Below are 72,089 nucleotides of genomic sequence, written 5' to 3'. Positions count from 1 at the left end.
ACTCTAGCGAAGACTCGATAGTACACAATTTAAAACCCGAATCTTTGTGAGCTATTTTTGAGCCTAAAAGAGTTCGTACGAGAACTCTAATTCTTTCACAATTTTTCGAGAGCTTTGACTTCACTCGACTCATAGAATTTGCATCTAATACCGGGTTAAGTACACTTATTTTTGGTAAAAAAGGCAATAGATGATAAACCGAACCCACTTAGGCTAATTTTTCCTAATTCATTTTTTTCATTTTTCATTAACCATTAGGAAAACCACTTGAGCCTATTAACCAAGTTTTTGTTAATACCCTTTTAACATTTGACCCTTTTTCCTCTTGTTCAAATACCGACAAAATCAATTTGCGCCTAAATCACTCAAAAAAGTCACGGCCTTAACAAACAAGCATCAAAAGCCTTCAAAATATTGTTTTTGTGCCTCTATCAAAACAAAGGATGCAATAAAAGACAAAAAGGCATTCTCAAGCTCTACCCGAGCAATTTTGAAGTATATTTTGTAAAAATCGCTAAGGCCGAAATAAACAAACAAGGTGCAACCACAAAACGGCATTTTCGAACTTGAGTGTCTTTGAACTAACCACTAAAAAGCCACCCACATTACAACCCCCCTCCGGGTTCATTTTTAATATTGCCTAACCACTATGTAGGAGGAAAAACCCGGATGACAATGCAAATTCAACATGGTCTCGAGTAAGTGCAAAGAAGAGCGATAAAATACAAACCCACCAAAAACATTGAGCGTAAGAGTGAAATCCCTTGGTGAGGTACTATCAGGTTCTCAAAAGATAATCAACCCCCGTTGATATTGCCTATTAAATCTTGATCATGGAGGTTTCGAACGAGTTTTTGTCGGCGTAGGCACTTACCGAAACCTTTGTACAAAACCGTAACTTTGAAATCCCGCACTTAGCAAAACCAACCTTCGGTTTGTTTCTTAATTTTCTCAATCCCTTGTCTTTCGATTTCTTTTACTTGAGGACAAGTAAAACTTTAAAGTCCGAGGAGGTTTGATAGGGGTATTTTACCCCTATCTTTTAGCGTGATTTACGGGATGATTTTGGATAGAATAAGTAAGTTTAATTGTAAAAATAGAAGTATTTTGAATAAATAAAGAAATAAAAATAAATCTCGTACTTTTAGTTTAATCCGTCATTTTTTATTAGTTTAGAAAATAAAATCATCAAGCTAACTCGGCTCTTAAAAGTGTTGTATTTCAGGTACAAGGAATGAGCAAGAATCTACCACATACGCGGGGCGTAAAAACCCTTACGCGGGGCGTGAAACATGGTGCCAGAAATGATTGCCTTATCCGCAAGCACCATGTGGAATTGACTCAGCATACGCGGGGCGTATGACACTTTACGCGGGGCGTATGACATTTGTCGGCAATAATTGGCCTAATCCTGAAAGTCAGACTGCATTGTCCCCCTTGGTCAACCACCTATACGCAGGGCGTACCACTCTATACGCGGGGCGTATAAGACAATTCTTTAATGCAAAAAGATCAAGGACACATTTACGCGGGGCGTAACCCATTTACGCACGGCGTAAAACACTCCAATTCCAACAATAAACTTCAGAAATGAAAATACGCGGGGCGTACCTCAGCTACGCAGGGCGTATTTGGGACAAATAGACAAGGAATTGGTCCACACGCAGGAGATTTCTGACGAAATGGGCATCTACGCGGGGCGTACACCTATCCACGCGGGGCGTATCATGGGTTTTCTGCACTAAATAATTTTGCCCCATGCTTCTACTTTGTGAAATTACCATATTACCCTTGCTTGATGTGTATAAATAGGTAGCTCTCCAACTCCAAAGGACACCAATTATATGCTAGAGAGCTAAACTATACTCTTTTCCTTTCTTGTAATTTAGATTCAAGTTTGTTGTAGTTAGACTCTCCCCCTCGAAAGCTTGTTCGGTTGCTCCGACGTCCCACCGAAGTCCCGCTCCATCATTCATCACCAAGCTCGAGAGTTCCACCTCCACGACCTAGGAGACGGCCTTGAGTCCGGTTAGCTAGTTCCAAGGGCGGATTCTCCCTTTTTACTTGCTAATTAGCTTGTACTCTTCCTATGTACTAGGCGTGGTTGTATTTCATCTATACACTTTCCATATTTATAATTTATGATTCATAATCTCTATTTCCCTTTACGCGTTGATGTTTATTGCTTGTTTTGACGTTGATAATTGACTATTGTGTAGGAGCACGCGATTACCGCCGCCATCCGGGCTATCTTTAGGGAATTATATAGGTGTTGCCTTACCGAAAGTGACGTTCCGGAAACCGTAGGGATTGACAAACCACGGAACTTACGGGCCCTAATTTCTAGTTCCCCCGCATTAGACACGCCTTGACTAGGAATCACGTAGTCTAAGCACTTAACGGGTCGGTCTTACTATACTTAGTCATCTTTGCAAGAATAAACCATTTTCCGTATACATTTAGAGTCGTTATTTATCGTAGTTATAACTTATCGTACACATCCCACTTCATAGAGTTTTAGCTACATAAATTTGTGTCGCCTATTATAGGAATAGCGTGTCATTGTGTCTTACTTTACCCCAAAGTAATCATCGCTTAAATAACTTACGAAACTGAGTAGTTTAATACTTGTAATTATAAATCCTGTGGATTCGATACCCGGTCTTAACCGGATTATTACTTGATACGACGGGGTACACTTGCCCCTAAGTAGTCGTGACGTTTAGTGAATTTAGAGCATTTATAAAGATCAAATCCATAGTCCCGTAGCTCACACATATCACACCAACATTCCGTATCCGTAAATTACACCATTAGACTCGCGGCGCATCACACGCGGGGCGTAGAATGGGGTACGCCCCACGTGTTCATTAGTAACTCAAATAAATATATAAAAGAAACAACACGGAAATGGAAAATAAACGAAAGAACACAAGGAGAAAGCATACGAAAGGGAAATATATATTAAAGTAAAGGAAAGTACAAGATAAACATAAAAGATAAAAACATAAAAACACGAACGAAAAACATAAACACAAAAAAAAGAAAGACATATAACAACGAAAAACATAAAAACAAATGGAAACTAGGGTGGAGGTGGAAGAGGATGTCCATGAACGTTAAAGTGGGTAGAGAAGGCGTTGGTGAGGGCGTCGAAGCGAGCATCGAGATGGGCCCGATCCTCACGCCGTTGGGCCTCAATGGAGTTGAAGCGGGTGATGAAGGTGGAATGGTCCATGAGGCGATTGGCCTCAAGGGTGTCAAAACGGGTGTTGAGATTGGCAAATTGAGCATCAAAATGGGCGCGATCTTGACGTTGGTGGCCTTCCAAGGCGTCCAACCGGGCATATATGGAGTTGAAATCATGGTTAGGCGGTGGGCTAAAGTTTAGGCCCATGTCCGAGTCTGATCCCTCGTCCTCTTGGGGTTGGGCTGCCCCCGAACTTTCACCCGGGCCGGAGGTGGGACGCTTGAGTGATTTGAAAAAGTTTTTGTCCAAGGGCCGCGGCTCCAAGCTAGGAAGGCGGTCAAGGGCAGCTTCACCAAGAGCGGAGGTGGCGAAGATTGTGATGAGATGGCCCAACCCGAGTTTGGCACGTTTCCAGGTGGGCATGTGGTGGAGGTGGACAGCCACGAGGTAGGAGAGGTCGTAAGCTACACCGTTTGCACAACAATAGAGGGCCAGAAGCTCGTGCTTATTGACCTTGGTGGCTTCAGACTTCCCCGAAAAGTAAAAATTGATGAAGCGGTGGAGAAGTTGGAGGATGGGATCACGGATGCAACCGGGACAGAGATTGGAGATGTCATAATCGTCGGACCCGGTGATGGAGGTCCAAAAATCACGAGGGGAGACACCCTCGGACCAATGTGCTATGCCGGCATCCACTTGCATAGTAAAATGGTTGCGGAGCCATTGTGTGTTGATGGAAAAGGGGCGGTTGTGAAGGCGGAAGTTGAAGAGGGCGGCACCGGGAACTCCATTAGACTCAAGGGTGGTGTAGAACTCCACGACGAACGATGGATAAATGTGTTGGCGTGCATGATAGTGATCGAGCCAATTAAGAGTGCGGAGGCGATCCTCGAAAGCACCTCCGACGTTGTAGCGATCGAGAGTGCTACGGTTGATGTACGGGAGTTCCATGATATGGGCAGCAGAGAGTGTTTGGTAGGATTGGGCTTCTTCTTCGGTGAGGAGATGAAAAGGAGCCCAATATTGGCGGGTGAGTGGCGGTGTTTCTTCTCGTTCGGGTGGTGGTGGTGATTGGTGTTGTTGGGAATGAGAGGAGCGGGCCCGAGTGGACCGCGGGGGGCGCATGTCGGCTACATGCTTGCGTCTTGTCATGGTGGATAGTGAAGGAGGAAGGAAGAGTTGTGAATGAGTGTGGGGGGTTTAGAGTGAGTGTGAGGGAAGAAGTTGGGGAAAAAGGATGAGAATTTATAGGAGAGGGGTGGAATTCCAAGGGATTTTCGGAATTCTAGGAGGGGTACGCGGGGCGTGATGGGGCCACGCCACGCGTATCCCACCTCTTGAGTTTATGTAACGCAAAAAATGCCACCGAACGCGGGGCGTGCCTTGGGGCACGCCTCGCGTAACGCGTCTCCTGGCCAAAAATAGGTGGAAGAAAGGCAAGAACATGGGGCGTACATAGGGATACGTCCCGCGTGAAAAAAAAATCGGTTTTTTCCAAGGATATTCGTAATTTTTATGGTTTTTAATTAATATTTAATATTTTTATGTTTTTTTAAAGAGTAATTAAGAGGTGGTTAAATCAAAATTGATGATGGAGGGAGGTTGAGGAAGTTTTGAATTGGAAAAGATGGGATGTGATTGGAGGGTAGAAAAGGTGGAGTGGAGAAAAGGGAAAGACTTTTGGGGAAGAGGGAAGAGTGATGGGAGAGGTGGAAGAGGAAAAGCTGCCATGGGGAGTTGCAATTCGCAACTCCCCTAGGATACGCGGGGCGTGCCCTAGGGGGCGCCCGCGTGCCCTAGGAAATTGATGCGCGTGGCGCGTAGGTAGAGCTTATGAAATATATATTATGGTAAGTTCGTTATGACCAAGCCTAGTACATAGGAAGAGTACAAGCTAATTAGCAAGTGAAAAGGGAAGAATCCACCCTCGGAACTAGCTAACCGGACTCAAGGCCGTCTCTTAGGACTTGGAGGTGGAACTCTCGAGCTTGGTGAACGGAGATGGAATGGAACTTTGACGTAATGCCGGAATCAACGAACAAGCTCTCAAGGTGATAGAGTTTTGCTATGTAAAATCTGAATGCCTAAATGAGTGCTAATCACCCTTATTTATACACATCAAGCCAGGGGTAAAATTGTAAATTCACAAGATACAAGCATGGAGATACATTATTTCTGCAGAATTCCCATGATACGCCCCGCGTATGGTAGAGGACCCCCCGCGTATTGACCCATTCCGTCAGAAATCTCCTGCATATGGACCAAATTCAGATCTTGTTGTCTCAACCACGCCCCGCGTAGACTGGGGTACGCTCCGCGTGGTTGAGCTCCTGAGCTTTAATGGCCTGAAATGAGTCTTTTACGCCTCGCGTGGCCTAGCGGACGCCTTACGTATATGAGTCCCTGGAATTTTAGATTGAAGAACTTCCCATATACGCCCCGCGTGTAGGTTGGGACGCCCCGCGTGACAGCAGTTGACTTGGAAGACCATACAGTCTAACATTTATGATTGAGCTTATCATTGCTCATACGCCCCGCGTGTAAGGTAGGACGCCCCGCGTGACAGTGGGTAAATCCCACGTGGTGCCTGCGGATTGAGCAATCATTTCTGACTTGGTGTTCCACGCCCCGCGTATGTCGGTGGATTTTTGCTCCTTACTCGTACTTGAAATACAATTCTCGAGAGCCGAGTTAGCTTGACGTTTTTATTTCCTAAATTAATAAAAAATAAAGATAATTAACCGAAAGTACGGATTTTATTTTTATTTCGTTATTTTATTAAAACATTCTATTTTTGCAATTAAACTTATTTATTTCATCTAAAATTAAACCGTAAATCACGCTAAAAGATAGGGACAAAATGCCCCTATCAATCATCAACGCTGAAATTTAAAGAGAACCATTATTGAAGTTCCAAAGCAAAGCAAAAGCCTATACACATTTATTGTATTCATTCGTGTAATGGCTCTTAGTTCTTTCATTGTGTTCTGAGTAAGAACATATTATCAATAGCTTAGAAAAGTTCAGAAGCTCCTCTATTTACTTCGATTATAAGTGAACAACAAGAGAGGTAGATATATAGTTGAGTGTTGAGTGTAAAGGAAGGTACATGTCAGAGCATATGTATCTATCGTAAGGGTTTGTGCTCTACCTGTTGGAAAGAGTTCACTAGTGGATTAAAACCCAGAAGAAAGTATTCTGGGGACTGGATGTAGGCAGGAGGCCGAACCAGTATAAATCGCTGCGTAACTATTTCTCTAACCCTTTGCTTCTGACATACTTATATTGCTTGCTTCTGTGCTTAAATATATATAACTTGTGCTTCTGATTCCGAGTAGCCTTGTGCTATTGAACTAATTCTGTGAGAAATTTTATAAAGTCTTAAATTTATCAATAGTTTCATTCACCCCCCCCCCCCCCCCATTTGGAACTAGATTCTATCTCACAAGGGACCAACAAGTGGTATCAGAGCTTAAAACTCTGTTTATTAAGATATAACTATCTTGAGCCAGATCCCTAATGGCAGTAAATAGCACATGTTTCCTTCCGAGAAATGAGACAACTCAAATCCTCCCAGAAGGATTGTCAATAACCAGACCCCCATTGTTCTTTGGATCGAAATATACATTTTGGAAAAACAGAATGAAAAATTTCATCCAAGCTAAGAACATGAGCGTTTGGCGGCAATAGTGAAAGGCCCCTATGAACCCTATGAAACAGTTGAAGGAGTTAAAACTCTGAAAACTAATGATAAGTGGTCAGAGGGTGACTTGGAGAAGCTCTAGAATAATGCTTCGGCTATCAATATGCTTCATTGTGCTCTAGATGTTGCATAATACAATAAAATCTCAGGATGTGAGTCATCAAAGGAGATATGGGATAAGCTAGAAGGTACCAGCAAGGTTAAAGAGTCAAAGGTCAATCAGAATATGAGACTCTATGAACTCTTTAAGATGAAAGAAGGTGAAGGCATCTCTGACATGAATGCTAATTCACCAACATCATAAATGAGCTAAAAAGACTTGGAAAAGTCTTCTCAGAGGAGGAGCAAGTTAAAAAGATTCTCAGAAGCCTTCCGAAAGGTTGGTAGGCAAAGAAGACAGCCATTGAAGAAGCTCAAGACTTAACAAGATATCCGTATAATGAGCTGATTGGATCCTTTCTAACTCATGAAATGTCAATGAAGAATTTTCAAGCTAAAGAGAAGTCAGAAGATAAGAAACAGAAGTCAATAGTGCTTAAGGCTGATTCTTTAGAAGACAACACTACTAACGATGAAGATATGGCAATGTTCATTCGAAAGTTGAAACAAATGTTTCAAAAGAGTGATCAATACCAGAAGCCATACAGAAGGTCTGAGAGACCAAGAAGAGAACATAGTGAAAGCAAACCTCAAAAGGACTCTTCCAAACCCATCACCTGTTTTGAATGCCATCAACATGCAAGTCTAACTGTCCAGTACCAAAGAAGGACTAGAAGTCTCAGAAGAAGGCTATGGTAGCCATGTGGAATAATAGCGATGAGTCTTCCTCCTTAGAAGCTGATGCTGCTAAGACATCACATGTTTGCTTCATGGCTAAAGAGACAGAAGAGAAGAGTGCAGATGAAGTAGAACCATCAATTGCCTCTAAAAATGAAATTCATAATCTTGAGGTAACATCTCTTCCTGTCTTTAGAAAGGAAATGATAAATGCCCTTTGTGATGTCTATACCATGTTTGGTTGATAAATAAAAAAGAAAATGATGGAATGTAATTACCATTACAATACTTATGTTTTTCTAATTAAATGTAATCATAAAATTTTATTTACATAATTAAAATCAATAAAAAAAATAAAACTGTGAGAAACATGAAAAATGCAAAAAGTCGAGTCAAAATCAAATATAAAATTAGATTAAATGTTTTTCTACTTTTTGCATTTTTGACAAGAATGAGAGGTTAGATTGAGATGTGAGATTTGATAAATGGGAGGTTAGATGGGGTTTTGAAAGTATGAACTATGATTGGATGTTTTGGATATAATGAAAATTCAAGTCATTTTTTTTTATGTAATGAGGATTACAAGATTCGTTGAACAAGATTTAACTCATGGATTTCTCATTCCATTACAACAAAATTATAATGTGCAACCAAACATGATAATAGGCTTTCAATATAATGGTCATTCCATTACAAATGTCATTACATCTTACCAAATGGGACCTAAGAGAAGAGTAAACCTAGTGCAACTCTAATGATGCAAAACGTGATAAGAGATTTACATGATAGTGAGAGAAGACGTTGTGTAAAAAATGGAGTCTATTTGACAGAGAGGGTTATATACTTTAATAGCCTCCCTCAAGTCGATATCGAGATCGTATATAAAGTCGCTGACGAAGAGTAGTGAACCTAGAGTTCGATAATGTTTAGTGAGGACACCAACAACTTGGTCATCAGTGGGAATGAAATGAACTAAGAGAAAGCCATTGGCGACATGTTCGTGCACAAAGTGATAGTCCAACTCAATATGTTTTTGTACGTGCATGAAAGACCAGATTAACCGTGAGATATAAACGCCAACATTGTCATGCTATAGTTGAACCAGATGTGGTATGGGAAACTAGAGTTCTTGAAGTAGAGATTGAATCCAGAGAAGTTATGATGTGGCATTAGTAACTGCTTTGTATTCACTCTCAGTAGAGGATCGGACAATCGTTGGTTGTTTCCGAGTATGCCAAGATATAAGACTGTTACCAAGGTAGGAAAGCACCCGTGGAGCGGCGATCGTCTAGACATCTGCCCCAAACACTATTTGAATAAAAATGAATCATACAGATCGAGTTGGTAGAAAAGAGTATACCTTGATCCTGAGTGCCATGAATATACCGACGAACACGTTTGACAGCCTTCTAGTGTTCATCCGTGGGACAATGCAAAAATTGACAAAGTTTGTTAACATTGAAGGCAATATTAGATGATGTTAATGTAAGGTATTGAAGTGCTCAAATGATGCTCTTGTAATCTTCACCCGAAGTTAGACGAGTGCAATAATCCTTGGAAAGAGGCGAAGTCTGAGCCATTAGGGTGGAACATGGTTTACAATTGATAGGGGTCGAAAACCCTATCTTTAGGTACGGTTCTTAGGATAGTTTTGATTAGTTTTCATTCAATAAGCGAGAATTTCTCGCACTTTTATGCATGTGCACGTGATTATTAGTTTTAGTATATGTTTTATTTACTTTTGTAGTTTCTAGCCATTTTCTTATTGTTTTCCGGTAAAATATTGCCAAAATAGCACACACGTGAACTATCACCTATTTATTTTGGCTAATTGATCCACCAAATGGAGTTTTTACTCAAATCTAACAATTGGTGGGTTAATTTATCCTTTGGGCTAACATCATTTGGAGTTTATGTGCGTGTGCAGGTTAAAATGGCATCAATTTTGGGCAGACATCACGTTTCAAGGACCCCCGGCAGTCGCTCGGTGAATTGGGCATTACCAGCCCGTTAAACTGGCCTTATAGGCCAGCTCGACGAGCTGGCCTGCAAGAATCAGTCTTTTGACTGATTCCCGGCCCCACGTCTTCACGTTTCGCGTCCCATGTCTCCACTTGCATTGGGAAACCAGTCAGATTAGGTTTAGGCACGAAACTACAACTATAAATAGGACTTTGTATCTTTATTTTTAGAGATCGCTTAACTTTGTAAAGAAACCCTAGCCTCCATCCTTGAAGAATCCTCCTCTTCCTTTCGTTTGCCATTGAAGGACATTCAATCTCCGTGCTCCCCAAAGATTATTTAAGGCTCTATGCTTTAAGTCCTAGGAAGACGTCTGCATTGGTCGACAGGTTCCCTAAAAGGGATTTCTTTCTCTTTTACATTCTGTTTGCCTCTGATCCATTCTATGAATCCTAGGGTAATTGTATCTTCGTGACAATATTTTCCATCTTTAATATTAATTCAAGTTTTATTTTGTTCAGTTTATTGTTATTATTATTCTAAGTATTACGCTTTGCTTTTCTAGATTAACTCATTCATAAATCCAAACATTAACTTGGCACATATTGCGAGCTGAATCTGACCTAGTCAGAGCATATAAGATTGACAATCTCATGGAAGATTAAGCCCAAATTTCTGAGCCTTAGAGCTAGTTTCATCCTTACAAGGGAATCACGCGCTAGGAACCATATAAGGATAAGTAGGGTTAATCGCCTTAGGCACAAGTGACTTAGATTAGTTTTACAATTGAATGATAAAATAGGATTGAAATTGGTATTATCGTATCACCCCATATCATTCCAGGTTAATTTACATTGTTAAGGATCACTTAGGAGTAGGTTTAACTTAATTAGGAGTAGCCTCAATCTGATTAGGAGTAGTTTAACTTACAAACCTTAAATCTCAAACCCCCCATAGCCTAGATTACATTAGAAGCCTAGTAGTTTAGTACTTGCGGTATAAATCCTGTGGATTCGATACCTGGACTTGTCCAGATTATTACTTGGTAGCGATGGGGGTACACTTATCCCTTAGTGAGTCCTTTGGAGCGATAGCTCCGGGGGCGCATCAACAATCACTCATGTTGACTCGCTCAAAATTTCACCACCATACTTTGTTTGAGATAAATGAATGTCATGTGTAGTGTAAAGAATCTCAAGGCCCAAAAAGTAAGAGGCATGACCAAGATTACGAATAGGGAACTCTCGATCAATTTCTTGGATTGTTTGGTGAATGAGATATGGATTAGTCCGTGTGATTAAAATGTCATCAACGTAGCAAAAGATGAAGAGTTTGGCTATGGGAGTGTGACGAATGAAGAGAGAGTTATCAGTGCAAGACATTAGAAAACCTATCCTCTGAAGGAACTCCTTGAGCCATATGAACCATTCCCGAGGAGCCTGTTTAAGACCATTGTTGGACGAATTCCGCAAGTGCACGGTTTCGCTTGTAGTAATAAAAGATATCGAACCCACAGAGAAAATTTGATGATAAAAATTACTGTTCTGATTAAATTCGTTTTCTCGAGGTTAATAGAAAATCGTTTATGGTTTAAATTGGTTTCTAATTCTAATTTTGGTTATAGTTATGACCACAATTTATAGAGATTATATTTAGATTAAAGCTTATTTCAAGGTTAATTTATACTAAGCAAAAACACAACTTATAACTTTGATTTGTTTAGAAAAGATATAATAAATTACCAATTTACTCAATTTAAGGGAATTAAACTGTAATCGATCTTTCCTCTCGGCTTAAGACTGAAAACCTTAATCAAATTCGGTGTTTATAACCAATTAATCGACCTATCCTAATGACCAAATATAAATCTGAATTTGCTTAAGTGTTCAACGAAGTTTGCATGAGAAAATACCAAAATCTCTTTATAAATACTTTTGCATGAAAACACCCGTTAGAATTACTTAAAGAGTATCGCTAGATCAAACTTAAAATAAAACAACAGTGAAGATGGAATTGAATTAAAAGATATTTATTAGTTTCAATTATAAACATCTCAAGTTAATAGAGAAGAAGAAGTTTGAATGACATTTAACTAGGTATGAGTTCCGGGTTCTCAATCCTTAACTCAACTTCGTAGGTTTGTCAGACCGTGGGTCGCCCCCAATCCTGGTTCTTCTCGCTGAATCTTCGAAATAGCACCTCTCGATCGATCTACGAAGAATAAACTCGACTTGAGTAAACTCTAATGTAAACAATAAAATTTGTATCTTGTATCTTTAACTATTTATACTTTAATCACAATTGATTAATTTATGTAACTCTTTAAAACTCTGAATTCTTCCTCTATTTATAATCTCCAAGAGGTACGCTGAAGAGACGTGTCCGTCGGTGAAGGGTTTCCTCTATCCGAATGAAAGGATGCGTCGTTTGGAGAAATAAACATGTGAAATGTGCTTAAATAGCTTGTTGTCCCTGTAGAAATTCAAGAATCTCATACGCGACAAGGGGAAGAGGGAAGGAAGGCGCGCGTGGCTGTTCCTAGGGCGTGTTGCGGTCGAGATTTAAGAATATCGGTCGTGATTCGCTACTCTTCTTTTCCTCCTTTGTTTATGTGTTTCAATTCTCAGACGTGATTTCTAATTCTCGTATGTGATTTTTACTAAAGCTTGATTTCTCACCCAATTCTACTCTATTTTTGCTCCTATTTGGATTTTTCCAAATAATTAACACCTTGCACACAAACAACAAATACCAACATGAAATCTTTCCAAAATAATATAATTAATATATTTTTTTACATGAAATTGACATATTTATGCATGCAAGTTTAGGTATATTTTGGACTTATCAACCATACAGTGATTTTTTAAATAGGCACACAGGATTGGGTTTATCCGGGTCACGAAAGCCCCGATGTTGCTCTATATAGATTGTTTCAGTGAGATTCCTGTGTAGGAAGGCATTCGAAACATCTAATCGGTTAATGTGCCAGCGATGAGCCGCAACAAGAGTAAAAATGATACGAAATGTTGTAGCTTTGACAATGGGGTTGAATGTTTCTCTGTATTTAAGACCGGACTGTTGAATGAAGCCACGTGCAACAAGCCAAGCCTTATGACGCTCGATGGTGCCATCAACATTGGTTTTCATATGAAATAGCCAACGATAAATAATAACATTATGGTCTTTGGGATGAGGTACTAGGGTCCAAGTGTTGTTGTCGAGCAAGGCTTTGAGTTCAATGCCAACAGTCTAAAAGGTTACCATTGACAATGCATTGTCTTCTATCTCTTGAGCCACTCATTCTTCTATCTTCTGGTATGGCAGACTTGCAGTCTGTAATCTTTCTATTTCTGGTATCAAAAGAGAGTCGTTGGGGACATGACTTCTGTAGCTTGTCCTTTTTGTTATTTTAGGAACGGCATAATGTGACTACATGTCAACATCTGCCTTGTTCCTTCTTGCTTCTAGACTTTTGGAATTTGGGCTTCTATTTCCAGACCAGAGGTAAGGCTTTGGGCCTTTGTTCTTCTAAGGCCTTTTTGCCTTGTATTCAATTTAATGCTTAAGTAATAATTATCATTCAACAAACTCATTAGCATAAATCAAACTTAATTTAATTCTTAAATTAAATATTTTTGGGGATCTAGTTTCCTTATTAATTATTTTTGTCGTAGTAAAAAACTTATGGAAATTGTGTTTCAACATTAGTGGTAGATGAGTCTAATACGAGTAATATGGACAAGATTACGAGGCTAAACGTTCATGGAAAAGAGCTTCAATGATCTAGTTTTCAACCAAAATTGGGGGGAACAACAAAAAATGACAGTTCAAGAAGGATTCCTCTTGAACAGCTAGGATGAGGAACATAACAACATAAACAACATCAGAAATGGATCAAAATAGTGGGTTACGGATTAACGTGCGGGTCAGGCAAGACAAATGAGAGAAGAGAACGTGGATTGCAAGGCGACATCCATCTTATGCCAAGTGGAGGGTGTTGATCTTTTTCCCTTTATTTTAGGGTTCATTTTGTTGCATATAAATACATTATCATGTAGCTTAAGGTCGGCACCTCGTTTTCAGCCACCTTTTTATTCTCTGCACTTTTACTTTTGTCGGAAGGAATATTTCAGTTAGAACAAAATGTTCACTCATGAAAATGAGTGAGTAGTTCCTTTTTTCAGGCCTAGCCAGCCATAAATGGCGACTATAAGTTTATTGTTTTATCAATGAAGTATTTCTATCCATGATTGTTTGTCAATAGTATGCTAAATGGGTAGATTAGGATCAAATCTATGTTTTAGTTATTAAGGATGGTGATAGGGGCGTTTCATCCCTATTTTTTAATGTGATTTACGGTTTAATTTTAGAAGAATAGAGTGTTTTAATAAAATATCAAAATAAAAATAAATTCCTTACTTTCGGTTAATTTTCCTTATTTTTGATTAATATTAGAAAATAAAACGTCAAGCTAACTCGGCTCTCAAGATTTGTATTTCAGGTACGAGGAAGGAGTGAAAATCTACTCAAATACGCGGGGCATATTATTATTTACGCGGGGCGCATCGTCATTTACGCGGGGCGTAAAACATGGTGTCAGAAATAATTGCCTTATCCTCAGGCACCATGTGGAAATGACTCAGCATACGCGGGGCATATGACACATGTCAGAAATAATTGGCCTAATCCTGAAAGTCAGACTGCATTGTCTCCCGGAGTCAACTCTCCATACGCGGGGCGTATCACCATTTACGCAGGGCGTAAAAGGTAGTTCTTCAACGTAAAAAGATCAGAGACTCATTTACGCGGGGCGTACTTCAGCTACGCAGGGCATATTTGAGACAATTAGACATAGAATTGGTCCACATGCAGGAGATTTCTGACGGAATGGGCACTTACGCAGGGCGTATATCACCTTACGCGGGGCGTATCATGGGATTTCTGCACCAAATAATGTTGCTCCATACTTGTACCTTGTGAAGTTACAATTCTACCCCTAGCTTGATGTATAAATAAGAGTGACTAGCACTCATTTAGACACCTTCTACACCTTCTACCTTCTACCTTCTACCTTCTATCTATTGATCTCTTGGAACCTTGTACATAGCTACATTTTACTTCTTTTGATAGAATTCTTGTTGTTTTAGTTTTAGATTCAGTTTTTATGTAATAAAACTCTACCACCTTGAGAGCTTGTTCATTTGATCATCATTCGTCAAAGTTCCGTTCCATCCTCGTCCACCAAGCTCGAGAGTTCCACCTCCAAGACCTAAGAGATGGCCTTGAGTCCGGTTAGCTAGTTCCGAGGGCCGATTCTTCCCTCTTCACTTGCTAACTAGCTTGCACTCTTCCTATGTACTAGGCTTTGTTGTACTCCGCATTTACGCTTTCCATATTTATAATATATGATTTGCAATTTCCGTTTCTATATACGTGTTGATGTTTATTGCTTGTTTTGATACTCATAATTGACTATTGTGTAGGGGAACGCGATTTCCGACGCCATTCGGGCTATCTTTAGGGACTCATATAGGTGTTGCCTTACCGGAAGTGACAAACCGGAAACCGTAGGAATTGACAAGCCACAGAACTTACGGGCCCTAGTTTCTGGTCCCCAGCATTAGACACGCCTTGACTAGGAACCACGTAGTCTAAGTATTTCACGGGTCGGTCGAACTACACGTAGTCGTCTTTGCAAGAGTAAATCGTCAACCGAATATATTCGGAGTTATTGCATATTATATTTATAACTTATCGTCACCCATATCACTCCGTGGAGTTTTCCATTACATAAATCTGTGTCGCCAATAGTGAGGAATAGTGTGTAGTTGTGTCTTACTTAACCCCAAAGTAATTACCGCTTAAATAACATACGAAACCGAGTCGTCTAATACTTGTAATTATAAATCCCGTGGATTCGATACCCGATCTTAACCGGATTATTACTTGATACGACGGGGTACACTTTCCCCTAAGTAGTCGTAGCGTCTAGTAGAGTTAAAGAACATTTAAAAGATCACATCCATATTCATAGCACATCCACCGCAATACACATTTAATCGTCGTAAGAAAAGCTCACACTAGGCGCCGCGCTATCAAGTTTTTGGCGCCGTTGCCGGGGATTTATAATTTCTTGCAATATTAGACAAAAACGTTTTATTGTTAGTCTAAGCATTTGTACATATTACTTTCTTTTTGTGAATAATTTATTTTATTTCATACTAATAATCTTTTCCATGGTATTATAGTTGTCATCTGTGGGACGATCTCATGGGTGACGAATGTTCGCACCAACAATCGTCCTCGCAATTCTATGTGGTAATCTCTATGCTTAAAGATATTCAAGTGAGATTATCTAACAATGAGGCATATTGCAGGGATTTGGGAAATCAAATCACTAGATTGACGTCTCGTCTCGATTCAACCGCGGACGAATCAATTCGAGACACCAATCCAGGTGATCAACATGTAGAGGTCGAGTTAATTGAGCCCTCTCAAAAGGAGTCCCCAAGTCATGTAGAGCCGGAAATCCTAATCGATAAGCCGGTTGTGTGCGGGCCCATGGAAATAAATCCAAAGCTAGAAGAGTTTAAGGTTCCTTCTACCTCGGAATATTTCACTCTTTTTGAACTACCAAAGGAGTCAAAAAGGGAGCAAACGAAACTCTTCAATAATTTCTGTAAATATAGTTTTTGGTTTTTGTTAAATTTCTTTGAAGCTAACAATCTGTTTTGTAGGTACGAATTGTTTATTCAAGAATTTGCATTTCTCACGCGAATGGAAGCATACACCTAGTGGGAAACGCTAAGTCGAGCTCACCGACTATAACGTAGCGCTTCTTGGGAGGCAACCCAAGCTCGAATAAGGGAGTTTTTCTTTCCCAGCTTTTATTTTCCGCATTTCGTTTTCCTACCGACTCATGTCATTTCTTTTAAATAAAAAAAAATCAAAAGAAAAACAAATCCCACTTTTTCCAAAAGAAAATAAGCCGCGCGGGGCGTACTCCATTTTTACGCCCCGCGTGTCCACCGTTTTTCTTGTATAAATGGCTCAGAGATAGAAACAAGCGAGGCGCCCCTCTTCGTGAGCCTCGCGTATTTGAGTTTCTGGCCAAAAACAGCTCGACATGCACCTCCTACGCGGGGCGCCCCCTTGGGCACGCCTCGCGTAGGACCTAAACTCTAAGAGTCCTATTTTGTCATTCTTTATTTTTGTTTTTGTTTTGTTTTCTTTTTGCGACGCCCTTGGAATAGGCGTCATTTTAAATAACGCGGAGGGACGTGCAACCCTGCACTCTTAGTTTGGTTTGCACTATCAAAAACAAAAATAAAAATTTAATAACAACAAAATAATTAAACTAATTTATTGACTCTTTTAAATTTTCCCGACACACTATCCCTCCTTCGGAAATTAACTAAAGTTCTGTTATTTGTCGTCAAAATAAAAGCGTCGGAACATAAAGGAATGATTCAATTAAGAGATTTTAGTCTTGGTTTTGAAGTTAGGGAATTTATGAAAAGCTTAGGCTAGTACTAAACAAAAGCATTGAGTCCTAACTCACATGTCATCTCCATAATGAACTTTAAAAAGGCAATAAAAATGGGATAGTTGAGAATTTAGCGAAGACTTGATAGTACACAATTTAAACCCGAATCTTTGTGAGGTATTTTTGAGCCTAAAAGAGTTCGTACGAGAACTCTAATTCTTTCACAATTTTTCGAGAGCTTTGACTTCACTCGACTCATAGAATTTGCATCCAATACCGGGTTAAGTACACTTATTTTTGGTAAAAAGGCAATAGATGATAAACCGAACCCACTTAGGCTAATTTTTCTTAATTTATGTTTCTCGTTTTCATTAAACATTAGGAAACCCCTTCGAGCCTATTAACCCACTTTTTTGTTAATATCCTTTTAACATTTAACCCTTTTTCCTCTTGTCCAAATACCGACATAACCAAGTTGCACCCGAATTACCCGAAATAAGTCACGGCCTTAGCAAATGAGCACCATAAGTTCTCAAAATATTGTTTTTGTGCCTCTATCAAAACAAAGGATACGATAAAAATAAAAAGGCATTCTCAACCTCTACCCGAGCAATTTTGAAGTATATTTTGTAAAATTCGTCAAGGCCGAAATAAACAAAAATATGGTGCAATCACAAAACGGTATTTTTGAGCTCAAGTTTCTTTAAACTAACCACTAAAGAAGCCACCCACATTACAACCCCCCTCCGGGTTCATTTTTAATATTGCCTAACCATATTTTAGGAGGAAAAACCCGGATGAAAATGCAAATTCAACATGATCTCGAGTAAGTGCAAAGAAGAGTGCTAAAACACCGACCCACCAAAAATTGAGCGTAAGAGTGAAATTCCTTGGTGAGGTACTACCGAGTTCTCAAAAAAATGATCGGCTCCCGTTAATATCGCCTATTAAACTTAATCATGGAGGTCTCAAATAAGTTTTTGTACTCAATTGCTTGCGTAGGTACTTACCGAAACCTTTGTGTAAAACCGTAACTTTGAAATCACGCACTTGGTAAAACCAACCTTCGGTTTGTTTCTCAATTATCTCAATCCCTTATCTTTCGATTTATTTTACTTGAGGACAAGTAAAACTTTAAAGTCCGAGGACGTTTGATAGGGGCGTTTCGTCCCTATCTTTTAGCGTGATTTACGGTTTAATTTTAGAAGAAATAAATAAGTTTAATTACAAAAATAGAGTGTTTTAATAAAATAACAAAATAAAAATAAATTCCTTACTTTCGGTTAATTTTCCTTATTTTTGATTAATATTAGAAAATAAAACAACTCCGCCTGTGAGGGTCACTTGGTGGCCTTTACAGCCGGTCCCAAGCCCGGACAAAGGAGGAGGGTTGCGGTAGGTTTGTGGCGGCCAGCGTAAAACTTAGTCACATCTTATGACATGAACCATAATATAAATACCGTTGGGGCGTTCCCTACTCAGCGACGCGCTGCACTTCCTAGACCCGGGTGTAGTGATAAATGTGCAAGGGTTGCTAGGTCGTCGCCCCGAAGCGGCGCGCCACCCCAGGACCCGGGGGTGGTGTCAAATATGCAAGGGTTGCGGGTAAATAAGCTAGTCCACGGTAATGGTAGGGGTAGGGGTAAGGGTAGTAGGTTACGCTTTGGGACATGGAACATAGGTTCTTTGACAGGAAGATTAGCTGAAATTGTAGATGTTATGAAGAGGAGGAGAATAAATATATTATGCCTACAAGAAACCAAGTGGGTTGGAGCTAAGGCTAGAGAGATAGCTCCTTGGGGTTATAAGCTTTGGTACTCAGGAAAGGATAAGGGTAGAAATGGAGTAGGTATTCTTATTGATAGGGAGTATATTGATGAGGTAGTAGCGGTGTCTAGGAAGAGCGATAGAATTATGAGTGTTAAGCTAGTGATAGGGGATGAGGTTGTGAATGTCATTAGTGCATATGCGCCACAAATAGGATTAGATGTGTCTATAAGACAGGCTTTTTGGGATGACTTAGAGGAAGTGGTGCAACAGGTTCCTAGGGATGAAAAAATGGTACTAGGGGGTGATCTCAATGGACACGTGGGTTCTAGGCGAGATGGGTTTGAGAGTGTTCATGGAGGGTATGGTTTTGGAGATAAGAATGAAGCAGGAAATGATATTTTGGAATTCGCATCAGCCTATGACTTGAGTATCATGAACACATGGTTTATGAAGAGAACATCCCACTTAGTGACTTATCGGAGTGGCGGTAATGCGAGCCAAATTGACTTCTTCTTAGTAAGGAGTGCTTGGAGAAAGAGTTATATTGATTGTAAAGGTGATCCCTGGTGAGAGTACGACAACCCAACATAGAGTAGTGGTGCTAGATTTTCGAAGTAGGAAATGTATAAGAAAACAAACACCTCAAGTAGAGACTAAGATTAAGTGGTGGAAATTGCAAGGGGAGAATCAACAAAAATTTATGGATGAGATGACCAAAAAAGATATTTGGACTTGCAATATGGATTCAGATATAGATTCGATATGGAATAAGATGGAGCATAGTATAAGGGAAGTAGCGAAGGAAGTTCTAGGGGAATCTAAAGGTAGCATGCCACCGGGTAAGGACACATCTTGGTGGACAGAAGAAGTACGACAAGCAGTAAAGAGTAAGAGAGAATCCTATAAACTATTAGGGAAATATAGGAGTGACGAGAACTACGAAAAATACAAAGAGGCTAAAAGGGAAGTAAAGAAGGTCATACGAGATGCTAGAGCAAAGGTGAATCGGGATCTGTATACAAGATTGGATACGAAAGAAGGGGAAAGAGACATATATAGAATTGCTCGGATGAGAGATAGGAAGACGCGAGATCTCGGAAAAGTTAAATGTGTGAAGGATGTGGACCAAAAAGTCCTAGTTGGAGATAAGGATATCAAGGAACGATGGAGGTCCTATTTTGATGACTTATTTAATGGAGATCGCCAACAAGATGTTGGAGATATAAGTATCCATCACGATATGATAAATCATGAATGCCTGCAGAGAATTCAAAAGGGTGAAGTCAAAATGGCATTAAGTAAGATGAAGTTGAAGAAAGCAGTAGGACCTGATGGCATCCCTATTGAGATTTGGAGATGTTTGGGAGAAAGAGGAATCGAATGGTTGACGACGTTCTTCAACAAAATTTGGAGAAACAATAAGATGCCATCAGAATGGAGGAAAAGTACCTTAATCCCTTTGTATAAGAACAAAGGCGATGTCCAAGATTGTGCCAACTATCGGGGAATCAAATTAATGAGTCACACTATGAAACTTTGGGAGCGAGTGATTGAACAAAGGCTAAGGAGGACGGTGAAGATCTCGGAAAACCAGTTTGGCTTTATGCCGGGAAGATCAACTATGGAAGCCATCCATCTAATGAGACAATTAATGGAGCACTATCGAAATAAGAAGAAAGACTTGCATATGGTTTTCATTGACTTGGAGAAAGCATATGATAAGGTACCAAGGGAAGTACTTTGGTGGGCCTTGATAAGGAAAGGCATTTCGCGGAAATATATTGACATCATAAAGGACATGTATGAGGAAGTATGCACGAGTGTACGTACTAGTGTTGGGAAGACTGAAGAGTTTCCTATTACGATTGGAGTGCATCAAGGTTCCGCACTAAGCCCATTTCTTTTTGCCATCGTTATGGATGAACTAACAAGTTCACTTCAAGATGGTATACCATGGTGCATGTTGTTTGCAGATGATATTGTGTTGGTTGAGGAGACGAAAGAAGGAGTGGAGATGAAGTTGGAACTATGGAGGCAAACTCTAGAATCTAGAGGCTTTAAGTTGAGTCGAAGTAAGACAGAATATTTGGAGTGTAAGTTTAGCGGCCGTAGGAGTAGGGAGGCAGGGACAATCATCCTAGATGGGAGAGTTGTTCAGGCCTCGGATTGCTTCCGGTATTTAGGATCTATTATCCAAACGGATGGAGAAGTAGATGGAGATGTTGCTCATAGGATTAAAGCTGGTTGGTCGAAGTGGAAGAGTGCTACGGGTTTCCTTTATGACCCCGGCATGCCTAATAGATTGAAGGGAAAATTCTACCGGATGGCAATTAGACCAGCATTGTTATATGGTACGGAGTGTTGGGCATTGAAACACTGCCACATCCATAAGATGTCGGTGGCGGAGATGCGTATGTTGAGATGGATGTGTGGTCACACGAGAAAGGACCGGGTGCGTAATGAAATAATTAGGACAAAAGTAGGGGTCACATCTATTGAGAATAAAATGAGAGAAAACCGACTAAGGTGGTTTGGCCATGTGAGACGTAGAGCGCTTGATGCGCCGGTTAGGAGAACCGAAGAGTGGCAAAGGGATGTAGTGGTGAGGGGTAGGGGAAGACCTAAGCAAACTTGGAGGAGGGTGATCGAGAGTGATATGAGTTTATTGGGAATTGAGGAAAATATGGTAGTGGATAGGACGGAGTGGAGGGAGCGAATCTGTGTCGCTGACACGACTTGATTTTCACGGTTTTATATGATGGTTCATGTTAGCCGACCCCGAATCATTTCGGGACTAAGGCTTTGTTGTTGTTGTTGTTGTATTAGAAAATAAAACGTCAAGCTAACTCGGCTCTCAAGATTTGTATTTCAGGTACGAGGAAGGAGTGAAAATCTACTCAAATACGCGGGGCGTATCATTATTTACGCGGGGCGTAAAACATGGTGTCAGAAATAATTGCCTTATCCGCAGGCACCATGTGGAAATGACTCAGCATACGCGGGGCGTATGACACATGTCAAAAATAATTGGCCTAATCCTGAAAGTCAGATTGCATTGTCTCCCGGAGTCAACTCTCCATACGCGGGGCGTATCACCATTTACGTAGGGCATAAAAGGTAGTTCTTCAATGTAAAAAGATTAGAGACTCATTTACGCGGGGCGTACTTCAGCTACGCAGGGCGTATTTGAGACAATTAGACATAGAATTGGTCCATATGCAGGAGATTTCTGACGGAATGGGCACTTACGCGGGGCGTATATCACCTTACGCGGGGCGTATCATGGGATTTCTGCACCAAATAATGTTGCTCCATACTTGTACCTTGTGAAGTTACAATTCTACCCCTAGCTTGATGTATAAATAAGAGTGACTAGCACTCATTTAGACACCTTCTACCTTCTATCTCTTGATCTCTTGGAACCTCGTACATAGCTACATTTTACTTCTTTTGATAGAATTCTTGTTGTTTTAGTTTTAGATTCAGTTTTTATGTAATAAAACTCTACCACCTTGAGAGCTTGTTCATTTGATCCGTCATTCGTCAAAGTTCTGTTCCATCCTCGTCCACCAAGCTCGAGAGTTCCACCTCCAAGACCTAAGAGACGGCCTTGAGTCCGGTTAGCTAGTTCCGAGGGCCGATTCTTCCCTCTTCACTTGCTAACTAGCTTGCACTCTTCCTATGTACTAGGCTTGGTTGTACTCTGCATTTACGCTTTCCATATTTATAATATATGATTTGCAATTTCCATTTCTATATACGTGTTGATGTTTATTGCTTGTTTTGATACTCATAATTGACTATTGTGTCGGGGAACGCGATTTCCGACGCCATTCGGGCTATCTTTAGGGACTCATATAGGTGTTGCCTTACCGGAAGTGACAAACCGGAAACCGTAGGAATTGACAAGCCACGAAACTTACGGGCCCTAGTTTCTGGTCCCCAGCATTAGACACGCCTTGACTAGGAACCACGTAGTCTAAGTACTTCACGGGTCGGTCGAACTACACGTAGTCGTCTTTGCAAGAGTAAATCGTCAACCGAATATATTCGGAGTTATTGCATATTATATTTATAACTTATCGTCACCCATATCACTCCGTGGAGTTTTCCATTACATAAATCTGTGTCACCAATAGTGAGGAATAGTGTGTAGTTGTGTCTTACTTAACCCCAAAGTAATTACCGCTTAAATAACATACGAAACCGAGTCGTCTAATACTTGTAATTATAAATCCCGTGGATTCGATACCCGGTCTTAACCGGATTATTACTTGATACGACGGGGTACACTTGCCCCTAAGTAGTCGTAGCGTCTAGTAGAGTTAAAGAACATTTAAAAGATCACATCCATATTCATAGCACATCCACCGCAATACACATTTAATCGTCGTAAGAAAAGCTCACACTAGGCGCCGCGCTATCAGATGGCAAGACGGTGCTCCAAAGTAATGGAACCAACTATGTGGCTTACATCGTTGTGGACGGACACAAAAACAACCATGTATTGAGGTTTCATCTAATGAATTCTTTCTGGGGCTTAATGCTTACATGTGCTTAACACAAGGACACTTGGTTAATTTATATGCTTAGAATCTTTGGAAATGGGACACCGGACCTTGGTGAATCTAGAGAAAGAGACTCAAATCAGGAATGTGGATTTACTTCGTTGTATGGAACAATATGAGTGCAGTTGCCCATGGGCGTAGTGTTAGGCCTGTGCTTGTTTAATCTGATATTTCCATATTATTTTTATCTCGTCATTTTGCTTCATGCCACTAGTATTAAAACCAACTCAACCAACTATTTGCTTCTAACGGTTAAGGTAACTCATTTTATCAACTTGATTCAATCCCTATGGAATACGACACTTGGTCTTACCAAAACTACACCCGACCTAGTACACTTGCTAGAGTCCATATTTAACGCACCAGAGTCCTCGTTGCCCTGGGTGATTATGGATGATTTCAATTGTATTCTAGACCGGGGGAGAAACATAGAGGGGTTGAGTATCCGGAATACCTTATCAGAAGATTTAGTATTGTGGTTCATGAGTGTCGTTTATCTAAGTTAAGACATGGAGGAAGCTTGTTCACATGGGAAAGGAGTAGAGGTACAAAGAGATAGGTTAGGGAGAAGTTGGATCGGGTTTTAAGGGATGTTGTTTGGTTGAGTCGGTTCCTAAGGTATAAACTGTGGAATATTGTGTCGGCATATTCTGATCCTTACCCATTAGTGTTATCCCTCTCAGAATTTCCAGACACGAGGGGAAAAAGGAGATTTTAGTTTGAGCAGGCATGGATTCAAGAACCGGAGTTTGAGGAGCTGGTAAGGCAGAGCTGGTAGCGAATAAAGCTAGGAATGTCCAGGATCGTCTTGTAGCTTGTGTGGCGGATATGGAGAAATTTGGTGTGGATTATAGGTGTCGTTTTACCCAAAAAAAATTGACCATTTAAAATGGCTACTTTACAAATATAGAGACAGAGTTTATGGGGAATCAGTCCATCGGGTAGCGGAGATTCAGAGTCAGTTGGATAGGGTTCTGGAACAAGAGGATAGTCATTGGAAACAAAGAGCAAAGCAATTGTGGTTAAAAGGTGGTGACTTGAATACAAAAAAAAAAAAATTCACTCATGTGTGATGGCCAGATGCAAACAAAATTTGATCTTAGCATTGGAGGATGACACAGGTCATTTGCTAAAGAATCAGAAAGATGTTTCCACCCATATGCAGGGATATTTCCAAAAAGTGTATGTGCGGGCTGGGGAGAGTAACACTGAGACGGTAGATGTGCTTTCCCTAGGGGCATCAGAAAGGGATAACAGGATGTTGGTGGCTGTATTCACTTTAGAAGAGTTCAGGGTTGGAGTTTTCCAAATGCATCTGGAAAAATCTCCGGGACTAGATGCTCTAAACTCGAGGTTCTATCAACATTTTTTGAAAGATATTGGCCAGGATGCGTGTAAAGCCTGTACAAGTTGGTTGGAAAGGAGGGAGCTTCCAGCGAATTTGAATGATATTGTGGTGGCCTTGATACCAAAGAATGATAATTCAAGAAGAGTGGCAGATTTCAGGCCAATTTCTCTATGTAATGTATTGTATAAGATAATTTCAAAGGCTTTGGGTAATAGGTTGAAGGTCATTCTTCCTAATTTGATTAGTGAGAGTCAATCTACTTTTGTCCCTAGAAATTCAATAGTTGATAGTGTGTAGGTGGCCTTTGAATCTATTCATTATATGAAGAGGAAAAATAGAGGCAATGATGGAAATGTTTTAAGATTGACATCAGCAATGCCTATGATAGGGTGGATTGGGAGTTTCTTGAAGCTGTTTTGCTAAGATTGGGCTTTGCAGAGAAATGGGTTCAATTGATCCTTCTATGTGTGACAATTGTATCGTACTTAATTTCGGTCAATAAAGAATTGATGGGCCCAATTACACCGGGAAAGGGCCTTAGACAAAGAGACCATTTGTCACTGTATTTGTTTATACTCTATGCTGAGGTGTTATCACAACTCATTTACCAAGCGGAGAGGTCGGGCTTAATTAAGGGATGTCGTGTGTGTAGGGGGGACCCTGGTGGTTTCTCTCACCTATTCTTTGATGATGTTAGCTTTTTATTTTTTGGAGCATCGATGAAGGAAGAAGAAGTGATTTTAGGCATACTCAAGGTCTATGAATAGGCTTCAGGGCAGACAATCAATGTTCATAAATTAGGTATCTTCTTTGGCTCTAATGTCAAACAAGATATCGGGGATGGGGTGTGTGTGCATTACTTGATGTTTGGTCACCTTTGAACACGGGAAGATACTTGGGTTTACCATCTCTAATTGGGAGATCTAAAAAGGGAGTGTTCTCATTCCTAGTTGATATATTGAGGAAGAGATTTAGTTGTTTAAATTTCTTTCTAGTGCAGGTAAATAAATTTCCTTAAAACTATGGCTCAGGCATTACTTACGTTTTGTATGAGTACTTTCTTGTTACCTAAATCTATTTATGAGGAATTGTAGAGAATGATGAATTTATTTTGGTGGGTTGGAAAGAGGATGGTAGAAATCGTATTCATTAGTTTGGGTGGGATAAGTTGTGCAGGCTTAAAGGTCAGGGAGTGTTGGGGTATAGGTAGCTATACTTATTCAATCTGGCCTTGTTGGATAAGCAGGGTTGCAAGTTGATATCGAATCCAAAGTCTTTAGTCAGTAGATTATTCAAAGCCAAAGATATCTCTACTGATACGTTTTTAACTTCAAATCTGGGCATTAATCCTAGTTTTATTTGGAGGGGATTGTGGAAATCGATAGGTGTGTTGAATTTGGAGTTGAGGTGGAAGGTGGGAAATAGGGAGAGGATACTGTTGTGGAGGGACCCTTGGGTTGCGGGAAGGGATCATTCTCTGATTATATCCAAGGGTCCAGTAGGAATGGAAGAGATGAGAGTAAAGGAGCTATTTATGGAGGGGTCTAAGATTTGGGATAGGGGTAAGCTGGCGAACTTGTTTTCTACTCAAGAGGTAGAAGCTATTATTAAAATTGTGGTTTCTTTTCGCAACATTCCGGATAGGTTAATTTAGTAGGGTATAAAGAATGGCTCCTACTCAGGTAAGTCAGGGTATAGATCACTGGAAGAGTAATGATGGGGTAGACTGACTAAGGTGCCTTGGGGAAGAATATGGGAATTAAGGATTCCACCAAAAATTAAGATGTTTGTGTGGAAGATGTGTTCTCAGTGTCTGCCAATGAGATCACCACTGAGGTCAAGGCATATAGTTATACCTAATAATTGTGTTGTGTGTGAAGTAGATGTGGAATACAGCTGACATCTATTCTGTGCTTACCTGTATGCAGTAATGAGCTGGCAAGAAGCATGTATGAATGTAACTGATGGGGATTATGAGGATGTGATAGCTTGGTTTTCTGATAAGTGTACTTCAGTTGCTAATGAGGTTTTGGTTCTAACTATCTGTGATTTATACAATACTTAGCAACATAGAAATGATGTATTGTGGAAGAATAGTCCGAGAAGTGCTGAAGTCGGATTTAGGACGATTAGACAATTTGTGTCAGAGTGGCAGCGAGAAAGGAGTAGGAGCAGGGATTCAGGGGAGTTGCGGCTTTCGTCAGACGAAAAACTTAGACAGACTGATGTGGGGTTGCAGCATAGAGTGGCAAGGAGTGGTCATGGAGGGGATATGGGGCAGCAGCGAATGGAGGTTCGTTGAGACAGCAGCGGAATGTGGACAATAGTAGCTGTATATGGGTGTGGCAGCAGAACACGCCCGAGTGCAAGTCTGATAGCGTTACAGTTCTGCAGTGGGGAAGAAATTATAATGGCCGATTAACGAAAGAGAGCGACATCAGTGATGGAGGTCGCGTACAACAACAGTAGGGAAGGGGACACCGTGTTCGACCAGGGCAGCAACAAAGGAGCGGTGGAATCGGCCAACTATTGGATGGTGGAAAATTGATGTTGATGGAGCAATTTTTCAAGCACAAAATTGGAATGGTTGGGGAGCTATTGTGTGCAATGAAGAGGGATGGTTCATGGCTAATGTGAATAGGTTAATGGCGCTAGAGGCGGATCTTTATTGGGCATAAGATCATGAATTGGATATGGTACCTTCTGAGATTGATGCAAAGGTTATAGCAGATGCAACGTCACACGGTGACGTATGTTCCTAGATTAGCTAATAGAGCAGATAGACAAACTAATGCTAGTAGTTCTTCATTTTTTACTATGCCAGGTTAGCTAGTTTCGATAATTGCTGAGGACATTCACACCTCTTTAACATAAGCATCATTGGGCCAAGAAAATAATAATAACAATAATGATTAAGGATTAAAATGCACAAACAAGGCCATAATAATGTAATTATAACAAAAACACAAAATTAACTTGTCAATTTTCTTTTTTTCTTTTTCCCTATCATTAACATACTTTACAAATCCATAGTTACATATTTACAATGTTAAAGAAGCCATTTCTAGATATAATTAAATACGATGTAAAACACAAAAAAGTAAGTGAAATATATAATACGGAACCAAAATGAAAATGAAAATACGAGCGAGAACTTCTCAGAAGGCCGACTCTGGCTTTAAGAAGTTGTGGTATTCCAGTTGAGACATCTCTCCCCCATTCACTGGGTCAAATTGACACCGATAGAAGCTGCAATCACAACCAAATTTATTTCAAAAATTCAGCCCACCGGAGAAACTAATCTAAATTACACAGGGCGGATGTATTGTCAGTGTCATTCACCAGAATAGATACGGTTTAAGAAATAAACTAATCAAATATAAAAGTGATGCATAAGTAAGTATCCTAAACCAATATATGAAACAACTCCCTTATATTATATCTATCCCCAAACCATCATTCTCTTTACTTACCTTCCATCCAACCCAAGAATAACCACTGTATTCTTTTGGTGGCCAAAAGCAACAACGTATTGAGAACCCTCAACCAAACGAAACTGAGCCACTGACCACTCTGAGCTGAAATACTTGGGTAGAACACCTGCATGTAAAAACCCAGTTAAGATCCAGTTGCCACAAAATATATCAATTATTCCACCACACCCTTCCATCTAACAAATAATTGGCTTTCCCCCTTCTATTCTTTCTATGTATATCAAATGTCAGCAAGGGCATTTATCCCATCAACTCAAGATGGGGAAAGTTTTATTTGCATCCAACAAATTGGGGGGAAAACTCACATTAACTAATTATGGTCCTTGCAGCATTCAGAAAGGGTAATTGTTTTTTATTTTTAACTTCAGTACAAATGGTTCACTTTAATGTGAAACTGTACATATCCGAGCCTTTCTCATGTGTGACTGTTTTTTTTTCCTCATGTGTGACTGTTAGCACATGAGTGGAAGTCACATCGCAGGAATTACCACACAGAAATTAGTCACTGGTAGCATTTCTCATCACATTATAACTGATGAATATTTTTCTGTAGAGGGTGCAAAAACTGTGAAGTTACCTTTAAAGAAGGACAAAGACGAGGAGGGTAAATTGGAAGCACCAATAGAATCAGCCGTGTTTGGTGACTTGTCAGCAACAAGAATCCCTGAATTATTCTTCAGGCTAAAAACGTGAACTGTGCCCTTGTCACTTGAGACTGCTAGCCACTGGGCAGTTGAAGAAAATGCCAAACTATAAATTTCTGCTCTATCTGCACCCCTCCTTACCTGGAGTTAAATATCAAGGAAGCAAAAATCACATAGTTGATATCAACAATCAGAAAGCTGTCATCAAAACCAAAATCTGTCTCATCAAGAACACCAAATTTTATTTCCCACAATACCAACAACATATAAAAAGTTCAGTGGACGTGACCAGAATGGTGCATTCACAAAGTTAAAAAAAATAACTAGTTTGAAAACATTTTGTGAGAGATGGGGAGAGCAAGTAGCTTGGGTTGGGTCCATAGTTGTTATAGGCACAAGGCGCATTAAGGCACTAAGAGGTCCTGGAGGCTAGGCTCAAGACGCAACGCAAGGCGCGGGCCTGAGGAACACAAGGCGCAGAAAAAAAAATATATATACTCTTTAACTAGTTAAAGCATAAACCAAAAAACACCAAGTTAAGTTCATACATCATAGAGACATTAACATATACTTACCGTCTAAACCTAAGTACCTAACTAATAACTATTCATTGTCACTTGAAATTCTTCTGTCTGTGTGTCTGTCGAATTTCGGTTTGAGTGAAGTGGAGGAGACTTCTATACGTGACCGCTCTTAATCCATCTCTAGTCTTTCTATATTTAGTTATGTGTCTTGATATTCTTATTTAGATCAAGGGTTAAGACCAATCTTATTTAAATTAGATTAGTGGCTGAGATTAGTCAAATATTTGTTTTGCACATAACAGTAAAAAAACCTTAGTGAAAACACACAGGCGCACATTGATTCAGGCTCCGAGGCCCGGGCGAGGCGCACAAGGCGAGAGCCTTTTAAACAGGGCCTCACTTTCTGCAATCAAGGCTCACTACCTTGAGCCTTGAGTGAGGGGCGCCTCAGGCGCACCTGAGGCGAGCCTTTAACTACTATGGCTGGGTCTAATTCTAAAAGTGAAATGAGCAACTGATAACAATATGAAGTAAAATAAAGATATTCAACAGATAGCCAATAATACAGAATAAACGTCATCTATTTGCTGAAACAAGAGCGAGCTCATTTTTAAATATTAGAATAAGCAATTAGACATAGTGAGTAGCACATTACACGCTTAATGAGCAATTCAACTGATCAATTGTGTCAGATCCCTTCTTTAGAAGAGAGGCTTCACAAAGAATGCAGAGTGAAATCCTCCCAATAATAGACGTTGGAATGTGCTATTGCAAAAATTAGTGAAATTGATAACAAAGTAGTGTAAACAAAGTACACCCAACTCTTAATGACAATGTTCAACCACAGCATCTTATTGTGACCATAACATGAAAACAATAACTGATCCTAAACACTATTTTCCTAAATTATCAACATGAAAGTTAAGACGATTCATACAATAATATTAAAAAAAATCAATTGTCTTTCTGTAAGCTTGAAAGTGAAAATTAAGCTCCATTGTTAGTGAAGACAACAAAATAACAGCCTGCAACTGATTGGATTCCCAAGGAAAAGAGGCGGGAAATTGCGTAGAAAGCAATCCCTTGCATAGAAAGCAATCCCTCTTATCACGCTCATGCCCCCGTAGCTTCTTAGTCAAGGTCACTTCGCTCCCTCTTTTAAGACAGCACTGCGCTTTTAGCTTTAGCTTTTTGGGAATTCTTCCTCCAACAGGAATTACTGCTGGAGGGGGAGTCAAAGCTCTAATGATCCCAGGACCATTAGGAGGAGAAGGGGGTCAGTGTATTGGTTAAGGCATTGGGCTTTGGTTGACCTTCTTTTATTTTGGTGGTAGCGTGGTCAGCTGCTACTGTGAACAACAAAGTAAAGGGTGCTTTCAGAATGCGTTTAGGTTCCTCCTAGGAAGATTCTTTCTTTCTGTCCTATTGAGAGGATGATCCCAACACTACATTGCATGAATGGTTACTGATAACAACCTCAATTTATACATTACCCAACGACATCAAACTCAATACAGCTAACCAATTTGCCAGGTTGAGTTCAACAGTATGACAAAAGATAAAAATAAATAAATAAATCATCTATGAAGAAAATAAAATACACACCTCTTGTAGCAGGGTGCCATCAGCGGCATTAAAAACCCGAACAAGTGTTCCCTTCGTGCTGGCGGTGGCCAATAACTGACCATCCTGCGCGAGAGCAAAACAGGCAATCCTCGAATCATGTGCCATTATAAATTTAGTCCGCTTTGATGCGTAATGCTCCACCCTGACCTGACCCTTCTGCAATCCTGGACAAACCAACACCAATGAACCAGCTCCCTGCGACACTGCACAAAGCCCTTTGGGATTTGCAATTGTCTCAATTTGATGCAAAAGCTTTAAATCCGCAAAATTGTAGACAAAAATCTTTTGCTCCAAGACGACGATAATCCTGTCTCGTCTAAGCTTCACCGATCGAACCTCAGACCTAAAGGAAAGCTCTCCGATGCAGCGGCTCTGATGATCATCCCAGATCATAACCTTATTGGGAGGGTACTGTGGGTCAGAGCCACCGCCAACAAGAGCCAAAATATTACAACGAAAAAGCATCTCAACGACTCCTATACCACCGCCACCGCGATCAAAGTCCCGGCGGAAGATCTCCCGGAAAGGGTCGCAGTTGTAAATCCGAAAGCCGTGGTCCGTAGCAGCGGCAAAACATCCATAGTCCTGGTTGAAGGAGAGATGGAGTAGGGAAATCTGCGATGGAGGGGAAGTGGAGTCGGTGGGTGAAGAAATAGCAGCGTGGAAATTGGAGTTAGGTTTTGCAGAAGAAAGATGATCGGCGTGGTGATCTGAAGGCATAATGGAAGCAAGAGAGTCGTAAGATTGGGATTGGGATTGTGGCTCGAGTCCTTCAACGGCGTCTTGCGTAGAAAGAAGGTTAGAGTTAGGGTTGGAATTTGGCCATGGTGGAGAGGAGTAAGCAGAGAGAGTCGCCATTGATATGATCTGCTAGACAATGCAATGGAATGCAATTCTTTTTCTTTGGGTGATAGGAAAGCAGATAGAGATGGAAAGATATACCGAAATTATTATACTACCCCTTGTTATTTTAACAACTGTTGTTGGTACTTAGAGTGAGGGGTATAATGGTCCTTTAGGACAATAAGGATGAAGCTGCGTTCTTGGATGAAAATTCGATTATTAACAGACACATACCGTGTTAGTGTTAGTTAGTTTTTCCTTCGACCGCACGCAGATATTTCGCTGTAAAGAGGCGTATTGTTGCTAATACAATTATTTTAATTTAAATTGGGCTTTTTCCTATGTTGTGGGCCTTCTCTAAGAAAATTATGTTTTAAAAATTATGTTTTATGAAATATGGATTTAAGATTTATGAATTTACATCTAAAATTTATAAATTATAACATAAAATCATATTTTATTTATAATATATATAAAATAATGATATATTGAGAATTAAATTTTATAATATGATTTAATTATAATTATATATGATTTTAATATAAATAGTCCAATTTTTAATACAATTTGTTTTGAGGTTTTAGAGAAAAATAAAAAAAAAGGTTTCCTTCGATTTGTTAATATCTATTTTAATTTTTTTTTAATTCTAGATTTACATCGAACTTCTTTAATTCTATTTCTCAATCTCTTAAGATTTTCTATTCACTTTCTCATTTCTTACTAATTTGAAATTCTACTATTTTATAAGATTTTACTTTAGTTTCTATTTTAATTTTTAATTTTTTCCATATATTATTTTATTTTATTTTTTTAATTCTTATATTAATTTCACTTTTGATTCTCGTACTTATGTATTTTTAATTTTCTCCTTAAAAATTATTTTTGACTAAATTTTACTTTTTAATTTTTTTTATCCCTATATTTATTTATTTATATATGTAGACTAATTTTACTTTTGATCCTTATATTTATTTGTTTTTATTTTTTGTTTTGAAAAGTAATTTTGACAAAAAAAAATTCTTTTATCATATTATTCAGTTTTAGTATTTATTTTTAATTATTTTAAAATGATTATTTTTTTAAAATAAAATATTTATATATTTTCTTTGATTTATCTTATTTCAGTTTTCTCATCCAAATAACAGATAAAGAAATTCGGGATCATTTCATCCCTTATTCTTTGTTTCTCTTTCTTGATACCATTTCGTTATCCATATGCGAACCAAACGTGCCTTTAATTCTTTCAAAATATATATATATATATATATATATATATATATATATAATTCGCTTAATACAATTATTATATTTTACTGTATTTATAATAATCATTCTGTAAATAATAACACAATTATACTCGACGACACTCCTACAGCCAATAATTGTTGATGTAATAATGGAAAGGGGAGAAAGCTGAGAAACTACCAAACTAATGTCTACCATGCACTTCGTTTCTTTCTCATTTTCTTCCCAACTTTATTATTATTAAGGTGATAATTATGTAAGCAATCCAACCATGCAATATATCAATATAATACAAATTTAGTGGATTTATATTTTATTAAATAGATATGTTAATTTCAATCTTGTCATCTATGATTTAGGTGCCAGCGTGCCAAAGAAATTAACTCTTAATTAATGTGTACGGTTAAGTTTATGGATTTGTGTGCCAAAACTTGAAATCTTAATCGAAACGATTGGTAAGAGAGACAAAAATTGAAAAGTACATCGTTATAGAAACTTTGCTAGATTATTTAAAGCTATTATATTATGCTATTGTAAATAAGTAAAGGAAAATAAAAGTGCAAAATTGACATTAGATTTGGTGAAAATGTGTATTTTATTTATGAAAAAAATGTTGAAGGAAAATAATTACAATGGAATCGATATCTATATCAACATATAGCTAAACCAATTGCGGAATTGAATATAAACAAGTCAATAACATGATCATGAATTAAATTGCAAAAATTACAATAAAGAAAATGAAATGAAAAATTCAAACGACAAACTTGGAGCCACAGTTGGCTATCTCGGCAAGGCATTGAATTAACTTTGGCTTTTGGATCCACAAGCACTTCCAGCGATCGCATGGAGCAGATTTGGGCCGGACTTTGGATGACTCGTACGAGAGTTTCGAAAACGAAATCGAGTAAAACGAAAGGTTAAAATAAAGTTCTGGAAGTTAAGAATGAGTTCATGTAAAAATCAGGGATAGAAACGAACTGGAATGGCTCGAGAATGTAAAAACGAAACAGATGGGCAGAATGTAGAAAATGCTGCCAGAATGCGTGGAATGATTTAGTGTGCAAAAATTAGCTCGCAAAATGGGCTTCCAAACACGGAATCAGGTAAAACGAAAGGTTAGAGTAAAGTTTAGGATGCCAGAAACGTGTATGTATAATGATCGAGGCAAAAATGGGACGTAAAAGGTGTGGATTGTAAAAACGAATTTACTGGGCAGTAGAAAAATAGACAAAAAACCTATGTTCGGAGATACTGACCTAAATATCAAGCTAATGAGGATAAGAAAAACTTAACTTACAAATCACCTGCACTATCAATTTATATTGATACAAGAAAGATAGAGAGAGGCCTAAACATAGACATAATACCTATTTTGACTCCCTAAATTAAGATTTTAAAATCAATTATGACCTTAAACTATTAAAATCACCAATCAGGTCCTTGAACTAACCAAAAATCATCGATTGAGTTCCTATTGTAAATAAAAATCATCAATTAAGGTCTCATAAAAAATCATCAGGTTGAACAGTTTTAGACCCTCTTTCCCAAAACCATTTTGAACCAACACAGAGATTATTACAGTTTATATAATCATAGTTTCTAATTTCAGGATACGATGAGGATTCAATTGATGATTTTTGCAAGTCATAGGCTAATGCAAATTCCAGAGTATCATTTCCTGCTTCATTCCTATCTCCAAAATCAAAACCTCCATGGACACTCTCAAACCCACGGTGCACCTGGTGTCACTAACCAAGTAAATTTGGTCAATCACCATTAGACCTTGTAGGTGTCAATCTAAGCTTCGATGATTTCAATCTCCACCACATGATTTTAATAAGCTTAAATCCAATGGTGATTTACCAAATTCACTTGGTCAGTCACTGACCAGTTGAAAATTACTGCTCAAACTCATCTCGCCTAGAACGCACATATCCATTGAGGTCACCACCCAGTACCATCTTCTTATCCCTAGGAACCTGTTGCACCACTTCCTCCAACTCCTCTCAAAAAGCTTGTCTTATAGAGGCATCCAATCATATTTGTGGTGCATATGCACTTATGATATTTACAACCTCATCCCCTGTCACAAGCTTAATACTCATAATTCGATCACTCTTTTTAGACACCGCTACTAAATCATCAATATACTCCTGATCAATGCAAATACCTACTCCATTTCTACCCTTATCTATTTCGGAGTACCAAAGCTTATAACCCTAATGAGCTATATCTTTGGCCTTGGCTCCAACCCACTTGGTTTCTTATAGGCACATTATATTTATTCTTCTCCTCTTCGTAACATCTACAATTTCAACTAATCTTCCTGTCAAATAGCATATGTTCCATGTCCCAAAGCGTAACCTACTAATCCTACCATTACCGTTACTATGGACTAGCTTCTTTACCCGCACTCGTCCATCATGCGGGACCCTTGCACATCTGACACCACCCCCGAGCGTCGGGGTGGCGCGTCGCTGAGTAGGGAACGCCCCCATGATTTTCGTATTTTGGTTCATGTCCATAAGATGTGAAGGACAGCTTGTGTGCACTATAATCGAGATGGAGACAATTTTAATTAATAATCTTATGAGGAAATTTTATATTCATAAGATAAGATATGCTCTGTTTATAATAGGATCTATTTTTTCTATCCTAGCTTGTCCTTTCTGTAGATTCGTATTCCAATTTTCTCAACTTTCAACATGAATATGCAAGCAGAAAAAACAAGAAAGAAGCAATAAATTCAGTTTTAATATATATTTTGTGTTACTGAGCAGATACATACTCTCTCTTTTATCTCTCACGCTCAAATAGAGTCTGGTTTATAAATGTTGAGCACAAAAGAAACAAACTAATTCTTTCCTTCCTCTGAAAAAGAAAAAAAAAAGAAATGGATGCACAACCTTTTATCCAAAAAACATTGTCATCTAGTCCCTTAATCTTGTGTTTTGTAATTCTGTTGATTACGTTGAAAATCAAAAGAAGCAGAAAACTGAATTTAGAATTACCACCATCTCCACCAAAGCTACCTATAATTGGAAACCTTCACCAGATAAGTTCACTTCCCTACAAATCATTCAGAAACCTTTCTGAAAAGTATGGCCCTCTAATGTTGCTCCATCTGGGACGTGTTCCTACACTTGTTGTTTCATCTCTAGAAATAGCCAAAGAAATCTCCAAAAACCATGATATTGAATTTGCAGACAGACCTTCTGTCAGGGGTTTAGCCATCGTCTTCAAAGGCTGCCCCGATATGGCATTTGGTTCTTACAGTGATCACAGTAGGGAAGCAAAGAAGCTCTGCATTCTTCAACTCTTGAGCCAAAGAAGGGTAGACCAATTTCATTTCGTAAGAGAAGAACAAGTCCAAAAGACTCTAGAAAAGATTCGGGTTTTGAGCATAGCTGGAAGTGCATTTAATATCAGTGATTTATTCATGACTCTTGCCCATGATATTTTATGTAGATCGGCGTTTGGTCGCTTGAATGAAAATGAGAATTTCGGGGAATTGGCGAGGAGAACAATGGATCTGCTATCAGCTTTTTGCTTCAAAGATGTGTTTCCATTCTTGGGATGGATTGACCATCTAACCGGATTAATTGGAAACTTGAAGAAAACTTCCAAGGAGTTACACGATTTCCTGGATCAAGTTATTGAAGATCGTTTAGCAGTAATGGATAATGATGAGAAACTTGAAGATAAGAAGTACTTAATAGATATTCTTCTTCATTTACAAAAGGAAGGGAATGAGCTTGATCTTTCTAAAGACAACATAAGAGCAATTCTAATGGTAGGTGTTTGTTTTGCATACTTGTCATGTTGATGTTGATGTTGATGTTGGTGTTGGTGTATGTTAATTTGCAGGACATGTTTATAGGGGGAATAGACACATCAGCAGCAACAATGGAATGGATGATGGCAGAGTTAATGAAAAACCCAAGCATAAGAAAGAAAGCTCAAGAAGAGGTAAGAAGAATTGTGGGTAAGAAATCAGAAATAAGTGAAAGTGATATGAAGGAGATGAAGTATTTGAAATGTATAATGAAAGAAACAGTGAGATTTCATGCTTCAGCAATGATACCTAGACAGACATCAGCAAGTGTTAAGATTCAAGGGTATGAAATTCCAGGAAAGACAAGAGTGTTCATTAATCTATGGGGAATTCAAAGAGATCCCAAATTCTGGGAGAGGCCTGAAGAGTTTATTCCTGAAAGGTTTCTTAGCAATTCTGATAATATTGATCAATTATTGTATTCATTTGGAGGAGGAAAAAGGAAATGCCCTGGAATGTCATATGCATATGCAGAAGTTGAATATGCATTGGCTAATTTGCTCTTCTGGTTTGATTGGGAATTGGATTTGGATTTGGATATGGAGGAGGTTTATACTTTTATTATCAGCAAGAAAAATCCTCTCTTTGTTAAGGCTTATCCATATTCGCATTGATCCGTGTTCATGTTGTAAAATTTGAGTTCATTAATCTCAGTATTTATTTTCTTTACATTTACATTATTATGTTCCTGCCTGAGAATACTGGTTTCCAGGACTTATAAACAATATACATAGATAGTTCAACTTGACTTGACCCCTCATACTCATTCATATCTAAGGTTTTAATTCAATAAACAGAAAACCATCTCCTTTAAATTACCCACAACACAACACAGAAGAATCTAATAATTTCATTACATATATATATATATATATATATATATAGTAGGTACTAGGTACACCTAATGCATATAAATTATAATAAAATTAGAAAAAAAGACAGATCCAGTCCACGACACCTCTGTTTAACTGTTTCTGTCTGTGTATTTAAATTTTATATTCATTATGAGCTGTTGTTGATTCCTCCAATTGCAATTTTGGCACCTTTCAATATAAATATTTATATTTTCAGCTTTAAATGCTGCTATAGTTTATGCTAAAAACAGTCTTTCCCCTGAAAAAAGGAAAAGAAAAGAAAATGGATGCGCAAACATTATTATCCAATCCCTTAGTCTTGTTGTGTTTTCTAGTTTTGTTGCCAATTGTGGTTACGTTGAAAATCAAAAGTAGAAAAGTGAATGTACCACCATCTCCACCAAAGCTACCCATAATTGGAAACCTTCACCAGATAATTAGTTCACTTCCTCACAAATCTTTGACAATGCTTTCCAAAAAGTACGGGCCTCTCATGTTACTCCATCTGGGGCGTGTTCCAATGCTGGTGGTTTCATCTCTAGAAGTAGCAAAAGAAATCTTTGGAGATCATGATCATGTATTTGCAGATAGACCTTCTCTCACAGGTTTGAGTATCCTGTTCAAAGACTGCCCTGATATGGCATTTGGTCCCTACAGTGAGCACAGCAGTGAAACAAAAAACCAGATGATTCTTCAACTGTTGAGCCAAAGAAGAGTACAGCAACTTCATTTCATCAGAAAAGAAGAAGTAGAAAAAGTTGTCGACAAGATACGGATGTTGAGTGCCACTGGATGTGCATTCAATATCAGTGACCTGTTTATGAGTCTTGCACATAATATATTATTTAGATCTGCATTTGGATGCTTGTATAATGATAATGAAGATGGTAAATATAAGAATTTGGGGGAAGTGTCAAGGAGAACAATGGATCTTATATCAGCCTTTTGCTTTAAAGATGTGTTTCCATTGTTGGGATGGATTGACCATCTAACAGGATTGATTGGAAAATTGGAAAATGTATCAAAAGAGTTCAACGATTTCTTGGATCAAGTTATTGAAGATCGTTTAGCATTAATGAATGATGATGATGAAGATAAAAAGTACTTGATAGATATCCTTCTGTGTTCAAAGGAGGAGGAGGGGCTTTCTATGCACAGCCTTAAAACAATTCTAATGGTAATTCAATTGTCATAATCAGTTGTGTTAATGTTGTTGTTAATTAGTATTATTATGATATGGTTATTATTACATACTACAGGATGTGATATTAGGGGGAATAGACACAATAGCAACAGCAATGGAATGGATGATGGCAGAGTTAATGAAAAAGCCAAGCATAAGAAAGAAAGCTCAAGAAGAGGTAAGAAGAGTTGTTGGTAAGAAATCAGAGATAAGCGAAGCGGATATAAAGGAGATGAAGTATCTGAAATGTATAATAAAAGAAAATGTGAGAGTTCATGGTTCAGGGCTGATGCAAAGGCAGACAAAAGAAAGTGTGAAGATACAAGGGTATGAAATTCCAGGAAAGTCAAGAGTGTTAGTGAATGTATGGGGAATTCAAAGAGACCCTGAATTGTGGGACAAGGCAGAAGAGTTTGTTCCAGAAAGATTTATTGATGATGATGATGATGAAAATGAGAAAGTGTTGTTTTCATTCGGGGGAGGGAAAAGGAGATGCCCAGGAATGGCATATGCTTATGCAGAAATACAAGTTATATTCGCCAACTTGCTAATGTGGTTTGATTGGGAAATGGATCATTTGGATTTGGATATGGAAGAGATACATACTTTTGCTATTAGAAAGAAATATCCTCTATCTGTTACTGCCACTCTCCACTAGCACAAAATAAATTACTTAAGGTCTTCAACTTCCTTCCATCCAACCTCAATATTCTAATTCCAACGTTTTCAACTTTTACAGGATTCACAAATGTATCCTCAATTCTCCATATCTTATTTATGCTTTGCCTAATCTTCTGCTTTGTTAAACCTTTTCATTTTGGCTTTTCACACTAGTGTTTGGTTAGACATATTTACACTAGGGAATGGGAATGAGAGTAATTAATTACTTTGTTAATGTTTGGTTGTACAATTTTTATATTGGAATGGAATCACATTCACCCCACTATGAAAATATTATGAGTCCACGATTTTCTATAACTACCCACCCATGCACTACAAAGAGAAAATAAAAACGAGTAACTACCCTATATGTATAATACATAGGGATATACATACATATTTCATAGATTATAATATAGTATATTTATAATACAATACATTGTTGTTTAACTAATTTCTATATTATATATAGATTATAATATAGTATATTTATAATACAATACATTGTTGTTTAACTAATTTCTATACATTATAATATAGTACTTTATTTATATATTAATTTAATTTATAAATATTTATATAATTAATTTTTTTCAGTTAGTTTATTATTAATGGTTTTTATATTTTATTTATTTATTAAAATTTAAAATTTTTTTTTTTTTTGGTAAGAATTAAAATTTTAAAAAAATTAAAATTTAAAATTTTTGATTTTGTCCAATTTGGATTTGGATTCCAATTCCGAAATTTGAACCAAACACTCTTAAAAGTAATTAGATTTCGATTCCGGATTAAACCAAACAAAATAAATAAATAGTCATTCCGATTCTGATTCCGTAACATTCCGATTCCGATTCCAATTCCGATTCCGAAGTTTGCACCAAACGCCCCCTTAAAGACTCTATAAATTATAATGGCCTAATATAATATTTGTTGTCACTTTACCCTCAACTTTCAAAAGTTTAGAATTACTTTTTATTCTTGCATTCAATAACTTTTTTTTTCTCAATAGAATTGGTTGAATGTAAAAAATAAAAGATAGGCTCCACCACGTGTCAAAAGGAAAAGAGTAAATAATTTATTAACCATTCATTTTTACGTGACACATTGTCCTTGTGTTTTAATAATACGTTGTTTAATCATTAACTTTTGTTCTATTTGACATTTTAGTCCCTCAAATTTTTAAATATTTTAGTCCTTCTATAAGGGACTAAATTGTTGAATAAAATAAAAGTTAAGGATTAAATAGTGTATTATTAAAATACGATGATTAAACAATATACAGTAAAACCTCTATATAGGAATACACTTGGGATTGGACTATTTGTATAACAATTGGGAGGTTATTACTAAATAAAGTTTGGTATAATAAAATTCCTCAATACATAAAATTTTAAATTTTTATCATAGACATACACGGTTTATATATAGCGTATAACAATAGACATTAATGGAACAAGTTAAATATTTAGAATTTCAATTTAGAGTTTAGGTTTTCAATATATAGATAATTGGAAGAGTTTTATGGGAAAAATGTAAACATCAATGAGAATACTTATAATTTCAAGTTGTAGTTTGTGTTTCCAACTTCTAGATAATTTCAATAGTTTTTTTTAATATTTTATAATTTAGTTTGAATTCTTTTTTTTTTTTTGAAGTAAAATATCATTAATGAGCCAAAAGTCGGCAAAAGTTTAATACAGAAATCGGAAACCCACTAGGGATAATATCAAAGTAACACTGACTAGCAAATTGAGAGGTCGCTCTAGCAAAAGCATGAGCTAAACCGTTTGCTTGTCTTCTAATAAAACGGATAGTGTAACCGTTTTGAGATGATAAAAGTGTGCGACATTGCCCAATAATGTCACCAAACTCAGACTGATCCAAACTTCCTGAAGTAATAGCTTTAACAGTGGTTAAGGAATCAGATTCAAATAGAATTTTATTGTAACCTGCCTCCATGGTCCATTCGAGTGCGTGTAAGACCGCCCAAGCTTCCGCTTCCCTAACTTCCATAATTCCTTCCACCAGATTTGTCCGGGCCGAGATAAAGGCACCATGAGAATCTCTAAGTACAGCACTACCTCCTGTTTTTCCAAGAATAGTAAATATGCTTGCATCTGTACAACAGGAAACAACATCAGTCGGTGGTCGGTGCCATAGTTTCTGACATTCGTCCTCCCTATGTATCGCGGAAGGAATTATACTCCGCTCCCTAGCCGTTTTCCAGTCCGCTAGATAACGCCTGCTTCTCAAAACGACTCCACCAGCGGTTGTAGATTTTTGATTCCAAAAGTAGTCATTCCTCGCCTCCCACCATGACCACAGCAACATCATAAAAATCTCAGAATTCCTTGCACCAGCTAATCTGCAAAAATAGAAAAAGAAGCCAGCAAAGTTATCCGCATCAAGGCTTGATTGTTCAATTAAATTAGCAAGGCCCGCCTCCCTCCAAACTTCCATGACTTTTGGACATAACACAAATAAATGCCAATTATCCTCCAAGTCCCGAGTACACATAACACAATCATCCTCCATATTAATCCCCCGATTTCTAAGCCGGTGACGAGTTGGGATACAGTCACGAACAAGCCTCCAACAAAAATGTCTGATCTTAAATGGCACATTAGCTCTCCATATCTTTTGCCACTCCCCTTCAACTCTAAGATGTGTACTACTTGGTATTTCCTCCATTCCAAGGCGATATGCACTACGAACTGAATAACATCCATTACGGGAAGCATTCCATATAAACTGGTCTTTTCTTCCAGACACACGCGGAGTTGACCGGATGATGGCCATTACATCTTGTTCCGAAAATATTTCTTGTAATAGTTCAACATCCCATTCAATTGTTCTAGGGATAAAGAGATCGCTTACTTTTAAAGTTTCCAACCCTTCAACCATTGCGGTAGAGATTGTCATAGAAGGCGAATCTCTTAACCATGGATCTTTCCATACATTGATAGACGTACCATCTCCAATTTTCCACCGCCCCCCTTTTTGCAACAATAACTGAGAACCCCAAATACTTCGCCATATATAGCTTGGTGAGTGACCCAACCTAGCTTTTAGAAAATCCCCATTAGGATAATATTTTGCTTTAAAAATTTTACTGACCAAAGACTCAGGGGCTGACTATAACCGCCAACCTTGTCTTCCCAGCAATGCTAAATTAAAGGCAGTGAAATCTCGGAATCCCAATCCACCATCATCTTTATGAACACACAATTTATCCCAAGCCAACCAATTTATCCCTCTTGACCCATCCATCTTATTACCCCACCAAAATGAATTCAACATCTTTTGAAGTTCTTCAGCAGTAGAAATGGGAAGCATAAAAACACTCATAAAATAAACTGGTAAAGTCTGACCTGCTGCTCTGATTAGAGTATCTTTACCAGCTTTAGATAAAGGCTTAGATCTCCAAGATTGAATTTTCTTCCATAGTTTATCTTTTAAAAATGCAAATATTACCTTCTTCTTTCTTCCAACAAGTGAAGGTAAACCAAGGTATCGACCTGTATTGATAGGTTGAGAAACTTCCAAAATAGATGAGATCCCCTCTACCAGCATTGGATGAACATTATTGCTACATAGTATGCCTGATTTAGAGAAATTGACAGATTGTCCCGAAGCATTCTCATACAAATTTAGCAACTTTTTTAATTCCCTACTCTCCTCAATATTTGCTTAAACAAACAAAAAAGCATCATCAGCAAACAATAAATGAGAGATTGATGGTGCCCTTTTATTCACTTTAGCTCCATGAATAACTCCCCTTCTTTCAGCATCCAACATCAAAGCAGACAGCCCTTCAACACATAAAAGAAATAAATAAGGTGATAGTGGGTCTCCTTGCCTCAAACCTCTCCGAGGGGAAAAAGGACCAACAATTTGATCATTAACTTTAATTGAATATTTAACTGATTTAACACAAAGCATTATATATCCAATCCACACCTCCAAAAACCCCAGCTTCATGAGAACTTTTGACAAATAATCCCAACTCACTCTATCATATGCTTTGCTTATATCTATCTTAAGTACAACCTCCCCCTTCTTTCTTCCAATATTCCTTTTCATATTATGAATTATTTCAAAAGCAATCAAAATATTATCATGAATTGATCTACCTTTAATGAAGGCGGATTGGGATTTTGATATGAGATTAGGAAGCACTTCTTTTAATCGATTTGCAAGAACTTTAGAGATGATTTTATAAATCACATTGCACAAAGAAATGGGCCTCAAGTCCTTCATAGACAAAGGTTGTTCACATTTCGGGATAAGGTTGTTCACATTTTAGTTTGAATTCTTAATATATATATATATATATATATATATATATATATATATATAATTATTACTATATAGAGACATGGTTTCTAAAGGTGGGACTTGAAAAGTGTATAACAAATAACGTTTGAGAGGTTATTCTTATTTATAACTGGCCCATGTTGGGACCGAGTTTTTTTATAACAAAATAGAGGTTATTCCTATATAGAGGTTTTACTGTATTAGATAAAAATGTAGAGACTAATAAATTATTTACCTAAAAAAATGTCAAATAAACAAATAATTTGAAGTTTTAGGGTTATTGAATGCAATTGGAAAAAAATATAAAGTTATTAAATGCAATTTAATAAAAATATGGGACTATTAAATGCAATTTGACAAGAATTTATATTATAAATAATTGTGATACATATGTATTGTTGAGAAATCTAAAATCCACCTTTGTTAGATGGGGTCAAATTTGTATGCAAAATTTATACATTTGATAGAATATTTTAATAATCATAACATTTATCCTTTGCTTATAAACCCTCCTAAAAGGTATAAGATTATTAAATTTTATAAATCAATTGCCTACCCTCAAACCTTACTTTTTCACTAAAACCTTTCTTTCAAACCAAAAAAACATAAGCACTAAATTTTATGAATCTTTACCTTCCCTCAAACATGGTAAAGATTAAATCCTTAAACAAGATTAAATCCTTACTTTTCCACTAAAACTTTTTTCTCTTTCTTCCTTTAACAACTACAAATACATCCTACCCAAACTAAAGAGTAACCATAAAGTAATAAAGTAATGTTTGATTCACGAAATAGAATGGAATAGCTATTCCTTAGAAAAAACACAAAAAAGAAAAGAAAAAAAAAGCGAAAACCATAAAAATATGAAAACTTTTTTAACGTTAAAAACACAAAAACGTGAAAAAATATGTTTTTTTTCCATTTCGTGTTTTGTGTTCACATTTTTCACGTTCTTGTGTTTTCCGTTTTTTCGTGTTTTTGCATTTTCGTGTTTTTTTACATTTTTGTGTTTTTCACATTGTCACTTTTTCGTGTTTTTCATGTTTTTTTTTACATTTTCGTGTTTTTTCACGTTGTTGTATTTTTCATGTTGTCACTTTTTCGTGTTATTCACATTTTTGTGTGTTTTTGTATTTTTGTGTTTTTCACTTTTTTTTTTTTGTTTTTTTTTCATGTTTTGTAATATTTTCACATTATTCACGTTTTTCATGTTTTTATATGTTTCGCATTTGTTAACATTTCTCCCATTTTTTCTATTTTTCACGTTTTTTTAGGATATAAATTATGGATTTAACAAAATTGATAGGATTTGACAAATTGACTAGAGATAATTTTTGAAATAAATGATAATATTGATTAGCAATAGTTATTCCTAGATTGAATCAAGGAATAACTATTCTTTCACTTATGAAATACACATTCCATGGAATAGCAATTTCAAAGGAAAAAAAATTTGAACCAAATGTAGAATAAAAATTCCTTAGGAACAACTAACCTACTCCATCTCTATTCCATGAACCAAACGAGCGCTAATAGTTGTCAACAACATTGTTACCAGAATTACCACATCAACTTTCCAATCTACGACCCATTTCCACTAGGGATGGCAATGGATAGTGTCAATCTCAAACCATTACCCGTTTATTTTTTTAATTACCTGTATCCGTACCCGTCTCATTACCCTAACGGATATACTTTTTACATCTCATATCTCCCTATTTAATTCGTGGGTACCCTTACCCGTTAAAAATCAATAAATAAAACAAAAAAACATTTCAAATTTAACAAAGTATGAATTTAATAAATCATTCATCAAAAAATTGAACAAATTGAACCTTAATTAATAAGAATAAAGTAGTTTAGTAGTATCATTCAATGGTTGAAAAATAAAAGGTTGTGAATCTCACATCTTACATTTAAAAAACAATAAAAAAAATTAATACATAAAAACATTATGACGAGTACCGAGTACACTGAGGAGTAATCCCATACCCGCCCCATTACCCTAATGAGTAATGGTTTTGATCTCATACCCGTTTTATATCCTTTCATACAAGATACATGTAGTCCCATTAGGATCAGATAATGTCAGGTACTCACAGTACAGTACCCGTTGCCATCCCTAATTTCTACGATTTCTATGATTAGCCATAAGCCTTTTAACTTAATACCCATGCATCAATACACTTTTTATCTTCTTTATTTTATTATTTTTTATATTAACAAAATATATTTTTTTAATTGAATGATAATTATTAATGCATTAAATATTATTAATTAAATGAGCATTATTATTAAAAAAATAGCAATGTCAGAATGTTTCGATTTCAAAATAAAAAAATTATGATAAAAGACAGATTAAAAATATTCACATACTTGTAAGAAACAATTAAACCCATGGAAAAATCAACTTGAAGAAAGATTAAGGAAATGCAAAAATGGCATTGTCTCTCCTTATGGAGTTTATCTTGTCTTCTCGCATGAGATGTCTCTAAACCCTAACTCGACTTCGTCCGATATTGAATACCAGAACCAATAAATCCTGTTCCCCTAAACTCGCCGCCTGTAATCAACCTTTTTCCCACAGTAATTCCCAACCCGACCAAAATCATGGACATTACGGCAAACTACGGCAATCTAAACATCACCGATAACGACGAGACGGGGCTAATCCTGGAAGATGATCTGTTACAGCCAGAAATCACGCAACAATATTTCTTCGTCATCGGCTAATTTTTAGCAGCTCGCACCATTCACTTTGATTCCATGCAGACGACCCTTGCAGCAATTTGGCGGCCAGTGAAAGGAGTAACAGCCACTGAGACAGAAATAGGAGGCAGGTATCTGTTCCAATTCTATCATGAGTTAGACATGGCTAGGGTTCTGAACGACGGTCCTTGGACGTTTAACCAGAACGTAATGGTGGTGCAACAGCTTAAAACTTCTGAACAAGCCTCCCAAGTAGAGCTTCACAATCTAATTATATGGGTCCAAGTATTTGACCTTCCCATTGATTTCCAAACTGAAGCTGCGTGCAAAGCTCTAGGCAACGACCTGGGATCCTTTATCGAAACCGACCCGAAGAACTTCACAGGGATGCGAAGAAGTTTCTTGAGGATCAAGGCAACGGTTGATACCCGCAGGAGTCTGAAAACAGGGCAGTATCTGCAGCGAAGGGGAGGGCAGAAGTTCTGGGTCACCTATAAATACGAACGTCTTCCACAGTTTTGCTTCTATTGTGGGATTATAGGCCACACTGACAAGTTTTGTAGCTCCCGTTTTGATAATCCAGAGTTTACAGTGGAGAGGAGATTCAGTAGCAATTTAAGAGCCCCTTTGAGGAAACCTAGCTCTCAGATAGGTAAGGCATGGATCCGGAAACCATCGGATGACTTTGATGATGTGTATAGTGATATTGAGGTAGACACAGGAGAATCAGACGGGGGTCCTGGGACAAGTCGTAAACTATACGGCGTTCCGGAGGGTGCGTCTATACCATACCAGTATCCGGCTAATTACATGGAGGAAGGGGTCAGCATAGATCCAAAAAGAAAGCGAGTGAATACAAACACCATGACAGACAACGTCAACTGCACCGTACAGTTTGAAAGCGGAAAGGAGACGGGACCTGAGGATCAGGCTCGTCAGGGATCATGAGTGTCATCAGTTGGAACTGCCGTGGACTGGGCAATTCACGGACAGTTAATGTCCTGCGGGACCTGATACGTGTCCACAAACCCTCGTTTCTTTTCCTTATGGAGACGAAGGTGGCTAAAGAGCGTATAAGGAGTTTATGCAGTAAGCTTGGGTTCGAGGAATGTTTTGCAGTTGATAGTAGAGGCCAAGGAGGGGGTTTGGCCCTTTTGTGGAAGAAGGCTAGTTCGGTTACAATAAAGGAATCCTCGGATAACTTTATTGATGCGGAGATCAAGACAAGTAGCAATCTGGTTTGGAGACTTACAGGCTTTTACGGTTTCCCAGAGAGAAGTAAGAGAAGAGATTCATGGAATCTCCTGAAATCACTGGCTCACTCAGTTTCCCTCCTGTGGTGCTGTCTAGGAGATTTTAATGACCTACTTATCCAATCAGAGAAAATTGGGGGAAATAGGCACCCGAATAACCTGCTAGAAGGCTTTCGAGCGACGGTGGAGGAATGTGGACTGTCTAGCATGGATATGTCAGGTTATCCATACACTTGGGAAACGGGGAGAGGCACTCAGAGGTGGATTCGTGAACGGTTAGACAGAGCTTTAGTAAATGCTAAGTGGAAGGAGGATTTCCCTAGCTCGAAGCTCAAAAACCTGAGTACTGCTTGTTCAGATCATACGGCGTTACGTCTGGATATGAAAATTTGGATCAGAATCGCACAGCCAAGAAGATTCAGGTTTGAAAATGTGTGGATTCGTGATGATCAGTGCAGTACGGTTGTGGAACAGACTTGGAACAGGATGGCTGGGGCTTCTATCGAACAAAAAATTGCTGAATGTGCAGTAGAACTTCAACAATGGAGCAATCAAGGTAATTTCAGCAGGAAGATTAGTGATCAGAGACGGCTGATTGAAACACTTAAAAGCCGAACGGACAGAGTTGGGATTGAACTATTTCACAAAGCTACAGATGATTATAACGAGGTGTTGTCCCAACAGGAAGAATTTTGGAAGCAATGGGCCAAGTTGTTTTGGCTCCAAGAGGGCGATCACAATACTCGTTACTTCCACGAATACGCTTCAGCTAGGAAGAGGAACAACAGTATAACTGAGCTAGAAAACGAGAATGGTGAGAAGTGCAGCTGGGGCTCAGGTCTTGAAGAATTATTAACAGACTATTTTAAAGGTATCTTCACAAGTAGAGGCAGTGTTTCGCAGGAGATCCTTGAGGCTGTAAAAGCACGAGTGTCAAACAGTGATAACACGTATCTGGCTCGCAATTTCTCAGCAGAAGAAGTTAGACAGGCATGCTTTTCAATGCATCCCGACAAAAGTCCCGGCCCAGAGGGAATGAACCCGGCCTTCTTTCAGAATTTTTGGAGCATAATTGGAACTGATGTGGTGAGTACTTGTATGGCCTGTTTGAACTCCTCGAGCATCCCCGCTAAGCTGAATGAAACCCTTATTGTGCTAATTCCGAAGAAAAAAGAGGTAACACGGGTAACCGAACTTCGCCCCATAGCACTTTGCAACGTCGTGTTCAAAATTTTATCAAAAATGTTGGCGAACCGGTTCAAAAGAGTTCTCCCTAGAGTTATATCGGCTAATCAGAGTGCATTTCTATCCGGCAGAGCAATATCCGACAACATTATTGTAGCCTTTGAATGTCTCCATAAACTGAAATTAGCTAATGGAACGAAACAGGCCGCCCTTAAGCTGGACATGAGCAAGGCCTATGACAGGGTCGAGTGGGAGTTTCTAAGAAGTATGCTTCAGAGAATGGGGTTTCAGAGTCAATGGGTGGAATGGATGATGATGTGTGTCAACTCAGCTTCGTACAAAATTCTTCTCAACGGTAATTCTAGCAGCACTATTCACCCGTCCAGAGGACTTCGTCAGGGGGAGCCTCTATCCCCTTTTTTATTCCTGATATGCGCGGAGGGTCTGTCGGCTCTCTTACAATCCAAAGAGGAGGCGGGGCTTCTCCACGGCTGCTCTGTAGCCCGCACAGCTCCAAGGGTATCTCATTTGTTTTTTGCAGACGACTGCATCCTTTTCTTCAAAGCAAAACAACAAGAAGCCGAAACCATTCTCAGTTGCCTAAAGAAGTATGAAGAGGCATCAGGGCAAAAGATAAATTATCAGAAGTCTTCCATCATGTTCAGCAAAGGCTCTGATACACCGGGTAAGCTTTCAATATCAATGCTTTTGGGGGTTGAAATAATAACAGATATGGGGTTATACCTGGGAGCTCCAATTACAGTAGGACGAAGCAAAGCACAAGCTTTTGGGCACATCAAAGAAAGGATCTGGAACCGTATAAACAGTTGAAAGGAAAGATTCCTCTCTCGAGCAGGAAAAGAAATATTGATTAAGGCGGTTCTGCAGTCAATACCAACGTTCATCATGAGCGTTTTCAAAATGACGGACCAATTCTGTGAGGATGTCAACCGTATGCTAAACCGATTCTGGTGGCGATCGTCAGGAGAGAGCAATTCCGGGATTCATTGGCAACAATGGAGTCGACTTTGTAGACCAAAGAGTAAAGGCGGTATGGGTTTCAGGGACATCAAACAATTCAATTTAGCCTTACTAGCTAAGCAAGGTTGGAGAATGATTCAAGAGCCCAACTCTTTGATGTCCAAAGTCCTAAAAGCTCGTTATTTCCCCCATCTCACTTTCCTGGAGGCGACACTTTGACACAATCCATCTTTTGTATGGCGAAGCTTGTTGGCTGGGCGTGATCGGTTAAACCAAGGTCTGCGGAACAAGGTTGGAAATGGAAGCTCGAGAGCAATCTGGGATAGTCCTTGGCTGCAGGATCCTGTCAATCCAAAGCCGACCAGCCCTATTGATTTCAGCCTCCCTACAGGCACTGTGCGGGATTTGTTGAGAGCTGATGGCTCCTGGAATAAGGAATTGATTCAAACAACTTTTAACATTCGCGATCAACGTCTTATCTCTGCTATTCCACGGCGTCAGCTCGCAATGGAAGATGGATGGCAATGGGGTCCCGAACCGAGAGGTAATTACACGGTCCGAAGTGGCTATATGGTCAGTACAGGCTTATGTTTGGAGGAGGATCCGGTTGACCAGCGTTTTTGGAATTGTATCTGGTCTTTGAATGTTGCTCCAAAAATTAGAAATTTCATTTGGCGAATGGTTTCTCTGAACCTGCCAACGATGAATAATTTGGCTAAAAGACACAGTAGTCACCCGAACGTCTGCCCGGTATGTGGATTAAATGATGAAACGGAACAGCACTTGGCCGTGGAGTGCAGCTGTGCTCGAGGGGTTTGGCAACAGCTCTTCGGGGATGCCAGGATGTTAATACAGGGGGATTTCTTACAGTGGCTTAAAGAACTCTTAATGAGGAATAATACAGCAGTAGCTCGGGAGGTGGCAACGGGTCTATGGTGTTTGTGGAAGCATAGAAATGAGGTTGTGTGGAAGAACAGATCGTACAGCTCACTCGTTCTTGCGGGACGAATCAGAAACGAGCTTCGTGAGTGGGCTTCGGCTCAAGAATCAGTTCAGCGGAGGAAAGGGAATAAACCAGCAGCCCCGTCTAGGTGGATTCGACCTGCTGCAGGGTTCATGGCGTGTAACGTCGATGCTGGAACTTTTCAGGAGGCAGGATACAGTTCAATGGGGTTTATCCTAAGGGACTCGGAAGGGAGATGCATCCACGCATATCATGGAGCATTAGAAGGTCTGTTTGAACCGATCATCGCTGAGGCTATAGCTAATAAGGAAGTGCTCTCCTGGATTAAACTACACAATCTCCAGAACATTTGCATTCGCACAGACTGCCTATCCGTTGTAAATGCAATTCAGGTTCCAACGTCACACAATTCTTATCTTTTAGATATTCTTTTAATTTGTAGTCAGTTATTACAAGAGCTCGATTCAATTTCAGTCTCTTTTGTGAAACGTTCAGCAAATGCAGCAGCCCATAGCTTAGCAAGGGCGGTTGTGTCAGAGTCTGTTCGTGGAGAGTGGGCATGTCCACCTCCTTTTCTTTTCGATATTCTTTTGGCCGATTTGGCACAGTAATTATATTGATTCTTTTATTCAAAAAAAATTCACATACTTTGAACTGAAATTTCTTTTTTTTAGATTATATATAAAAAAAACATGCATATTACAGAAAGAGATAACATAATACGAAAAATAACATGACATTTGACGATGATCAATTAAAATCCACGACTCCGAAACGTATCCAGATGTGCTCCATCAGATCCGCTTTGAGTTGATGATGCATGTTTCTATCTTAGATTGCCACATCCCTTGTGAGACATGCGCTTGTTGGAGGTCTACAATAACTCTTGGAAAAAAATCTTTATCATGAAAGTTTTTAGAGTATGCATCGCTCATCTTCAAAAATCATGATGTAATATTACACAAGTTTAAATATTGTAAAGTTCACTTTTTTGTCATTTTCGTATTGGTCCAGGAACTATCACAAGACGAGCTTGAAGTACCCTGAATGCTCGTTCAACATTTTTCTTGCACTATTGTGCCTTTGTTTGAAACAATCCCTTAAGTTCTTAGACAAGTGGAAAGCTTTTGACAAATGCAATACATTCAAGATATATACCATCAATAAGGCCATGTTCTTTATCACTTAATTTCAGTAACAATCAGTTCAGTTCAATTCAATTCAGCATTCAGTATCCAGTTTCAGCATTCAGTAATTTATCATTATTTATTATATTATAATTATTATTATTATTTATCTATAATTTATCATTATTTATTATTATTATTATTTATACTTTATCATTATCTATAAATTAGATAAAAGTCAAGAAATGATAGTTTATTAAAGTATATATCGTTTAATAAAAAATTAAAACTAAAGTATGCATCCATATTTAAAAATTAGGAATTGCATCCATATTATGAATTGTTTCTAAAATTTACCGAATTTATCAATGTTAGGGATAAAATTGCACAATTTTAGACGTTAGGGGTAAAATTACTCCTGACCCAAAACGTTATTTTTGCACTTTAACCCTTAATTAGAATAAAAAGTTAAGAGTTTATATTCATATGAAAATTTGTATTTAATTTCATAGGCTTTAAATTATACGTAAATTTGTGTTTGTATGTAATTTGTATTTTTAATTTAAATTAGACTCATTTTTATTTAATTTCATAGGCTTTTATTGAGCCAAGATTTTATCAACCCGAGCTTTTATTTGATATTCAATTTAGTTATAGCTTTAATAATATATTTATTTATTATTGATATTATTAAATTTATTAGAACCATTATTATTATTATAAGTTTATTAATGTCCAATATTATCATTAAAATTATTTTAAAGTCTAATATCATCATTATTGTTAAGTTCGGTAGCATTCAGTTAAGTTCAGTAGCATTCAGTTCAGTTCAATTCAGTATTCAGTTCAGTTCAATTCAGTTCAGTTTTTTCAGCGATAAAGAACAGAGCCTAAGTCAATATTCCATGTTGTACTCGATCTCGTTTAGTGAAATGAACTTCAGGAGCTTTTCATATTAACGGGGAAATAAGAAAAAATTTATGTTGGAATTTGCGTGTTTTGATAAGTTTGGAGAATTTCAAATTTAAAAAATATAGGCTTAATACATCATTTGTTCCCTGAACTTGTCCAAAAAGCTTGATCGACCCCCTAAACTTTCAAAGTGTTTTGATAGCTCCCTGAACTTACATAAAATGTAATCAATTGATCGCTCAGTTGCAAAAAAGTAAGTTAAATGCGAAAAATATATTGCACGCGTCTTAAAAAAAAGTAAAACCATCAAGATCAGGGTATTGCGGTTGTAATATTAGAGAATACAAGGTTTATAGTTGAGCAAATAATAACTTCATTTCTACTATTTTCTTGACTTATGTAATGACATTCTAAGACACGTGGAATACATCTTCCGCATTTAACTTACTTTTTTGCAACCGAGTGATTAATTGATTACATTTTATGCAAGTTCAGGAGGCTATCAAGACACTTTGAAAGTTCAAGGGTTAATCAAGCTTTTTAAACAAGTTCAGAGGGCAAATGATATACTAAGCCAAAAATATATAAAATTTATGCAATATTGGTTGTATGAATAAATATTTAGGCTAATTAAACAAAATTGACTGGACTTGCGGGTTTTTTTCTGGAGCAAAAAATTGACATGGAAAAAGCCTATGATAAGCTGAATTGGAATTTTATTATTGATTCCCTTGTTAGAGCTGGGGTTCCTGTTAGCTGGCGAACAGTCATTGAAAATTGTATCTGCTCCAGTTCCATGCAGGTCTTGATAAATGGGGAGCTTTCGGAACTGTTTATGCCCTCGAGAGGAGTCAGACAAGGCGACCCGATTTCTCCCTTCTTATTTGTGCTATGTATGGCTAGACTGGATCACCTGTTGAAGGATGCAATCGCGACGAAGGAGATTAAACCAATAAATCTTACAAAGAATGGCCCAGGTATTAGCCATTTATTCTTTGCTGATGATATTTTCATTTTCCTTGAAGCTGATATCCAACAAATACAGAACTTCATGGAAATTATGGAAAGGTTCTGTGAGGCCTCAGGGCAAAAGATTAATTTACAGAAGTCTAAGATGTGCGTCTCCAAAAATATTTCGGACAGTTTGGCTAGTTCATTGAGTAGCGCGTGTGGCATCCCGCTTACCAAGTGCTTAGGTAAATACTTGGGTGTCCCATTGCTCCACGACAAAGTTTGTGTTAATACATTTGCTGAGACGGTCAATCACATACAGTCTAAACTGAGCTCTTGGAAAGCCAACTCTCTGTCTCTTGCTGGGAGAATTACGCTAGTTCAGTCCGTCACCTCGGTTGCCCTGAATCATATGATGCAAACTAACATGTTGCCTAGAGGAGTCCTAAGGAAGATTGATAAGCTTAGCAGGGGCTTTGTGTGGGGAAGCACAACAAATACATCTGCTGCCCTGGGACACAGTTTGTTCTCCCAAGCAACAGGGAGGAGCTGGTATCCGAAAGGCCGAGAAATCCAATCATGTTCTTCTTATGAAAATCTTATAGAGACTTTGGAAAGAGCCCAATGCATTGTGGGCCTCAGTGTTAGCTAACAAATATGGCAAGGATATAATTTTGGGGGGAGCAGCGACGCTGGCTAGAAATAGATCTCATTTTTGGCGCAGTCTTCATTATGTGTTTGAGGAGTTCTATACTGGGCTTTCTTGGAATATTAGGGATGGGAAGCTTGTCTCTTTTTGGGACGATAGTGATTGGAAGGGTGTAATCTCCGGCAAGTTGCTATTCGCCCGATGGAGGAAACAGACTCAAATTGGAAGGTTGTTGATATGATTGATGAGAATAATGGTTGGAAGTGGGGTATTCTGCAAAGCTACTTTGATAAGAGTGTGTTGTTGAGGCTGCATAGCACTATGATTAAGAAAGATGCAGAGTTTGGGGATATTCCTGTAGGGGGAATGCGTCTAATGGGGTTTTCTCTTGTAAGGCAGCCTATGATTGGATTTCCTCTCAAGACAGAAATGGAGATGCTAACCCAGACTTCAAGAAGGTGTGGAGCTTAAAAATTCCCCAACGGAACAAAGCCTTCGCTTGGTTATGTTTGCATGGGCGGATCCTTACTAACGAAAAGAGAAGAAGGAGACATTTGGTGGAGGATGGAACTTGTGCCCGGTGTCACCTCAACCCGGAGTCGCTAGTTCACGCCCTTAGAGACTGTTAGTTGAGCTCGGAGGTCTGGAGAGAGGACATTCCAATGAGGTATTGAGACCAGTTCTTTAATATAGGGCAAGATAGTTGGTTTCAGAATTGCCTGCGAAAACCAGTGGCCTCTTTTGGGATGTCTGACTGGCAGTGTACGTTCATTGGGACGGCTGCTCAAGTGTGGGAATGGAGGAATAAAATGATATTCCAACCAGACTTTGTGCTCTCGGAAAGGAAAGGCGAGGTTATTCGTCAACGGTTGCATGAAAATGAAAACTGTTGGAAATCCATCATCGAAATGCAGGGACAAACTGAGAAAATAGAGAAGCGGGTTGGTTGGGTAAAGCCACATGCAGGAATGTGGAAGCTAAATTCCGATGGGTCGCACAAAAGGGATGCGAGCCGAATAGCAGCCGGGGAAGTTATTCGCAATGAGGAATGGGACTGGATTCTGGGTTTCGTGCATAACATTGGTAGAGGCAATTCCTTTGAGGCGGAGCTTTGGGGGATCTTTTCGGGGTTGGAAGCAGCCTTGAGGTCGAATCTGAAACGACTTGAAGTGGAATCTGATTGTGCTGAGATTGTTTCGTTGATCCAGAGCCATTACCTCCCACACCATCCTGCTAGAGTGTTAATTCGTAACATCCAAGCGTTGTTGGTACGGTTCGAGCAATTTTCAGTCACTCACATCTATAGAGAGAGGAACCGATGTGCAGACTTCATGGCGAACAAGGCTTTTGAATACCCCATTGGCCTCAAGATTATTCACCAAGCTCCGAGGGATATCGGCCAGCTTCTGAGAGAAGATTATTTGAGAGTAACATTTCCCCGATTGATCGCCGCCTAGTATGGCCGTGTGGTTTTAGTTTCGTTTTTTGTTTTGCTTTCGTTCGTTCTGTGTTGTTTAGTTTCCTTACATTACCAAAAAAAAATCCATGTAGTTTGCTCTTAGCAAATAAAAAGATTTTTTACTAATGTCGCCAGTTTTGCTGACTTGGTAAGGGGGCGATTTTATTAAAAAAATACCATTTTTTACTTTTCAAAATTTATTTTTTAAATATTTTTTTCTCGGTATCTCCTCTCCTTTCTACTTTTTTTTTTCTTCAATTAGAAAGTTTCCAAATATCTAGAAATTTCTACAGAATGCAACAAGAAATTTTAATTCAGAAAATCTAATTGAAGAAGGAGAATTTGGTTTAAAGACTTAAAGCTAATGGTTGGTATTAAGGAGGATAACTATTGCTACTAGTGCGAGAGGAACTACAGGGCGAATTAATGGACCCTAAGGCGACTGAGTCTTTGGCAAAGCTCCCACGACAACTACGGAAATTACGACGTATCTTCCCTGTTAGGGTGTATATTTCCTACGGCGTATCTAATGAGATTACTTCCTTACCAAGTGTAAGGAGACAAGTCTGACACCAGCTGACCTCGTCCTATCTAATATCTCTGTCATTTAGTCCTATTTGTTATTATGACATTTAATCATCTCACCCCAACTTACTCCTATTACTTCTTTCTATGTTTGTAACTCTAGTTACGACATTTAAGTTTTTAGTCTTTTCTTTAGAAGTATTTAACCCCCATGTGGTGTTTGTTACGAGGGATATAGGAGGTGGGATAGGGATAAAAAAAACGAGATAAGTTATCTCGTGTTTGTTTGGGAGATATAAGAGTGAGACAATGGAGGGATAAGCCTCTTATCCCACCAAAGTTATACCTAGAGGGGGTGGTATAAGACATGGAGATAACTTTTTTAGATGGAAAAGTCTAATTTGTTCCTCAAATTTTATTATTTATTCCATTTGTTGTGTTTTGAAAATTTCGTAGGGTGTTCTAAATATTTCTCAAGTTAGTTTTAATCTTGAACTTTTAAAAACCTAAGTTTATCTACATATTATTGTAGTATCAATGTCAAATAAAATTAATTAACTTTAATCTATCTTCTTAAATATATTAGTTATTCTATTTTTTGTGTTTTGAAAATTTAATACAGTGTTTCAAGTATTTAAGTTAGTCTATTTTTTGTATTTTGAAAATTTAATACAGTGTTCCAAATAGTTCTCAAATTAAGTTGATAGATTAAATTTAATTAATTCCAGTCCATGTTGGTACTATAATAATATATACTTTCTATTTAAATTTGGATATGAGTAATATAGTAAAATGAATCATTTTATCTTTATCTCTATCCTACATATCAAACATGGGATAATAAATCCTCCTATCTTATTTTTATCCTTATCACAATCGTTTATCTCTATCCCTATGTCTATCCCTATCCTTATCCCAACCTTTATCTCTATCTCTATCCTCATAGAATACCAAACGCTCCGCTATTGTTTGTAAGGATGGGTAACTTGTTATTAATCAAAGTATCAAACTCCTCTAAGAACAAGGTTTTCATACCTAATATTGGGATTAACGTTTTTTTAGTTTTAACTAGAGAAAAAACCTCTTTGTTGATTTACGATTAAAATCATCACGATCATCTTTAATCTTTATCACTTAATTTTAACCCTTGATCTAATCTGTAAAAGTGTAAAACAAAACAAGAATATGAATATGAAGAGGAGGATTTTGATGATGATTATTAGTTTTTTTTTTGTTTTTTTATTGATAATAAATGCTTATTAGTTTATTAGCATTAGTTAGGTACTTAAGCATATGTCTCTATGAACTTAAATTGGTGTTTTTGACATTTAGGTCATGTTTGTTTAGGGGAAAATATTCTGCAGAAAAATGTTTTTCCAATTTTCCGGTATTTGTTTGGGCAGAAAAATAAGTCAAAAGGAAAATAAGTGGTAAGTAATGGAAAAAGAATGAAAAAATAAAGGAAAATGTTTTACCCTTTTCAAAACATATGCGTTTAGAGAAAAATAGGGAAAACGTTAAAACATTTTCCCCAAAACATATGCGTTTAGAGAAAAATGGGGAAAACATTAAAAAATTTAAAAATACGAAAAACATGAAACACGAAAAAACATGAATAACGTGAAAACGTTACAAAGCACGAGAATATGGAAAAAAACCGCAAAAAACATGAAAATGTGAACAAACGCGAAAAATATAAAAACGCAAAAAAGAAGATGCAAACACTTGAAAAGGCACAAAACATGAACAACGCGAAAAAGTGAAAAAACACGAAATGTACAAAAACGTGAAAAATACAAAAAACACAAAAACGTGAAAAAATATGAAAAACACGAAAACACGAAAAATGCTAAAACACAAAAACGTGACAATACGTGAAAAACGGATAAACATGAAAAGACGAAAAATGCAAACAAAAACACAAGAACGTAAAAAACACGTCAATGTGAAAAATGCGAAAAACGTGAATAACACGAAAACGTAACAAAATGCGAAAAAAAAAAGGGGAAAAGCGAAAAACTAAACATGAAAACACGAAAAAAATAAAGAAAAAATGCAAAAAAACACAATAACATTAATAACACGAGAAAACGTACAATTTATAGTAATAGATATGAGGGTAATATTATCTTTTGAATGAAAAATTATATATTCTATTCTATTTTATTTCACTAACCAAATATATGAATAGTTATTCCTAAGGAATTTCTATTTCATTCTTTGCTATTCTATTCCTTTGGAATAGCAATTATTTCCATTCCGCAAACCAAATGATACCTTACAGTTTATACAGTAAAACCTCTATATAGGAATACTCTATATAGGAATAACCTCTATTTTGTTATAAAAAAACTCGGTCCCAGCTTGGGTCAGTTATAAATAGGAATAACCTCCCAAACGTTATTTGTTATACACTTTTCAAGTCCCACCTTTAGAAACTATCCCTCTATATAGTAATAATTTTATATATATATATATATATATATATATATATATATATATATATATATATAAACTATTGAAATTATCTATAAGTTGGAAACACAAACTATAACTTGAAATTACAAATATTTAGTATTGTTATTGATGTTTACATTTTTTCCATAAAACTCTTCCAATTATCTATATATTGAAAATCTAAACTCTAAATTGAAATTCTAAATATTTAATTTGTTTCATTAATGTCTACTGTAGTACATTATATATAAACCATGCATGCCTATGATAATCTTAACCAAGTATCGGGCAAATTTAAATTTTATGTATTGAGAAATTTTATTATACAAAACTCTATTTAGTAATAACCTCTCAATTGTTATACAAATAGCTCGGTCCCAAGTGTATTCCTATATAGAGGTTTTACTGTATGTGTTTTTGGTGCTTAATTTGTGCTTAATACGTGTGAATCTCTTTTTTGTATTTTATATATACAATTGAAAATAAAAAATACAGAATATCTATATTTAGTGGTTGGAAAATATTTTCCAGTATTGTATACAAACACCGGAAAATATTTTCCAGTGTTGTTGCCAAACACAGAAAAATATTTTATTTTCCTGCACAATATTTTCCCCCAAACAAACAAGGCCTTAATATTATATTTTTTACGCGGTTTTATCTTGTTTATGTGATTATAAGTGTGTTTTTTTATTCATCATGCTTATGCTTTAACTAGTAATAGAGTATTAGTAATATTAGTATCAAATATTGATAATTTAGATTTTTTTGGGTAAATAATTTATTAGTCCCTGAGTTTGTGCATATTACACTAGTTAGTCCCTCTATTTTTCAAAACACACTATAACATCCCTAAGTTTTGACAAAACTAATTATTTAGTCCTTCATTCATAAATTATATAAAAAATGACAAGTTTGCCCTTATATCACTAATTAACTTTCATCTATATTTAATTAAGTTGTATCAAATTTATTTATATCAATAATTAAAATTAGTTTAATAAATAATTATAAATAAAATGATAAATTTACCAATCTACCATAAATTAGTTTAGTGTTTCATAATATTCAATAAATCAATATATTAAAAAATCAATATAGTATTTAACTATTCTTTTCTAAACCAATTAATATTGAGTTGATTGGTAAAAGACCTCAAGTCGCTTAAACTAAAGATCTTGAGTTCGAATCTCAGTATACGTAAAAAAAATTAATTGCAAGAAAATCCTCCTAAAGGATGTCTAACAAATCTTGAACCGGACAATCAAATAAATTATATAAAAAAGTATTTTCGTATTAAAATAGTGTGTAATAAAATTAATTAAAAAAAATTTATAATTTTAATTTTACTCATTAGGTTAAAAAAACATTAATAACTATTTAACTTATATTTCATCTAACCAATTATTATTTAATAAATTAGAAACTCAATAATGGATGTATAACAATTACCACGTAAAATATATATTATATAAACAATATATTTAAATTATAATACTAAATTATTATAAAATTGATTATGTATTTTTAATTAAAAATACACTATAATATAATTTTATTACTAATATTACTTTTTATTCTTGAATTAATATAATAAATAAAATTAGATAAAACTTAATTAAACATATAAGAAAGTTAATCAGTGGTAGAAGGGCAAATTTGTCATTTTCTATAAAAGTTATGGATGGAGGGACTAAGTAGTTAGTTTTGCCAAAACTCACGGATGTTATAGTGTGTTTCGAAAAACAAAAGGATTAACTAGTGTAATATGCACAAACCTAGGGACTAATAAATTATTTACCCTTTCCTTAACACCTTAGTGCGCGCTTTGCACCTTGAACAACCATGCGTTGGACTACTTCTTAAACAATATTCTTGAACAGAGAGCCCATAAAAACCTATGTTCCATAAGGCTAAAAGGCTTCAACTTGGCGTTGGTCTATTATACAAAGAAATTAAGGATTAAAGGAGACTTGTTATCATCGGCAAATGAAAGAGACTTGGGTCCATGAATATGCATGAAACTGAACCATACATACCTCTTAAATGCAGTAAATTGATCTCCTCAAGTACTACCCCGCATGGTGTATATCACATTAAAACTTGGGAGAAATATGTAGACAAGATGATGCTCTCATGTCTGTCTATCATTTCAACCTCCTTCCTGTTCACAGAAGTTCACCATCAGGCTTCGGGTAAATTACAACTTAAGTGGGTCCCACATTTGAGTAAAAGAGCTTGTCAAACTATGCCTTTGTACAAAAATGAAGTTTAGGTACCAAAGTGTGAAAGAAGTTAAAGTTCGGATATTATAGTTGTAAAATCCATATTTTTAATGGTTAACCGGTTGTAGCAGGTCAATAGGTACTATATTGTCCAGTCATCTTAAGTTCAGGTATTTTGTTGTGACAAAATGAAATCTAGGTACCAAAGTATGAAAATGGATAAAGTTCAGGTACTATGATTGTAATTTACCCATCAGGCTTCATTCGTTGAATTTTTATTATAACAGCATAATGCTGAAATAAGTTCAACTACTTGATAGTAACTGGTAATAATGCTGCAAAAGTGCAGCAAAACTTTATGGAATACATTATACATATTGCCATGTAGAAGAAAATAAAGCAGAAACCTCAAATAAGTTATAATTTTCTAATTAGATTTGCAATAAGTTTCTTTTAAAGCAGCAAGGTTCACATTAGCAATTATTTTATATAATTAAATTCCAAGAGACATTTATTCTGAAGCAACAAAGCTCTAGATAAGTAATAACATCTGTGAGGATACATACATACCATGGGGGGTGAATACAAATCAAGTTCCCAACTTCCAGGTCAACATCACTGCAAACTTTTGTATTAAATATAACTGTTCTTCTCCTTCCTCTATCTAGCAACATTTGGGAGCTCTCCAAAAGCTGGAAGCCCTGCATACATGACCTTTCAGTAATGATGAAACAAAAACACAAGTACACCATCCACTTAACTACAGCTAGAAGCAAGTTTAAGTAATGTTCATCCAGAATAAGGAACAGAAAATAAAGGGTAAAATTCATCAATATAAGTACAAAAAAGCTAAGAGCATTATTGAAAACTACAGTAGCAAGTCAGTATGCAGCAATCTAATTCCAAAATCCACTTATTATAATGGCATATACAAATACAAAGAATTACTTAAGCATGACAATGACAAACCTACCTTTTCAAGTAACTGACTAAAGACTGAAGTTACTATGTAACTGATTTAATTACATCGTTCAAAGCACAATAGAGAAGTAATATTAGTATAGTAACTTAACAATTAATTGTCTTCTTAGTCGGTTTTATAAATTTCTAAACCTGAAGTAAAAATAGGGCACAGTGGCTGAATGAGCAGGGAATATCAAAAATATTATAAATTATAATGTTGAACTTGATTCGATTGTGTGGACAACCTCTGTATGCTTGCCCACAAAGCATTGACAAACTATCAGCTTTGCTTCCAAGTATCTTGAAAGGATCTTTACAACAATAGAATGTGGTTCATCTGTGCCAAAGAAGTGTCAAATGTAAGAAGCAAAATGAAGAACAAAATGCAACAAGCCTAATTACCTTGCATGTTCATATTGTTGGGTGACTATGCAAGTCAGTTTGATGAAATGCTACAAGAGCGTAAGTAATACATGGCCAAAAAGCTTTACCATTACAACCAGCTCCCATCAGTCTCTTTGTCAGAAAGTCAGCATCTCTTCCCTTTTCACTCTGCATGACCTGCTGCAACTTTCCAAACAATCCAATACTGCATAATCGGGAAGTAAAGATGTGTATTTCACTTGGAAAATTTTGTTTTAGCTTGCACAGCTAACAGAATAGCCCAACAACACTAAGCATCTATCTTTATCACGTACCCTGAAAGTTTAGAAGCGCTAACAAGGCCCCCATCGTTGCTGAATGAGGTAGCAGCAAAAGCATCCTGAAATCTATCTGCGATAGTCTGCTTCTTCATCTGTGGTGATGCAATATTTAAGTTTCCACAAAATGACCAGAGCAGTACAAACATGACAAAAAGATCATATAAGAAGAAAAAAGAATAACAATTAGAATCAACTGTAGCCAAATACCTCATTGTAACCTGATAATCTAGTATACACCAGCTCAGGTTGTTGATCTTCATTGTCAACTATTACATCTTCACCTGGTGATGTACTTTTGTTTGGAACAAACTGTGCCTTTTTTCCTTTCGTTCTTCTAAACTGCAACAAATACTAGATCAAACTGGGTATAGAAGACCTCCTAGGAAAAACAATAGCTAATTGAACAAAGCAAACCATTTTAGAATTTCCTCCCAATGGCACATTCCTATCCTGAAGACCATTCAAAAGCTCAGCCATTGGATGTTTAATGAGACCAGTCCTGGAAGCTTCTTCTTTAGCTGGCAAAAGGTTTAATTCTTTTTCATTTTCTCTATTAAGATCTTCAAAAAACTCCGGATTTGCACTTTTTTTACTTCCATCCTCAGTTCGTTCCAGTTCTTTAGGCACATAATCAACCTTAGATAATTCAAAATTTTCATCTGAAGCAATAAAACGGAGAGAGTATTTATCCTTGCGCGAATTTGGATGAATATAAAATTTTGGCTTGACTTTGCCTCTGACACCTGCAAAAATAGTCAAAAGAAACAATGCTCATTCATGTCAGAAAATGAACATATTACTTCAACAAGTCAATTAATGATCAACAGATTTGAATTCTATCCCATATGGAAAAATATAGCAGGCAGACAAACAACTCAGTCTGTAATCATCTAACATAAGGATGTAGATGCTACTTAAACTGAATTAGCTCTTATGACTTTTGGCATTCTTTAGCATGTTGTCAATTGTTGTTCATATTTGCAAGTAGAGAAATCACATTCAATTCAAAGTTTAACAGTGCCTCAAGTTTTGAATTTGCTTGCATATGCAGAAAAGTGGAAATAACTATTATTTTTCTCTATCTTCTACTTTCCAATCTAAATCTGCATAGATTCATAATTTGCCTCACAACTCAGAGCAAAAAAGAACCAAACCATACATGTTATTTGAATTAGAAAAAGCTCAATCTAGATCAAAATATAAACATCTTTTACCTCACGGGCAGCAATAAGTAACAAAAGCATATAAACAAATTATGCAAAACTGATCCATCAAAGAGAGTTATAAACTCAGACCTACCTTTACAAAAATTGTTTTCCTTAGACAAGGCATTTTCATTCAAATGGATTAAAGCCTCCGCTTCTTTATTTATCATGGACCATGTGCATGCCTCATCTTGCTTTTCACTTCTAAAACTGTTTAGATTACCATCTCTATTGAGTATCCTTGCTCCTGAGGTAATGGAATAGTTTAAGAGTGCATAGTCATCCTGTCCAAACAAACAGTATAAAACCTTATGTCTGAAAAACCTTGATAAAATGGTAGAAATCTACAGACCAAATCAATGTCAATATAAAATGTTTTAGCTTAATGGTAAGATATACCTCCTCGGAGATTACATCTTCATCTTCATGGAATGCAAATTTTTTTTTCTGAGACAATATTAAGCCATCATCATTGCAGAAATCTGGAATCTCAACCTCATCTTCGACAAAGAAACTTGATTCGTTCTGATCACAACATACTGATAAATAATATTCGCGAAAATGATTACTACATCTAAGCAGTAAATGCACATACCTCATGCGATGATGTTGCATTGGTAGTACCTGAGAAACAAGATATTTGTTGGAACTAATTCTGATATTGAAATAAACACGAAGTCAAAGTACTAAAACAGTTGGCACATAATTCATGTAGGTATGAATTTAATCAACAAAAAACAGTCTGTAGATTTCATATTCACATTGAAAGAGAAGAAGATTATTAACGAAATGAAAGGATAGGGAAGAAAATAAAAGAAAAGAAAAATTTGACAGACCGTGCCTAAAATTCTTCTACACAACAAAACGGGACATTAGAAAAACAGGAATTAAAAAGATGTTCAACATGTTACAATGATACCTCCAAGTATCTCCAACCGCTGAAGTAGCAAGCCTTGCTATGAAAAAAAGAAAATTAACAAAAATTAAACAAAAATAAGAAGGAGAAGAAGAAGTATACCGGAACTTATGAAGTTATTTTCGAATTTACTTATATAGATAATTTCATAGAAAATGGCAAAATGCTGCTATCAGAAATTTGAAGACGAATCAAATTCAAATAGAAAAACACAAAGGCAAGCACTAGTGACTAGCCTCTTTCCTTGTATTGGAATTCAAAGAAATGAATTTGTCTCCTAAATCGCCATTCAACTCCTCATCTGCCAAATTATACCCAAATTAAAAACCAATTAACTAATCATAACATTACAAATTCGAATAATATAGCTATAACTTACCAGAAATGCTCTGATCAGAATCGGAATTCCCCTAAAAGCAGAACAAGTCGGCAACCGGAAAAGGATTAGCACGCCTTTGTCTCAAATAACGGAAAAATGAGACGTTAGGTTAAGGAAGGAGAGTTTCACCAGATAAGCATTTTGCCGCCACATTTTGCATCTCTGCAACCGTGCACGTGCGAGCCAATCTCCTAGAAATCCGAATCTGCGTGCTCACAACCAAGAGCATCTATATCCCTGTTACTTGGTGCGGCTGGCTACTGCTAGGGAATCACCATAATTTCAATGACACTTTTTAAATTTTTACCAAAAAAGAAATACTAACACTTTTAATTACGTTTTATTTTTGGGTAAATTACACCCATGACCACTCAAGTTTTCCATTATTTTCATTACGACCCTGAACTTCAAAATCTGACAGTATGACCTTTAAACTTTACGCTTTACTAACATAACGGCTCTTGAACTTTGCATTTCATTAACATAATTGATATGGTTGAATCCCGAAAGTTCACTTAGAAACCTACAATTGGATAGAAACACGGTCAAAGAGTGGGCAGACGTTGCGATATGATACCTAAGTTAATTTGAGGTAAGACTTGAGGATGAACAGAACAGTAAATCAAAGTTAAGATGTAAGCTTAATGAATGAATGAATGAAGTACCGTATCTTGAGTCGTTCTTAATCTATTTATAATGTGATCAAATTGTAGAACACGGTTATGGTCTATGAGTGAGATGTGCTACGTGTCATCTGTTGATATGTGAACATGCGTCCGGATGATATCCCTTAAGCCAACTAGGCCCGTGATCCACGGGATCATGCGTGATTGATGTAATGGGTTGATCCTTGACTGGGTCTTTTGAGACTTCCCGAGCCAACATCTCCAATACGGAGTCGTATTGACTAGTTTTGTTATAGTGATGCCATGTGTTCTATTTTTTCGGGTAATGGTTCGGGTTTCATAAATGACACATGGCGAGTTTGTAGTCGTCTGATATCAAATATTCTCTTTGGGTCTAATTTACCGTTCTTTAGGATAAGAAAGCATCGGCTTCGGGAAGCTTTATACTTGTTGATTCTTGATAAGTTGAAAGAGGGGAATTGATCTTTGATAATTTTTGGGCTTTTTCAAGAGATGGGTGACTAATAAGAAGGCTATACGGGCTCTTGACGACTGATTTTCCCGTTGTTTGGTTTGCTCATAAATATAACTATTATAGCATGTTTTTCTGTGTTTTGGACGTCTTTCAAGTTAACGGTGGTTCATCTATGTTCACCACATTTCATTGTTTCACATTTTTTGAGGGCACGTTCCAGGAGAAGTTAATGCTCTCTTATCATTACTTATTAGTAATGATGATGCTTGTCATTTCACTTACTTCTGTGCAGTATAAAAGGAGGAAGGCATTAGGTGAGTTTATTTCACTATTTGTTCATCTGCTTTGCCTTATTGTTACTTCATGTGATTCTTCTTTCTGGTTCTTTTTAAGTGTAAGTAGTTTTGATCTTTCTTTTATTTTCTAGTTAATTTATGGTAATGGCTCCTAAGAAACATAACTCTGAGAAATCTTTTGAGTTTGATTTTCAAAAGATTGCGGTCACTTTTTGATGATCATCCTAATTTATAGAAGATGATGTGCGACTCCACTCCTTTTTTTATCGGGTGAACATCGATCGTCATGATTACTTGGGTATTTATACCCAACATGTTGAGTTAGAGTTGCGATTTTCTCTCATGAGCAGCGTTGTGGACATTCTTCAAGAATTTTCACTTTGTCCTTCCCAAATTTCTCTTAATTCTTAGGTGGAGCTTTTAGTTTTTACGAATATTCCTCATGGTATGGGCTTTGAAATATTTTGTCATTTCTGGAGGCCCAAACTAAGGGTCGTAGATGAACTGGTTATTTAGGATATGAATAGCAGGTTGACCACTTTCTTGTATAAGAAGAATGATAGCTTTAAAGATTTCAAGATGAAGTGGTTTTTGGTTTGTCCTAATAAAGATGATGTAGACACTCATAATTTTGATGGTTTCCCATTCTAAGCGGATTGGAATCCGGATCTCCGAGATTGTAATGGTTGGAGAGAAGAGAGGGAGCTGACTACAGCTGAGCAAAGGGATATGGCTTTGCTTATTGAGTTTGATCTCGAAAGGGAGTTTGCGAGTATTATTGAGATGCTCTGAAGTGACATGTCATGTGTCATGAGGGGATCAGATGGGGTGCTTTATAGGCATGACTGAATATGCTGATCTTCGAGGTGAATTTCTTATTTTTTATTTCTTTGTTTTGCACATCATGTCTTTATCATATCTAACTCGACTATTCATGCTCGTATGTTAGCGACGAGGGAGAGGTAAGATGTCGCTATAACTGATGTTGTGTTGTAAACATTGACATCAGGATCCTATAATGAAAACATTTATTAAGCGATCAAGAATATTCTGTGATATTATAGAGGGGAAAAAGAAAAATGTTTAATTTGATTTTCGGTCTAAAATTTGTCAATCGATATATTTATCCATAAAAAACAAATTTACGATAAATAAAATATTCATCCTTTTAATTATTAAATCCTACATATATGCTTTAAGCATTCTTTTGGCTAGCCTGGGGATTGAAGCTATTCATGCTCGATGAAGCCATTTGGCTAGCTTCGGGATTATATGCTTAATTCTTCCATAATTCTCGAGTATCTCAGACCCCCATGGCAATGATGTTTTCAGACTAGTCTTTGGGGCCCTGTAGACCTAAACCCCTCCATTTTACAAGTTCCGATTATAAGTAAAACGTTTTGATTTGTTCACTTTAGTCCCTGATTTGAAACTTTCTGTTTTATTCACTTTAGTCTCTAGTTTGAAACTTTCTCTTTTATCACTTTAGTCTTGATTTAGGAATCTTCTGTTTTATTCATATTAGTCCTTGATTTAGGAATTTCATGATTTATTCACTTTAGTCCCCGGTTTGAAGCTTTCTATTTTATTTACTTTAGTCCCGGGTAAATTTCATCAATGGTGTACAACCTTTGCCTCATTTCACATTTTGATGTACAACCTTCAATTTCTCTCAGTAATATGTACGAATTTATAGATGACCTCTCACTTTGGTGTACAGCAGGTAAAATGACCGGTCAAAGGAATTGAAGAAGATAATGGAAGAAGAGAAAGGAGGAAATGGCTCAAAAATCGTGAAGAAGAGAAGGGAAGAGGAGAGAGAATGGGATGAAGATAATGGAAGGAGAGAGAGAAAAGGGAGATGGCTCAAAATCGTGGAAAAGAGAAGGGAAGAGGAGAGAGAATGGGAGAAAAGGAAAAAAAAGTAAGATAAGATGGTAAATAAATGGGTAAATGAATATAGGGTAATTATTTAGGGTATTTTAGTAATTATATAGGTGGTGGGTCTATTTTTTACTTTTTGAGTGGTCAAACTACCGATGTGGCACGTTGACCGGTCATTTTTACCTGTTGTATACCATATTGGGAGGTCACCTATAAGGTCATATATATTACTGAGACAAAATGAAGACCGTACACCAAAGTGTGAAATGAGGTAAATGTTGTACACCATAGATGAAATTTACCTCTTTAGTCCCTATAAGCATATTTTATGCTATTAACACTTTTAACCTAATTAATCCTATTTTAATTATTTTTATCATTCATTCCACGAGTCTATATCTTATTTGATTTTTAGAAGCTACTAAAAAATGTTTTGTGGAGTTTTGGGACGAACAGGGTTGAAAACGGATGAGAATTGAAGGAAATAAGATGAAGGTGCTTCTAAGGGTCATTCTGTCAGTGAATTCCATAGGAAACCATAAACATTTCCTCCTAAGTTTTCTGTCACGAATCTGTGACAAAAAAAACTATGTCATACTCAAACTCATATTTTTCTTACTATTTTCTTAATCGAATTATTTTCTTTGCTTCCAACCCGAATTTTGTAGATTTTATGATGATAATTAAATATGATTAAAGACTCAAGGATGTCTGGATGTATCTGTAATTTAATTTATTAATGTTTACTCATTTTGTACAATTATTTGATTTGATTGAGAATTTTATTATATGTGCTAGTATTTATTTCGCACAAACAAAACAAGCTTTCTTAAAAGAATTTCAAACCTAAAGGAATCGTGTGATTAGCCTAGCAAGACTCAGAATGTTAAGTAGGAGGTCAGCAGGTTCACCGGACATTTTGGGGTTGCCTAATATTTTCTCCTGAGAGGATATTAGCCTTCCCCAAAGTGTACCAAATTTCCTAAACCCATTGGCTTTCCGTAAGGAATCTCGGCAAAATTTCTCAGACTTTGTCTGGGTGGTGACTCTTATTCTTCGGTGACAACCCTGTCAAAAATGCATCGCGATCTCAATTGGACCCCGAGCCCAAAACAGTCTTGTTGTCAATGGTTCTCTTTGTTGCTTGTCAATAAGGCATAGAACCTACAGTTGCGACTTTATAGGGACAGAGAAATTGATTCTTATTACATTATGGACATATTACTTGAACTAATTGTACTTATTCTTTTTTGTATACATAGCATGAGCATAAAATGCAGCCTTTTCACTAAGTACTTTGACAGTCCACTCGACAGTTAAAATGAGCTTAGTGTGAATTCCCCATTGTAAGAAATTTCAAACTATCTCACTCCATTCAATAGGGGTAGTTTGACGTTTCTTGCAAGGTCCCTATGTTTCGATTGCAACCCACACATAGCATCTTAGTGATTATCCTTAGGATGCATGACCTGTTAAGAGTTTTTGGTGTGATGTATGTATGAATTTTTTACTTCCTTGTTGTGGTTTGTGTCATTGCCAAAAATTATCTAACCTTTTCTATAGGACAAATGAAGGATGTTCTAGTTTATGTACAGCCCATCTAAGTAAGGCCAAAATTATGTTTCTAGGTCTGGTACATGTCTTATCTAAAAATCTTAAATCAAGGTGACTAAAATAGTGTAAATTGCATTGTAAGAACGAGATAGTGTAAGTGTCAATAGTTTGAGGGAGCAAACCCAAAGTTTCATATATCAATCTATAAGATAGTGGATTTTAAATTTGTAAAAAGTTGAATAGACAGACTTTGCCATGGTTCACATTCAACCCAAAAAAATCTTTAAAACCCTGAAATAGATTTTAACCTCTTTTGTATAATCATGGGGATTGACGGTTCAAATGAGATGATTTGACTTATGTCAGAACGATGTAGATTCACCGTTCTCAAATTTAAAATAAACGATTTTAGCAACATTACACATGAAATCAAGGCTAATGTAAACTATTTTCAAATACATTTTTCCAGGTCTTATATTGTGACTTATGCATTTTAGTCAATTTGTGTTTGAAAACGAGCGAAAATATGGCCTATTCCTACTTAACATATTTTTATTCTTCCTTAGACATGAGCTGTGCTATGCTCTAATTTCCTTATTTGATAATTTTTAAGGTGGCATAGTCCATGCCAAGGGAGAAAGGGTTTATTTCTGTTTATGATGGTATTCTGTCTCCTAAGTCAAAACAAAAGGGAAAATCATAGGTTGACATAGACTATCTTAAGAGAAACGGATGTATTCTTTGTTGTAGCTTTATCCCATCTCACAAAGTGAAAAAAAGGTAGAGATACCAACTCTATCCAAAAATCCTCCTCGGATGTCGAATGGGATAACATATTGCAAAGAATACGACTTGCTTAAAATGACTCACCTATGTTCCAATCCTAAGATTCATTCGAAGGAAGTTCAAACTTTGAAAGTATATGTGAATGCGTGTGGAATAGGCCTAGAATGGTGCCTTTTAAGCAACAACGTTACCTTTTAGCATAACCCCTACAAGGGATATCCTAATGGTTTAAACAAAGTCATGAAGGATTAGTAAATGTTTACATCAGCTTTTCGAGAGACAGACATAATGATGGGTTTCATGCATCCCATGTTGATGCAACACAAACCATAACTAAAATTCTAGGGAAGAGACTTAAGCCAAATGCATATGGGAGGAATAAGGTTGGAAGATTATCTTTTATATTACATGCTATATGTGTTTGAACTAACATTTTCTTATTTTGTTCTTACTAATCCTTATATTTTCCATTGCACCTTTTTTGTAAACATTGTAAAAGAAAAAAAAATCACACACCATATACATAAATCATACATCCATATGTAGATTGCACAAATAAATAGCTCCAGTATTCAGCTTGTACATGCATTGAATCATCAAATTTCACACATCTAGAATGTTTCAATCATGCATCTTTTCTTTTTCATTATTTAGATCACAGTCATGGTCCAATCTAGTGCTTTGGACTATAATCTCGAGACCGAAGTGCAAAAGACCTTAGTGAAGTGTCTCTTTTATGAAATCATGCTCTTAACATCCAAAAGGCTTATAAGAATGATATGACCGATGAAGCAACTAGTCGATTTAATGAATTAAATAAGGAAGTTCAAAGCTTCAAGCGGATGGTTATAGATCTTAACCTCCAAGAA

At 37.0% G+C, this 72,089-nt stretch overlaps 4 protein-coding genes across 11 annotated transcripts; 2 read left to right on the top strand and 2 right to left on the bottom strand.

The window, feature by feature from the left end:
- Positions 1 to 27,778: 27,778 nt before the first annotated feature.
- LOC136218391 (autophagy-related protein 18a) lies at positions 27,779 to 32,016 on the bottom strand. Its single transcript, XM_066005234.1, has 4 exons — positions 31,075 to 32,016; positions 28,879 to 29,086; positions 28,281 to 28,407; positions 27,779 to 28,056 (listed from the first exon to the last, which is right to left on the bottom strand). Exons 1-4 carry the CDS (start codon positions 31,951 to 31,953, stop codon positions 27,966 to 27,968), a joined length of 1,305 nt encoding a protein of 434 aa, XP_065861306.1. The 5' UTR covers positions 31,954 to 32,016; the 3' UTR covers positions 27,779 to 27,965.
- A 3,969-nt stretch (positions 32,017 to 35,985) lies between these two features.
- LOC136220515 (cytochrome P450 71A1-like) lies at positions 35,986 to 37,769 on the top strand. Its single transcript, XM_066008334.1, has 2 exons — positions 35,986 to 36,979; positions 37,054 to 37,769. Exons 1-2 carry the CDS (start codon positions 36,080 to 36,082, stop codon positions 37,633 to 37,635), a joined length of 1,482 nt encoding a protein of 493 aa, XP_065864406.1. The 5' UTR covers positions 35,986 to 36,079; the 3' UTR covers positions 37,636 to 37,769.
- Positions 37,770 to 38,158: 389 nt separating this feature from the next.
- Positions 38,159 to 39,959, top strand: LOC136217041 (desmethylyatein synthase-like). The gene is made up of 2 exons (XM_066003611.1): positions 38,159 to 39,052; positions 39,135 to 39,959. Exons 1-2 carry the CDS (start codon positions 38,159 to 38,161, stop codon positions 39,714 to 39,716), a joined length of 1,476 nt encoding a protein of 491 aa, XP_065859683.1. The 3' UTR covers positions 39,717 to 39,959.
- LOC136218390 (uncharacterized) lies at positions 38,391 to 65,879 on the bottom strand. Of its 8 annotated transcripts, none has more exons than XR_010683759.1 (15): positions 65,729 to 65,879; positions 65,600 to 65,630; positions 65,457 to 65,521; positions 65,224 to 65,260; positions 64,900 to 64,928; positions 64,704 to 64,829; positions 64,399 to 64,588; positions 63,514 to 63,842; positions 63,307 to 63,438; positions 63,094 to 63,191; positions 62,887 to 62,984; positions 62,641 to 62,732; positions 62,003 to 62,133; positions 61,247 to 61,371; positions 38,391 to 38,526 (listed from the first exon to the last, which is right to left on the bottom strand). XR_010683759.1 is itself a non-coding variant. In XM_066005231.1 (14 exons), the coding sequence occupies exons 1-14, from the start codon at positions 65,750 to 65,752 to the stop codon at positions 61,299 to 61,301; spliced, it is 1,455 nt and encodes a 484-aa protein (XP_065861303.1). In that variant the 5' UTR covers positions 65,753 to 65,879; the 3' UTR covers positions 61,099 to 61,298. The 8 variants fall into 8 exon arrangements, 2 of the variants coding, with proteins under 2 accessions (XP_065861303.1, XP_065861305.1); XR_010683757.1 differs by lacking the exon at positions 38,391 to 38,526 and adding an exon at positions 43,396 to 43,530; XR_010683760.1 differs by lacking the exon at positions 38,391 to 38,526 and adding an exon at positions 51,759 to 52,025.
- Positions 65,880 to 72,089: the final 6,210 nt, after the last annotated feature.

Source organism: Euphorbia lathyris, chromosome 2 (assembly GCF_963576675.1).
Source record: "Euphorbia lathyris chromosome 2, ddEupLath1.1, whole genome shotgun sequence".
Lineage (NCBI taxonomy): Eukaryota > Viridiplantae > Streptophyta > Magnoliopsida > Malpighiales > Euphorbiaceae > Euphorbia > Euphorbia lathyris.
This window is presented reverse-complemented; position numbering and strand designations above follow the sequence as displayed.

Excerpts from the sequence above, each read along its gene's own strand:
- LOC136218391 (XM_066005234.1), bottom strand. The coding sequence starts at position 31,953 with ATGGCGACTCTCTCTGCTTACTCCTCTCCACCATGGCCAAATTCCAAC. Across the intron at positions 29,087-31,074 it reads ATGGCACCCTGCTACAAGAG|GTAAGGAGGGGTGCAGATAG; the intron begins GTGTGTATTTTA and ends ATTTAACTCCAG. Across the intron at positions 28,408-28,878 it reads GTCTTTGTCCTTCTTTAAAG|GTGTTCTACCCAAGTATTTC; the intron begins GTAACTTCACAG and ends TTTTACATGCAG.
- LOC136220515 (XM_066008334.1), top strand. The coding sequence starts at position 36,080 with ATGGATGCACAACCTTTTATCCAAAAAACATTGTCATCTAGTCCCTTA. Across the intron at positions 36,980-37,053 it reads ACATAAGAGCAATTCTAATG|GACATGTTTATAGGGGGAAT; the intron begins GTAGGTGTTTGT and ends GTTAATTTGCAG.
- LOC136217041 (XM_066003611.1), top strand. The coding sequence starts at position 38,159 with ATGGATGCGCAAACATTATTATCCAATCCCTTAGTCTTGTTGTGTTTT. Across the intron at positions 39,053-39,134 it reads GCCTTAAAACAATTCTAATG|GATGTGATATTAGGGGGAAT; the intron begins GTAATTCAATTG and ends TACATACTACAG.
- LOC136218390 (XM_066005231.1), bottom strand. The coding sequence starts at position 65,752 with ATGTGGCGGCAAAATGCTTATCTG. Across the intron at positions 64,589-64,703 it reads AAGATGTAATCTCCGAGGAG|GATGACTATGCACTCTTAAA; the intron begins GTATATCTTACC and ends TTGTTTGGACAG. Across the intron at positions 61,372-62,002 it reads ATTTGTATTCACCCCCCATG|GAAGGAGGTTGAAATGATAG; the intron begins GTATGTATGTAT and ends TTCTGTGAACAG.